This window comes from Homo sapiens, chromosome 3 (genome assembly GCF_000001405.40).
Source record: "Homo sapiens chromosome 3, GRCh38.p14 Primary Assembly".
NCBI classification, from domain to species: domain Eukaryota; kingdom Metazoa; phylum Chordata; class Mammalia; order Primates; family Hominidae; genus Homo; species Homo sapiens.
The window spans coordinates 145678051-145750139 of record NC_000003.12 but is presented as its reverse complement, the minus strand read 5'-3'; the positions used below and the strand labels follow the sequence as shown (position 1 = coordinate 145750139).

Below are 72089 nucleotides of genomic sequence, written 5' to 3'. Positions count from 1 at the left end.
TTCCAATTGACATTCCAATAGCTGGACAAAAGGTTTTTTGTTGGACTTTCTATAACTCCTGTAGTGGGCATTGTTTTCTTTTTAATTTTTTACTCTGGTGTTTAAAAACAAGTAAGTCACACCAGTATCTATTAGAAAGTCAACTAATTTGTTCACTGTCAATTGTAACTGGGACTCCTGTGGAGAAATTACAATTAGCTCTGTAGAGTTGAGGGGGACTCCTAGGCCTCTTCATTTATTGTCTGTATCACAGTCTTATTCTGTTTTCTGTTTGTGTGTATTCTCTTTTTTTAATATTCTTTTTCTTGGATTCTGTTTTTTCTTTTTAATTTTGTGCACTCAGATCTCCAGTGACCTTCTTCCTTGCTATAAGCACATTGATTTTTAGAGAGAGATCCCTTTTTGTTATTTCCCTGTGCCTGGTTTCTTCTTCTTGGAAATAAACTGTTTTCCATTGTTTCTATACATATGGTGGCTTGTTTCAATTTTCTGGCCTCCCTGTCATTATGTACTCTGAAGGCTATATCCACAAATTTGGAGAGATTCATGCCAACTGCCCCATTTAGTTTTTGTAAATTTTTAAGATATCAGGAGGAAATTGCTGAATAAAAGTCATATTTACCATTCTTATGTTCTCAAGGGCTTCTGTATCAGCATATGTATATTTGTAGTAAGCCTGATAAATGAACTCCAGAAATTCAGAGGGGTCCTCATTTGCATTTTGGAGAATTTCTTGGACCTTATCTAGGCTTTTCTGTTTGGGCACCCCCTTTTTTTTCAGCCCCAGTAAGACACATTTATTTATGGTCTAATCAGGCCATCCCTCCATTACTGGGGTCCCAATTAAGGTCCACAAATGGAACAGCCCTGGAGGATTGAGGGTTCTATTTGGTTCTTCTTGATGGAGGCACCATGTCTCCTTATTGGCTTTATCCAGTACTAGCCTTCTCTCATCTGTAGTCAGGAGAATATTTAGGAGGGCTTGTATATCTATGTATGTAGGTTGATGAGTTGCAAAAATAGAAGTAAAAAGATTGTCCATTTTCTGTGGGCCATGTATATAAGGGGGATTGGTGCTTTTTCAATTTAATAGATTAGATGTTGAAAACAGGTGGGAAGTTTAGTAGTATCTGTCTGGTTGTCCCTAATGATTTAATCCACTGACAGGATATTGTCTTAAAAGAAATTGCCCTTCCTTAGGCATGGTAGTCCTCTGGCCAAATTGTGTACCCTACTGAGTCTTAGATGGGGAGACCATTCATATACCGTAATTATGTTGAGGTATAGCTGACACTCCAACACCCTCTGAGTCCTGGGCTATGTTTGGTGGCTCTTGGGGAGACATTGCTCCCAGTGCCACAGGGAGAAGGGAATTTAAAACATTTATGGGACGTGTATTATCATTATCCTTTTTTCTTGGGTTTTACTAGCTAGGAAGGGATTTTTATTTTGGCTTCTCTACATCATTAACTTAGGCCCTGTCATGAACCAAGTCTTTGTCATGTAATATAAAGGCTCAAACATATGGTATTTTATCCCATTTTCCAGACCCTTGGAAAAACAATATAAATTGTAATAGTATATAGTATAGTAATGTAAAGACTCATTCACTGCCATCAGTCTTCAGATTGTAACACATACATAAGCCAGACAGTGTTGCAATAAAAATTTATTTTCTTTTTTTTTCATGGGTTCATAGCTATAAGCTTTCCAATAAACCAAAATACAACCCAAAGTCCTCTTAGATAGAATAGAAACTGAGCCATCCATTTTCGGGAGAGGAAACAAAGTAACACAAACACACACAAATTCAAAACAAACAACGCACTCCAGAACCAATTCCTACAGAGGTGGAAAGACTGGAGAGTTGTCTTAAGGAATCTTATCTCAAACAAGTTGGTACTGCAGACAACCTGTACTGAGTCCACAGCTTGCACTGTGCATCTGGAAAAGCTGCAGGCACTCAATGCCAGCCTATGAAAGCAGCCACAGGGGCTGTACCCTACAGAGACACAGGGGCAGAGCTCTCCAAAGCTTTGGGAGCCCACCCCTTGTATCATCATGCCCTGGATGTGAGACATGGAGTCAGAGTAGGTTATTTTGGAGCTTTAAGATTTAATGACCACAATGCTGATTTTTAAACTTGCATGGGGTCTGTAGCCCCTTTGTTTTGTCCAATTTCTCCCATTTGGAATGGGGACATTTACCCAATTCCTGTACACCCATTGTATCTTAGAAGTAACTAACTTGTTTTTGATTTTACAGGATCACAGGTGGAAGGGACTTAACTTGTCTTAGATGAGACTGGACTGTGGACTTCTGAGTTAATGCTGAAATGAGTTAAAACTTGGGGACTGTTGAGATGGAATAATTGTAGTTAGCAATGTAAGAAGCACATGAGATTTGGGAGGGGCCAGAGGTAGAATGATATGGTTTGGATTTGTGTCCCCATCCAAATCTCATGTCAAATTAGATGAAGGCCTGGTGGGAGGTGATTGTATCATGGGGCTTTCTACTTCACTCTCTCTCCTATACTGCCATGATAAGAAAGGCTTGCTTTCCCTTCTCCTTCCACCATGATTACAAGTTTCCTGAGGCCTCCCTGTCATGCTTCCTGTTATGCCTGCAGAATTGTCAGTCAATTAAATCTCTTTTCTTCATAAATTACCCAGTCTCAGGTAGTTCCTCATAGCAGTGTGAAAATGAACTAATACAGCATGGGTTAGAACTCTTGGGATTTGGTGTTGATATTTAAGGATTTAGAGCACAGCCCTGCATTTGGCCCAGATTGTATTATCTCAGTGCTTCTTAGGAGAACGTGTAGTAGTAGTAGTGGCTGGAATTCCCTGGGAACTGGCTTCTAGGAGGCCAATGATTTCATTTGTTGGGCTATAGATAGATAGGACTTTTAGTTGCATGCAGCCTGTGTAGATTCCTTGTGTAGATATGCCCTCCCCCCATTTACCATGGGGGCATCAAATTAATGATCAAAAGTACAACTTTCCAGTCAGTAACCTATAAACTTATACCTAGTTTGGAAGCAGCCCATGAACTTGACCCTGCCAGTTTCCCTTTCTCTGGAAACTAGGGTCATAAGAAAGATATTCCTATGCTCTTCCAAAATTGTGGATGTTTCTGGAAACATGGGAAAACTTAAGATTCTAAGCCAGATGATAAGTATAGGAATTAATAGGAGACTGTCCCCACCCTCATCACTTTATATCAGTGCTGTTTTAAAAGGAGTCGTGGCTGCTTAATCAAAAAGATAAATTTCTAATCGTGAATTTTATGGGTTTTTATATGTACGGTGGATCAAATTTGCTAATGTGTATTAAAATCTCTCTTCTTTCAATTTTTTATTTCATTTGCTTTATAGGTTATTGAGAAACATGTGTTTTGGTTTTCCTGGAATGATGTCATATTAGACCATACTTACAATGCTGTAAAGAAATACCTGAGGCTGGGTACTTTAAAAAGAAAAGAGGTTTAATTGGCTCATTATTCCTCAGGCTGTAGGGGATGTGCGGTGCAAGCATCTCATTCTGGTGAGGTGAAGCTTACAATCGTGGCAGAAGGCAAAGGAGGAGTCAGAATGTCATATGGTGAGTGTGGAAGCCACGGGGTAGGGGAGAGGCATGCCACACACTTTAAAGCAACCAGATCTCCCATAAACTGACTGAGCAGCAGTAACTCACTTATCATCAGGGAGATGCTACAAAATCACTCATCAGGGATCAGCCCCCATGATCCAATCACCTCCCACTAGGCCCAACCTCCAACCTTGGGAAACACATTTCACCATAAGATTTGGAGGAGACAAACATCTACACTATTTTAGATGGCAATTTTTAATTTTTTTCTTCTACTTCTGTCAGTTTTTGCTTTATAAATGGTGACAGAATATTAGAAAAATACATATATTATTGTTACATATTTAATAATTGCATTTATATTATATTACCTTCAAGCCTAAATAACGTCTTTAACAAAATGCCTACCTTATCTCACTGTGATATGGCTTTTGTCATTATTATTGTTGTACTTGGTGTGAATTTTTCTGTCACTTGGCTTCAATAATTCTCTCCCTTATGTTTTATACATATATGTTATAAAAGACATATGACTCAATTTTGCATTTTAGCCAATCTTTACACCATAAATGGCAAATGTTATCTATTTATATTTGTTGCTTCACTAATGTATTCAAGTTCATTTCAGACATTTGATTTTGTAGTATCTATTTGTTCTCTCTTTTCAGTTCTGTTATTTATTCAAACATATCTATTTGTTTCTGCCTTTCTTATACTTCATTATCTGATGTAGATAAGCCTTGTTATTATTTGTTTGCCTTGAGGAAATATTTTATTCTAATCTTTATTTACTTAAATAGTGTAACCCTTCAAGCATCCCAGAACAAGATCAAGCCATTTTCTCCTTTCCTTACAACTAAAGCCCCTAGATCAGTGATCTCCAAACTTTTTACATACTACATTCTTTTCTATTAAAAAATCTTAGATGTGCCACAAACTATGCAATATTTAATTCTAAATTATAATCATATGCTGCTATATTCATGTATTGAAACCTACACAATTAAAAAATTAAAAAGTGATATTTAAAATGAATGAAAATAGGTAGTTCAATGTTTTGTTTTAACTTCCTAATTGTCTTATGCAGCAGTTTTTTGGGGTGTATATACACGTCTTGCTGGGAAATGGATACATTAGGTCCACAAATATCAAAAAGAGAAGCTATAGAAATATTATTTCATAGTGTTATTCTCCTCCTTTCTAGTTCTTTCTTCATATTTGCCCCCTGGAGATTTTCTTCCTTCTTGTTTCAAACTCTGTGATATATTTATAAATCTATATATACAGATATATGGATATATAGGCATATCTGTATATACAGATATATGGATATATAGGCATATCTATATATACAGATATATGGATATATAGGCATATCTATATATACAGATATATGGATATATAGGCATATCTATATATACAGATATATGGATATATAGGCATATCTATATATACAGATATATGGATATATAGGCATATCTATATATACAGATATATGGATATATAGGCATGTCTATATATACAGATATATGGATATATAGACATGTCTATATATACAGATATATGGATATATAGACATATCTATATACTATTATATATATAAAAATAATATACATAGTATTTCCAAATATTTTTCTCCTAAAGTTTCCTGGAAACCAAAACACCTACTAAAGTCTCCTTATTTGTTTACTTCCTAAATTCTATTACATATAAAACTGAATCTATTCAATAAATAGCCAAAGTATATCCTAAAAATACAAAACAATGGCAAGAATCCTTACCTACTTTATTATTGATCTTCTTGTTTTAATAATTCATGTTTATCTGATTACATACCATTTGTTTAATTGGTAAGCTTTTTGGCAGGAGAGATAGAAATGTCAACACGATATTCCTATAGAAATTACTTTCATCGTTGTTATTACTATTGAATGTACAGTGTCTTAATATAATTGAGAAAAGTAAAATAATTCTTGAGAGGAATACCTAACATAAATTCCCTGGAAACAGTTTTTTAAATGAATGCAGGATTCCAAAAATCTAATCATGCATACTGGTAACATTTTGTCAAATGATATGAATAATTAGAAATACTTGATCAACTGCAATAATCCTCTGGTTTCCCAGACATCAGGGAAAAAGAAGCATTAAAAAAAAACCAGGGAAAGACTATCAGAAAGATGATATCAGGAACTCAGAAAATTTGTTCCCTAATGGAGCATATATTAAGGTGGTCAAAATTAGCAAAGACAATTACTCAATCTTTGGATATTGTCCAATGAACTTATAACACATTGAAAATTTATTCAACAAAATCAATTTTTTTGGATCTTAGATAAACAGTGGTAGGCCATGAATAGAAGATAGAACTTCACCTGTATCCTCTTAGATCTGTGTATAGGATTTTCTGTTACAACTGACTCAGCAGCCGAATGATTGTTACCATCTACCACAGCTTCCTAGGGTTGAACATGTATTCAGAGATGTTTCTGCAGCCTGAAATATCTCATTTTCCAAAACATACATGTCATGGCAGGCCTAATTTGAGTGGATGGTGGCAACCAGGTGATGGTTTCTCTTTTCCCATCCCTAGCTCCTGCTACATATGGAGCATCATGGTGAAGTAGCTGGTAAAGTGTACAGCCCATCTTCCAGGCAGAATTCTGAAATTCAGAAAAGTTGCTTCAGTGGGTTCAGCCAAGTGACAGCCCCCAGTTATCCAAAATAGGTAGAAGACCTATTTGAGGTTAATTTGGCAGCCAATGAATATTAGATAATCCTATCCTCCTTGACACTGGGCTACAGAAAGTTTATACTAGGTAGTAGCAGTCAGACGGTGGCACAAATTCCCACTCTCATGCGGTTTCCATCCTCGTGAGGGATCCTTATGAGGATCCTCACACTCCTCGCCTCTCATGGCAGTTCCTACTCCATAGGAAGGTTCCTGGTAGGAAGCCAGTGAAGAGCAATTTTTCATCTTTTGTCATTAGTTCTGCTCCATTGTGCAGAGGTTTTGCCCAGGGTAAGGTAACCCTGGAAGAATTTATGTTCTAAGGAGTTGTTAAAAACAATAAAGGCTAACAGCTATGTTTGATACTAATAAAAGGAGACCAGTCAGAACCTAAAGAAGAGATCAAGAAAGGAGACACTCAAAATTAGCACAGTTAACACCACAATCATCTCTGATGGTCAGAAAGACTGTGTGCATGCCCAAGGCTGTGACATTTGATGAGCGATGTCAGAGGCTGCACGCTGTGAGGAGAGTAGATTCACTGAGTAGTCCAGCCAGGTTACTAAGCAAGTTAATAAGCAAACAGTAATAATAGCAAGATCAGAGGTGGGAGATATTAGTACACAAATTGTTACAATATATTTATTAAAATGTCCAGTTTTTCACAAAATATGATGGGAAATGAAAAGAAACAGGAAAGTGTGAACCATAAATGATAAATAGGTAATAAAACTGACTTTGGAGGGTCCAGATGCTGGTCTTAGCAGACAGGGACTTCAAAGCACCTATTAGAAATATGATCTTTTATCCAAAGGAAATAAAATTTAGAGAAGTAATGACAGATCTGATGAGAGAAGCTCCTCAAATATAGAATATCAATAAAGATATACATATTATAAAAAAGAACCAAATGGAAAATCTGAAGTGCAAATGTACAATAACTGAAATGAAACATTTACTCAACAGGTTTTACAGTAGGTTTGAGCTGGCAGAAGAATCAGTTAACTTGAAGGTAAGTCAATAGAGATTATAAAATCTGAGTAACAAAGAGGTAAAATAATGAGGATAAATGAACAGAGCCTCAGAGACGTGGGAGGCCATTGAGTGCATCAACTTATCCCCAAGAGTACTAGAAGTAGAGGGGAAAGAGAAAGAAGCAGGAAAAACTTCAAAGAAATAATGGCAGAAAACTTCCAAAATTTGATGAAAGATAATAATCTACACATCCAAAAAGCACAATGAACTCCAAGTGAGATAGCTATACATTGACCTACAACCAGCCATATCATAAAATGTTGAGGATCACAGACAAAGAGAAAATCTTAGATGTATCCCTTTTGAAACTCAATTAACTATAAATGTAAAGACCTATTTCTGGACTCTGAACTATATTCCATGATCTAAATATTTATCTTTATGCCAGTACAACACTATTTGATTAGTGTACCTTTTTAGTAAGTAAATTGGGAAGTAAATGATTGGTTAAGTTGGTAGAGTGATTTGGTAACTATTGCCATTTAAAAATATTAAGAGTTATAATCCATAAACACAGAATGCCTTTTCATTTATTTAGGTTTTTCTTAATTTATTTCAATAGCATATTATAATTTTCAATGTAAAAAATAGTGTTAATAAACATAAAATAGAAGATAAATGGGTATGTCTCACCTTAATCACAGGAATATTCCTTGCCTAAATTCCCCATGTTCATAGTATTCGTTGCCCTAAAATATTCCATAGTGAGCATGGGCACTCTGATCCAGTGAATGATAAATTAATATAGATTTAAGACTGGCCATGGCTTTTGGTCTCACCAAATGGAAATCTATAGTTTTGCCTCAACTCATTACAATTTTTAATACAGCCCAATATAAGTCACAAATCCATTATACAAGACCTATTTAGTGAGGGGATGATTATCCCCACTACTTCTCCATTTAACAACCTGTTACATAATTTGAAATAACAATTAATTTGACCTAGTCTTGAGCTTGGAATGAATGATACCTCGTAGTGGATTATTGCACCTAGATACCTCTTAGGGCTACCATACCTAATATTAATTAAATTACTGACTCCAATAAACATCCAATAAATATTTTGCTGTTATAGATTTGTCTAATATGTTCTGTTCAGTGCCTATTTCAACAGTCTCTCAGCCACGGTTTACCTTAACCTTTGCAAAACCAAATACTTTCATCTGGATAATCATGGAATACCTTAACAGCTTTGCCATCCTCAGAACTCTTTGTAGACTGGATCTAAATTGTTTCCTACTTTATCTGGGAACATGGTATGACATTGTATTGATGACATCCTCCTCCAAGTTCATGTATTTGACACACTGATTCAGGACTTATAAAGGAACTCATGAAAAAAGGACGGGTCATTGCCATACACACAGTGCAAAGCCCTCCACTTCATTTAAAATCTTGAATATTATTTGATAGCCCAAGGGCTGTTTCACTTATGACAATGCTAGAAAAGAGCTATTAACTCTCTCAGCATTCATGGTGTTAAAACAAGTCCCAAACCTCTTAGGCCTTTTGGCTTCTGGAACCAACATATTACTAATTAATACATTTTACTTAAAATAATTTATGCTACTATTTGCAAACTGACCCACCTTGAATGAGACCTTTTTCAACAAAAGACTTGAGAATCTTTCCAGATAGCCATAAAACAAATGCTCTTATTAGTGTTCTGAGGGACTCCTTTGCTATATAGGTGTTAGCAACTTTCTCTCATGCTTTCTTGAGTCCCTAGACCATCCGTGATTCCTGTAGGTTGCTTACAGGATGGGTTTCTAAAAAGAAAATCACTTCTTTGGCCTTGTATTATTACCATTAGAGCAGCAATTATTGTTCAATATTGGAACATCTTGTAAACAGAATCTTTCATGCACCTCGAGCCCTTGTCCTTTTGTGTGTGCCTGCCCCTTATGCTTTGGGTTATGAAAGCAACACCCCCACATGTTTAGCAGGGCTATAAAGACCTTTTTGCTGCAGGATAAAGCCAAACTTGGGCCCTTTGGTATGTCTCACTTCCAGAAAGGTATAGTTTCTCTTGACCTCAGTCCTTTGCTTGATACCTGTCTTAGTCCTTTTGTGTTGCTATAAAGGAATACCTGAGGCTGAATAATTTAAAGAAAAGAGGTTTATTTGGTTCATAGTTCTGGGCTTCACAGGAAGCATGGCACCTGCATCTGCCTCTGGTGAGGTCTTCAGGCTGCTTCCACTCATGGCAAAAGGCAAAGTGGAGCTGGCATGCACAGAAATCAGAGAGAGAAATGTGAGAGTGGAAGCAAGAGAGAGAGAAGGGATGTGCCATGTTATTTTCACCAATCAGCTCTCATGGGAACTAATAGAGTGAGAACTAACTCACTTATTACTGTGAGGACAACACCAAGCCATTTATAAGGAAATCACCTCCATGACCCAATCACATCCCATTAGGCCCAACCTCCAACTTTGTGGATCAAATTTCAATGTGAGGTTTGGAAAGGTAAAACATCCAAACTACAGTAATGCTATAGTGCTGGAGGACGTAAACTGCTTCCTAGACCACTTGACAACCTGAGGAACTCCTGGAGCTCCCCTGAGTGAGTAGCAATGAAAGCCGATATCCTTTTGATACATTATTGCTACCATTACATGTGATGGAGCTCAGTGGAATGTGGCTGCCTTTCATCCCTTAACCAGAATGTGTCTAATAAAGAATCCAGCTGTGACGTGTCATGTTGACTGGATTCTCTGCCCTCGACTGGACATTTTTTAGATGCTTAACCCATTGGCAATGGTCTTCCTCTCTGACCTGGCCAATAGTAGCAGTAATTCTTTCTCCAAGATTGCTCTTTGGGGTAATCTGGGAATATCTTGCCTTATAGATAAAAAAAAATATAAATCAATTTCATACATATCTTTGCACCTACTGAAGCCATAATACAAGGTCTTAACAAGACACTCCTTCTTCCCTTCAGAATTTCAGATATCATTGATATTTATGGTGTGTTTCATTACAAATATTATAAAACACTTCAACACAATGCGATTCTAAATAAATGCAAAAGGTTGTAAAGACAGCAATTATATTTTAACTCTTTCCCCTTTTTTATCTTTGCCATTGTTTGCATTGAATGTTGTTTGTTTATAGCACTGTTGCTGGGTTCCATATTGTAATAGAATTTCCTTATGACAATAACGTATATTCAGAACTCTTTATGATTCATAATTTGATCAGAAGTGAGATATCTTTGTGAAAAAAACTGGACTCAGGAAAAATGGAATTTGAATTATGGCTTGCCCACTGAATAATAGTTTGATCTTATAAAAGTCAATATGGTGAGCCACATTTCTCATCTATAAAATGGGCACAACAGCATCTATATTATTCCATTGCTATAAGGAGTAAATGAAGGAATAAATGTAAATGCATATCACGCTGACTAGTACAAAGTGAGTACTCCATAAAGGGTAGGTATTATTTCTTTTCTATGAGAACTATTTTTTAAATATGATATTAGACCATTCTTGCATTGCTATAAAGAAATACTTGAGACTGAGTAATTTATAAAGAAAAGAGGTTTAATTGGCTCATGGATTTGCAGGCTGTACAGGAAGTGTAGGAGCTTCTGCTTCTGGGGAAGCCTCAGGAAACTTACAGTCACTGGGGAATGCGAAAAGGGAGCCAGCACTTCACATGGCCAGAGCAGGAGGCAGAGTGAGGTGGGTGGGGAAGTGCCACACATTTTTAAACAAGTGAATCTCAGGAGAACTTATTATCGTAAAGACAGCACCAAGGAAGATGGTGTTAGACCATGAGAAACCATCCCCATGATCCAATCACCTGCCACCAGGCCCCACTTCTAAAACTGAGAATTACAATTGTAGATGAGATTTGGCTGAGGACAGATCCAAACCATATCAGGTACATAAAAATGTTTTGTGGTGAAACAGCATTAAAAATCAAAGTAGACAGAAATAGAAGAGCAAGGTAAATAACATTTGAAATGCTCTAATGTAATATATAAGAGAGGTACAGTTTTCTGAAGAGTTTACTACATGCTAGAAATTGTGTTTTAAATATTTTACTCTAACATTCACAATTACTCTGAAGAAACTATTATTATGCTCTTTCAACATAAAGGAATCATTGCCTATATCATAAGAAACTTAAGGTGTTACCTGGCCAAATTCTCCACAGTTAATAAAGTAAGGTTCTGAAATAAAAGGTCTGTCTGCTTGCAACACTCACATGATTTTCACTAAATTTGTTTTCACTAATCAAATGAAGAGGATTCTATTGGAAGTCTCTGACAGCCAAGCAATTCACAGATGCCTAATTCCTTCCTCATAACTGTGAAAATTATAGTGTGTGTGTGTGCATGTTTCCTAGAAGTAATATTATTAATGATAGTCTTCCTACCCAAAAATAAAACCTTTTCCAAACAGCTGGGATAAACTATTACTTTCAATTCCCATACATTTTTTTCAATTAAAAACAATGTAGGAGGCAGCAATAAGTCCATTTATGAAGTTTGGTTTTCAAATTTAACAAATATTCAATCTATTGACTCTAAAAATAAATTATAATTCCTGAAAAACTATGGAAATGGTTTTGGGTGAAAAGCCTGAAGCCAATTTGAGCATCAAGTAAATATTGATTATGCAATACTAGAAATGGGTTTAGAAAACAGATTTTTAAAATGATTTTAGAGACATGTCTGCCAGCATACTCTTTTCATTTATTATTTTTCTCTTTTGGCGCTAAGATAAATTTGTTGCACATGTTAATTCTCAGTGTTTCTCCAAAATGCCATTCAGGTTACTTTAAACCTATCAATGGCCTAAAAGTCCATGAACATGGCAGGGCACTGTGGCTCACATCTGTAATCCTAGCACTTTCTGAGGCTGAGGCGGGCGGATCACCTGAGGTTGGGAGTTCGAGACCAACCTGACCAACATTGAGAAACCCCATCTCTACTAATAATACAAAAATCAGCTGGGCATGGTGGTGCATGCCTGTAATCCCGGCTGCTTGAGAGGCTGAGGCACGAGAATTGAGAGGCTGAGGCAGGAGGTGGAGGTTGCAGTGAGCTGAGATCACGCCATTGCACTCCAGCCTGGGCAACAAGAGCAAAGCTCCATCTCAACAACTACAACAACAAAAGTCCACGAACATATTTTCTGTCCTAGAAAATGTTTTATGAAGAACTTACAGAAGTATTTTATGAATCAAAACCAATACCTAGAGAATTGATATATATTTTATTACGATTGTCTAATTTTAGAAGTTGGGGGTTTTATTTTTTTCTGAAATTAAAATCAGAAAAATAAATGTGTTCAGAAATTGCTATGATATTCAATAATGTCTTGCACCATTGAGTAGCGTTCATATTCTTTCAGAAATTTAGCAATATTTTTTACTTTGTGAGTCAGTAATAATTGCCAAATATTTGTCCCACTCATTTTAAAGGTAAATGACATTACAGGGTAATTTTTATACCTCACTTTGGAACTCTAACAGGCATGACTTTGAGTTCTAGCTATGCCAGTAACATGATCCTGCAAAATGTGTTTAAGCTTTATAAGTTTCAGATTTACCATTTGCATCATAAAGATGCTAAAACCACTTATATCCATGTAATCTAATAATGAATGATTAAATGAGCTAAACCCTGCAATGTGCTTAACACTGAGCACAGCAAATTCTTAATAAATGTTAGTTTTGATTGCATGTATTATTATTACAAAATATAATCATAAAAACAAAATTATTACTAAAATGATTTGACTCTGCGTAAGGTTAAAATCCTGAAAATTTCCTACCTCCCCACATTTTCCCTAACTCCCACTCCCTCATCTTGATTTTTGTGGAGATGTGTCTAATGGTGACCTTGGGAAACCATTCTAAGTTGCCTGGACAATGACCCATTTGGGAACCAAGGCTATTTCTCCCAGAAGAAGATGTGGCACCCAAGTTCCACAAATTATGGGGCCCAAGATCCTCATGAGACATCTGGTTTTCTGAGGCAATTCCTATAAGCAAATAGCAGGAACCTAAATCCATGCTCACCAATAAACCTGCACTTTTCCGATAGAAAATTATTCTTTTTAATGCTTGCATATTTGCTACTCTGTTTTTTTTTTTTTTTTTGTAAGGTAATGCCCCTTTCCTCAAAAATAAACCACACTCTTGGTCTCTATGGCCCTTGAGAGAATATAAGAGATTAGGGCACTGTACCTTTCCTTGCTAACCCTTGGCCCACAAAATGCCTCAAAAAGCCCCATTCTTAACCAGTACTGGGTGTTGCTGCATTTGCTCCAAGCATTGCTAGACACCATGAAGGATACTACTTTCTATGACTCTTCCTTTGAATTTGTTATTTTGTTTTTAGCATCTGAGGCATTTTGAAATATAATGTCTCAATATCAAGAATGATGTTATACTTTTGAAATCATAGTATTTATGTTAACATAATCATAAGATTTTAAAATATAAAAGATGCTCTTTCCTTTAAAATTTATGACTCAGACTACTTTTTCTAGCCTTTTGCACATTCCTATTAGTGAAAACACCTTTGCAAAAATTATAACTGAGAAAATTATGACAGTAAAAAAGATCAGACCTAACAGACCCCATCTTGCTTCTAACCTATAAGCTCTACTTGTTTATTCCTGGCATAGGCCAAACTAACCTTGGGAAGGAATTTAGTTTACAGTTTAACTTTTAAACAAAATTGGTAATAGCCCTTTCCCAGAAAACAAAACAAAACAAAACAAAACAAACCTTCTTGCCTGGAGACCAGTCTGTCTTTGTAGTACTAACAAATTAGCTACAAGATTAGAAATTACAGTTTAGGTGCCATGTAGCCTCGGGCTGCAAGAGTGTGAGCCTCCCAATTGTTCTTGGGAATAACATCACTGTTATAAAATTTAGGTGTAGTGCTTGAGACATTTTGCAAACCCTGTGTTCCAACACACCAGTTAACACTGCCCAGACCGGTAATCTGGCTCAACCAGTTTTGCAATCTTACCCATGAACAGAAGACAGCAAGAAGAACACACTTCCACCCCCTGTGATTCCATCTCCAACCTGACCAAACAATCCCCACTTCCCTTGACCCTACCTGCCAAATTAACCTTAAAAACTCCAATCCCTGAGTTTTTAGAGAGACTGATTTGAGTAATAATATAACTCCAATCTCCCACACAGCTGGCTTTTGCATGAATTACTCTTTCTCTGTTGCAATTCCCTTGCCTTGATAAATTGGCTTTGTCTAGGGAGGGGCAAGGTGAACCCATTGGGCCATTACATTACTTACTAAACAGGTTGTTCTTTTGGATTCTAGAGATGCACAAAATTGCACTTAAGTTGTTTTTGTGTTTATACCAAATATGTTATAACAGAGAAATCTATATGTAGCTGTAGTTGCCAGCTTCTACTGGATAAGGCTGCATTAACAAATCCTCCGAATCTCATTAGCCTACAAGACAATAATTTATTTCTCATGTTAGCAATTGGTTGCTGTGAATATGTTGTGATTCTATTCCTCACGTCTTAGTATAGAATCCATGCTTGCTTTCATGGCAAGAAATAACAGCAAAGGAACGGGTGGAAATGCACAGTGGTTATTAAGGTTATTAAGATTCTCTAAAGTTGTGGTGTGTGTCACATTCTCTACAATGCTATGGACTGAAGCAGTGGGGGCGAGGACTTGTAACTTCAGAGGGGGCCCTAAATGTCATGTGGCAACTGGTGGGGTTATATAATCCTCTTACTGGGAGGGAGAGTAAATGTTCTGAAACAATAATAAAATTGCCTATAGTCGCTCTATTATTTACACATTTACTATTAAACCACTAAACAATAATACTTAAAAGATAGCATGTCATTTATTATAAATAGAAAAAATAAAACATATTTAGCATGCAAGTGTAGGAGAGGCAAATCTTGACCTCTACTCTCTCAGGGTCTCCAGTTCGGTTAAATTGACATAAGACAGATTAACAGGAGAAACCTAGTTCAGGCCATGATAGAAAGGAGGATTGGACATGCTTTATTATACTTTCCTCCCTTTGGAATTCAGGCACAAATTTCCAGCATTAATATTAAAACAGGGATCTTAAGAATGACAAAATGGACTTTTTGTAGCAATAAGATATCACATTCCAACCTGACTCTAGTATAGCATCACGTGACAGATAGCAGGCCCTGTATGAAATCAAAGTATCTTACCCCAAAATATATCTTATTAATAGTTCTACTTGAAAACTGATTTTAATGTGGCCCTGAGATGAACAAAATATCTGTTTCCTAGATATCTCTACACAAGTGTAGAGCTATCTGGGTGACAGAACAGGATCCTGTCTAAAAAAAATTAAATGAAATTAAAATTATAATAAAATTAAAAATGTAAATATTTATTAGATCAGAACAAATAAATCAGTGATTTTGACTATACAGTAATTTTCTAAAAATATTGGCTTAATTTATGGTTTCTGGAAGGGTACAGGTAAATATGTAACCATATGCATATTTAAAACTACTAAATTTATATCAATCACAGAACACCTTTTTATGTTTATCTAACATGGTGCTCTTGAAATTTTGAATTATATAATGATCATTTTTGCTATAGCAGCAGTGTTTTTCATTCACTAAATCTATTTTGTATTGTTACTTTAATTGTATCTTAAATTTAATGAAATTATTTAGCTTAAATTGTAAACAACTGTTGTTCTGGACTTTACAAAATGAGTACACATTTATTTCTAGAAGTTGTGGAATTCTTGTTAGGAAGATATGGAAAACCTTCCATCAAAACATTACTGTCACTGCTGATTATAGCAATGAGCATTATAAGGTATACCGAACCACATGACTGAAAAACTTATGGCCAAATAAAGACAGAATGTAATATTGATCAAAGAGCTGTGAACTAGATGGCAGGACATGTGAAACGAAACCCAGTCATGCTATCAGAAAATTGAACTGAGTTCTTTAGGTTTTAGATGGTTCCTGTTTAAAAATGAGAACATTGAACTATTTAATCAGTGACATCTTCCAAAATGATAAACCTGGAATTTACTTAATTTTTGTAAATTATCTCATGTGATGAAGAAAATTCACCTTGACAATCATTTTTAGATTTTGAAAGGTAAAATGTATGAATCTTATAATTACATTAGCAATTGACAAGTTGGTATGTATCCTAAAATAAGAAAAAAAATCCCACAAAATTCTACTTTTAACTGTGCTGCCTAAGCATCTAATTATTCTCCAATATTCTTATTTCTATAACACTTTAATATCATAACCTCCATGTCGACCTACTCTTTTATAATTCAGAATAATGCAATTTTAATGTATGTATTATATAAAAATTGTTTGTATCTATGATGTAGATGCAAAATACTTATTACATTGATATTCTCCCCTTTCTAAGGATCTCACAGAGCTATATCCATTCATGAAACAGAGAAAAACAAGATACATTCAAACAAATAATCATGTTTTCCACAGTGTCAAACAGAAAATCAAATATAAAAAAGTATAAAAACAAAATTCCAGTTAGAAAAACATTTATTGTTATATAATCAAATATGTTCAATGGAAGAATCCAGTACTATTGTTTAACAAATTTCATCTTCTTGAATATGTTTTCAATTATTTGTAGCATTCAAACAAGCTTCTATTCAGTCATCAACTTTTCATTCTTTCTGTTTAATACTGCTTGCTTCTTTCCTGTTCTCATCAAATACAGTATTCAAACACATGGAAAGGTGATTAACAAAAACTGAGTGAAAGTTGGCTAAGTATAGAATTATCACCAAGTTAGATATCATTAGAATGGAAAATTAGTAACTACTTCTAAAAAGCAGCATTGTAGATTTACATGCAAATGTGAATGGTTTAATTCATCTAATTCTATAACTCTTTAAACATTTTCATGATAATCCAATGCAGAGATTTTAATTATACAACATAGTTTAACAAGTTATTTTCTTGGTGCTGTTTTGCAAAGATAAGGCAAGAACTTTGTTTTAAGGCAGAACTCTGAAGTTGTGTTCACGTTACAAATAAATTTTCTTATATATATGTATTCTAGTTTCTTTAAATGTGCACATCTTCGATAGTTTTAAATTGTTGTAAATCATATCATACATACAAAAATATAAATATTATATGTGTATGTTTCAAAATAATAAAAAATTTTCACGCTCACCACCCAGCTTATAGAAGTGCAGTATATATATCTTTAAAGCCTTCTATTTACCTCTCTCCAATTTTGTCTGCATTTCTGACTCCCAGTTTCTGAATTTTGTGTTTATCATTCTCTTGCTTTTCTTTATAGTGTTATTGTGTATCAATGCATCCCTAACACTACACTGCTAATTTGCATACTTCATAAACTTTACAGAAGTAGAATTGTATTCTGTGTATTATTCTGTGTTATGTTTCTTTTATTTAATATTGTGTTTTCTATTGTTACTGACGGATGAGGTGTTTATCTAAGTTGTATTGCTGTTTGCTATCCCATTATGAATGCTACTACATTTTATGTATCTATTCTCCTGTCAAAGAGAATTGGATTATTTCAAAGGCTGGCCCTTCCAAATGGTGCTGCCATGAATCCTCTTGCGCTTTTCTTCAGGGCAAACAGCTAAGAATGGAATTGCTGGGCCACATGATATTCACATCTGTAGATTTGCTAAATAATGCGAGGTTGTTTCTCATTATGGTTACATAAATAACTTCATCCACTAACAATTGATGTATTTCAGTTATTCCACACACACGCTAAGAATTTTTCCATGACATTTTAATTCTTGGTATCTGAGTGTAGAATTTTTACCTCATAATTTTATTTTCTCCCACTTACTAATCACTTTTCATATTTGTGTTTTCTCTTCCGTGAACTATTTCTCTTGTTTAAGAAATTCTTAGACTTGTTTACTTTCTCTCTGTATCTGTTTCTTTTTCTCCCATGCATGTTTTGGAGGCATTTTACTTTCTAGTTCACCCAACTGCAGTTATCACCTTGAGAACTACTTTTCCTGGGAGTCACTAACCAAGCTTGGTCTAGGATACTAGGCCTTGTCTTCTGTGTGCCCTTTTGTGTGGTGGATTTGAGTCAAAGCCTTGAGCCACCATGTATTACTGGTGGTTCCAGCTTCAGCTCCTACTTAGTTCTCCATAGTAATGTATTTTCATTCGCTTTAAAGGATTAAAAATAATGATAATCAGCATTTTTAATTGGATTATACCTGGAGGTTGTTTCAAGCTACCACTTTTCTAGAAGAAGAAATTATTTGATTTATCTTATTCAGAAATAATTCACTTGGTGCAATATCCATAGATGAAGAAGGTTGTGATATCTGTGTATCCAAGTTTTATTTGTATTTATTTATGTTCTCACAATATCATGTTACCTGTAACTAAGTTAAAATGTCTATGTTTGTCACATCCTAATAATTCCTTACATGGTGGTATGCTTGCTCTGTACTTTGCAATACTACAGCCCCTTCTCTACCACAGTTGTTAAAATTGGTAGTATCTGACTCAAGAATAGCTAGCACCTTAGCTAATCTTCCCATTAGAATGTGGCCCAGTGTAAAATCGCCACACAAAGAAACACAGGCCTTATGAAGACCAGTTAGAGATTCTATCTTATATTTGATCTGGGCAATATAGTATCTGTCAATTGTTAGGTGTGTATTTGGTAAAAGTGAACTGAATGAAGCCAAATCTAAAAGAAAGAACAGTTACATAGAGAAGACAGTGAGTTTGTTAATTACATCAGGAAACAGATTTGCAGAGCAGACACTGGCAAATTACAAGAGAGAATAAGTATTTCTTAACTTCTACTCTTGAAGGTTTGTTAAAGATAACAAGTTTCCTGGAGCTTCTTTGTAAAGGTGAAAGGGCACCCATGTCCAATGCTTGAAAGAACAATTGTATTAGAATGTGGAGGAGTGCTGTATGCAGGAAAGGACCAGACCTTTTTATTTCCAGCTTATTATTGATCAATAATTTAGTAAATCATAATTAAAATGAAATACTTGAAAACTGAGATAGAAAACAAATAAGCAATATGCAAGGTCATATTTTTAAAATTAAATTCATCAGACAAAAGTCCACTCTTTCAGGTTCCTATAAAAGTCTAAATGGTTACCTCCATATTCCTGAACTCATTTAATTTATTAGTCACATTGGCAGAACTTGCACTGGCTGTGGACCACACTGTAAAAAGTACTGGTTTAGAGGAACTCACCTGTTCTTTCCCTGTGCTTCTACTTCTGCGCAAGTAGGGAGGAGTGGGGGCATTTTTATCTTCTTGCCCCAAGTTTTAGCATCTCCCCCATGGGGCTGTCACTCTGTCTACCCTTCTATCAAGCTTCATCAGTTGGATCCAAGAAAAGAGGAAAGCCTACTCAAGACACAGTCCAGCATAATCATTAGCTTACACTTTCTATTGTCTTGGGTGGTGTTTTTAATTTTAGAAGCTATGAGTGCCATACCTACGTATGCTTGCCTGTTTACTTTCTTTCTGTTTTACCATCTTGTCACTGCAATGTTGCAATTAAATTGGTTCAGACTCAAATGTAAATAATCTGTCATTTTGCTTCATGGTGGAGGAAGAACTTACATTGTGGAACAAAATTCTACATGTGGAGATTGAATCTTTTTGTCTGTGTAGCCAGTGTGAACAGATATAATTGGAAACAACTATTGCAATCAAGAAAGTAAGCATATTTGGGGTTCAGGATCTCACACTCAACAAGCACCTAGTCTTAGTTGTGACTAAAAGTTTACTTCTAGAAAAAAGGAGAACTTCTGAAAGCTTTGACTGCAATGGACAGTTTTGATTCTCCCTAAGTTCATATGTCAAGATGAAGAAGGAGAGCTCTTGTTCAATCCATGGAAAGGTCACTTCAAAAGAAGTTTTATCAGAATTTAAAAAATTAACTTCTTCATTTTCTGTTTTCATGCCTGGTGCTATGGTCTCTTTGGCTTCTTTAGGGCAAGTCAAGTCTTGCTGTTTCAGAAAAGCAGTTTGTGGGAAGAAATATGTGTAGTTTCAGGGGATTAATAAAGCTAAACCAAGCCCCAAGGATGTAAATAGCAAGAGGAAGATAAGAAATGGATAAAGCACATTGTGACAGTTATTCCCTCAGTGCGTTTTATTAGGGCACTGAGGGAATACGATCAGAGAGAGTCAAGAATGGAAGCACAGGGGCAGGAAAGCCTTTGATTTTCTGCAACACTGTGGAAAATAGCAGGCAAAATTAGGGCCTTGGTAAGCGATTTCTTCTGGTTGAACTTAAGTTAATAACCAATGGAAAAGAAGATTGGCAACAAGATGATTGACATTTCAGTAAGACTAAAATGAATATGTATATAATTTTATTTTTATTTTTACTTTATCTGTCTAGTCTAAACCTTCTTTAGTCCAGCTGTTTTAAAATCCTTTCTATGTCCCATTAGTGGAAATAACCAAAATTTATTTTCTTAAAAAATGTTATTGCTCTGGCTGGGCATGTGGCTCAAGCCTATAATCCTAGCACTTTGGGAGGCTGAGGCAGGAGGATTGCTTGAGCTCAGGAGTTTGAGACCAGCTGGGCAACATAGACAGACTGTGTCTCTACAAACAATATTTCTTAAAAATACCTAGGCACGGAGGCATGTGCCTGTAGTCTTACCTCAGGAGGCTGAGGCAGGAGAAACTCTTGAGCCCAGGAGTTAGAGGCTGCAATGAAATATGATCATGCCACTACTCTACAGCCTGGGGGACAGAGTGAGATCCTGTCTCAAAATAAATACGTAAGTAAATAAAAATGAAACAAATATATTTTTTGCTGCAGTGGTTACGTTTGGTTTTATATTTTATAGTGATTGAGGCTGGTATTAAATTTACATATTCTATTATCCATTTTGATGCATGGAATTGATGGTCACTGTTATGGGCAGAATTGTGCTCCCTCAGAATCCATATCGAAGTTGTAACCCCAAGTACCTCAGAATGTAGCTACATATAGAGATAGGACATTTCAAAAGGTAATTAAGGTAAAATGAGGTCATATGGTGCACCCCAACCCAATGTGACAGGTGCCCTTATGTCCAGAGGAGATTAAGACACAGACACAGACAAAGGAAATACCATGTGAAAACACAGGGAGAAGATAACCATTTGTAAACCAGAAAGAGAGGCCTCAGGAAGAAAACAGACAAACAAACAACAACAACAAACTATTGACACATTGATCTCAGATTTTAGCCTCTGGAAATGCAAGAAAATAAGTTTCTGTCACTAAGCTACCCAGGCTGTGGTATTTTGTCATGGCAGCCCTAGCAAACTAATGCTAACATGTAGAGACATATGAGGAGAGACTTAACTTTGGAGAGGTGGAAGAAGTACCTTTTACTTCAGTAAAGAATATGTCAAGTTTCACTGCTGAGTAAAGAACCACACTTCTACCCAGACATCAGAATATTGCTCATTTTGGCTTAAACTGAACAAAATATAAAATTTTAGGGGAAAAACATGCTGTAGTGTAATTTATTTTGTCATTAAATTCTATAAAGGAATGTGACTTTATTTGTGGGTTTTAATGTCACTTTGGGAGTTTAATAATGAGAAATGGTTTTAAGTTTTGAGCATTTATTATCTTATTAGTACGTCTACCGTAAAATCTCCATGAATTATGCTGGACAATATAGGAGTTATTTACTTGATTGTTTATAGTTGGGTATTTGGTGGGCTAAAAATGTGAGAGGAATGAATATAAAAGGGATGATGTGCTGTACTTTAAAAGGTCAGCATCCATGCATGATGCCCACTTTTCCCATTTCTGGCTTCTATATTTTGAATAGTAGGACCTGCCTCCATGGACTAGCCTGTGTGTGTGTGTGTGTGTGTGTGTGTGTGTGTATGTGTAACAAATTGTCCTCAAATATTAGCAGCTTAAAAAGTACATATTTAGCATTTCACAGTTTCTGTGGGGCAGGAATAAATGTTGGCATAGCTTAGGGCCTCTCACAAGTCCTTAATCAAGGCATCAGCTGTTGGTACAGTCTACTCAGGATTTGCCTGAGGCAGGGTTTGTTTCCAAACTCATTCAGTGGTTGTTGGCAAGATTCAGTTACTTATGGGCAATTGAACTGAGAGCCTCAGTACATCACTGGCTGTTGGCCGAAGTCCACCCTTAGTTCCTTGCCATGTGGATCTCTCCATAGCCGCTTACCACATGGCAGCTGGGTTTATCAAAGTGAACAAGAGAGACAGAGTGAGTTTCAGTAAAAAGGAAGATACAGTTTCTTGTAACTTAATCGAGGAAATGACATGACCACTTTTGCTGTATTCGATTTGTACCGTATTTGTTGGAAGCTACTCACTAGATCCAGCCCATCCCCAGGACAATGGATTACACAGGGGATCATGTTAGAAGGCTGCCTAACTTTGTGCTTTATTGCTTCTATTTCTGTAACTCTATGTGGATACTAGGTAGATAAAACTTATGCTTCAGCTTGTTTTTCACATTGAAATACTGTAAATTCAGAGGGATTTACTTCAGTTTCCAGGTCTTAGTAGTGTTTTCAAATACAATTTTTTACAAGTAAGACCTGGATTGTGTGAGTGATTTTTTTTTTTTTTTTTGTCTATTAGTCATGTGGTACTTTGTTTCTCATTGGGTTATTTTTCCTTATATACAATGGTTCCACATAAGGTTTTCAAGGAGATTGTGGTCTCCAGAACATACATCAGAGGGTTTACTAACATGAGGGCTACAAAATCTTATATGCAGCAACAAGGAGATAACAGTGACGTTAATGAGAGCAGATTTGGTAGATGATTAGAAACAGAACATTGAAACACGTTGAATACTGAAGATGACAGAGGTAGGGATATAGCATGTATTAACTCATGTTATTCATTTATTCATACATATTCCTTCATAAATATTCCTTACTATAAGATATCATGTAGAGGCACAAGGGATACTGTGGTGAACAACTAACTCAAAGTTTCTAAACCTCATTTTAGTGAGAAGAGCAATTTTAAATAATGAATTTTGGAGGTATTTTTTATTGCAATTGTGATAAACACTATCAAGGAAATAGAGATCTATCCATGAGAATGCATTAAAGAACAACCCCTAGTCAGAGTTTATGAGAGGAGTCTACCTGGAGGAAATGACAACTCAGCTGATCTCTTAGTAAAGATCAGGAGTTAATTATGAGTAGAGGAAGGAGAAAAGGATCCAAGCAAATAGAAAACTGTGTGCCAAGGTTTTTAATTTGGAAGCATCATGGTTTCTTGGAAGAATTAAAAAAAAAGCAAAACAGGACACCAGTGGGCTATGGTGTAAGTTGGGTGTCTTAGTCTACTTGTGGTACTATAACAAAATACATCACAGGAATTTATTTCCCACAGCTCTGGAGACTGAGAAGTCCATGATTAAGGTGCAAGAAGGTTCAGTGTATAAGGAGGGCCTGGTCTCTTTTTCCGAGAAGGCTCCTTGTTTCTATGTACCCCAGACATGAGAAACGTTATGCACTCACATGATGAAAGAGATGGAAGAGGGAGGCAATTGTGTTAAGCTGCTTTTACAAGGGAATTAATGTCTCACATTATCTAATCACCTCTCATGGGTGCCATCTTTTGATATCATCACCTTGGCAGGTAAATTCCACGTAAGAATTTTGGAGGGACACATACATTTAAACCACAGCATTCAAGATATTAAGTAGGGGCTGTATAAGCCATGTTAAGAATTTAGGACTTTAAGACAATGAGACGCAGAGAAAGAACATGACCACAAGGTCAGGATTACTTTAAAAAGTCTGACTTTGTGGGGAGCTTAGGCAAATGTACCAAAGAAAGAATATCGGTGTATAGCAGGGAAAATTGTTATACCACAAATTATGTGATGTAAAAATACTTTGCTCTTTAGTTTAATTAATTTTTATAATTTTCACATAATTATCTACAATTTTACTCTTGAAACCCATCCCACTTAATTTCAGGGTAAAATATTCTTGAACTTAAAAGTATCTGTCTCAACTTATCAGTCTCTAAACTCTACTGAGTTTGTTTGTCAAGGTTTTTCTTCACCCTTCTTTTTGCAAAGAGTGTCTGGTTGTAGTGTAAGGTTTCTGCCATTTCACTTGAATGAGGAATAGATTGTTGACTGTGTTTGTGGATTTATGTGTTCTATGTGTCCTTGGTAGTTTTGACTGTAAGAAAATAGTGAGATTTGAAAGCTGAGGCTTTTGCACTGGACCATGGATGATCAATGCAGCTTGCCAGGTTCTTCATGGCATCATGCTAAAAACTGAGCATCTTGGCAGGGTGCTCTTGGCTGTGAAGTCTTTAAAAACTGAGCTCTTTTTTTATCATGGTCACAGACCTTGATTCGTCTTCTGGTCCTCTCAGCACTTCTATGTGCAGTGCTTTCCCAGTTGTGATACACTGGACATTTAGACTATACTGCAATACTTATGCAACTTGGATAGATAGGTCCATTCAAAACATGCTGCATTACTGTTTTTCAACATGTTAAATGGCTGACTGGGGGCCTTGAAGACTCTGCTATGCTATACTTTAAAAAATATGCCATTATCCACAGTATTTTAGATTTCTCCAAATCACTGGTATAATTCTACCACATGTTCTCTTCAAGTAGTATCATTTATATGAACTCATGGCTTCCTTAAGTGTCATTTAAGGAATTTAAAACATTATTTTCTCTTTCTAATAATCCTTGACTTTCATCCTTTTGTCTAGATATAAACTAAAAATATTACTGTTGGAAGATTTAAAATTCTGTATGTTGTAGTACATTGAATTTCAACTTTATCTGGAGACTTAGTTCTAGTTTCCCATTTTATCTATACCCTGTGTAGCTATTAAAACCCAAAGCTCTGGGTTATCAGGTGTATTAGTTTATTCTTGCATTGCTATAAAGAAATACCTGAGCCTACATAATTTATAAAGAAAATAGGTTCAATTGGCTCATGGTTCTACAGGCATGGAGGAATCAGCTTCTGGGGGTGCTCAGGAAACTTGTAATCACGGTGGAAGGCAAAGGGGAGCGAGGTTTCTCACAAGGCTGGAGCAGGAGGAAGATAGAGAGAGGGGGGAGGTGCTATACACTTTTAAAACATCCAGACCTCCCGATAACTCATTCACTTACTATCAGGAGAATAGCACGAAGAGGATGGTGCTAAATCATTCATGAAAACTCCTTCCCCATGATCCAATCAACTCCCACTAGGCCCCACCTCCAACAATGGGGATTATAATTCGAAATGAGATTTGGTGAGGATTATAATTCGAAATGAGATTTGGTGGGGACACAGTTACAAACCATATCACCAGGCATAGCACAAACCCTGAGGGTTTATCATTGGCTTACTACCTAGAGTCATGACTGATCATGCTTATTTTTTATGATGTGTGAATTTTAAATTTTCTGTTTTTAAGTTCAGTTAATGCACTTAAACTATATTAGCTATTTGATAATAGCCATTCTAACAGGAGTAAGGTATTATCTCATCTTGGTTTTGATTTGCTCTTCACTAATGGTTAGTGACATTGATATGGTTTGGCTCTTGTGGGAGGGACCCAGTGGGAGGTAATTGAATCATGGGGGCAAGTCTTTCCTGTGCTCACTCTTTTGTGATAGTGAATAAGTCTCACAAGATCTGACAGGTTTAAAAAGAGGAGTTCCCCTCTACAAGCTCTCTCTCTTTGCCTGCTGCCATCCATGTGAGACATGACTTGCTCCTCCTTGCCTTCCACCATGATTGTGAGGCTTCCCCAGCCACGTGGAACTGTAAGTCCAATTAAACCTCTTTCTTTAGTAAATTGCCCAGTCTCAAGTATGTCTTTATCAAAAGCATAAAAACGACTAATATGGATGTAGAGCATCTTTTCATGTACCATTTTGAAATTTGCATGTCTTCTTTTGAGAAATATGTATTCAGGTCACTTGCCCACTTTTAAATTCTAGTTATTTGTGTTTTTGCTATTGAGTTGTATGAGTTTCTTATATATTTTAGATATTAACCTCTTATCAGATAAATGATTTGCAAACATTCTCTTTTATTCTATAGGTTGCCTTTTCACTCTGCTTATTGTTTTTACTGCTGCGCAGAAGCTTTTTAGTTTGATGAAATCCAACTTGTCTATTTTTGTTTCTGTTGCCTGTGCTTTTGGTTTTGCAACTGAAAAAATTATTGCCAAGACCAATGCCAAGAAGGTTTCTCCTTATTTCATTTTATTTTTTGGTAATTTTACAGTTTCAGGTCCTAGTCTTTAATCTGTTATTCATTTTGGGTTCATTTTTGTATATGGTGTGAGATAAGGGTCCATTTTTATTCTTCTGAATGTGAATACCCAGTTTACCTTAAACCATTTATTGAAGCAAAAAAGGACAAAAGGATAAAGAAAATGTTGCATATATACAATGAAATATTATTCTGTTTCAAAAAAGGAAGGAAATTCTGCCATTTGTAACAACATAAATGTACCTTGAAGATATTATGCTATGTGAAATAAACCAGACACAGACAAACAGAGCATACTCTTACTTACATGTGGAATCTAAAATAGTCAAACTTATAGAAACAAAGAGTAGAATGGTTAGATGATGGTTGCCAGGGGGCAGAGGAGAGTGAGAAGTTGGTCAAGGGAACAAAGTGTCAGTTATGTAAGATGAATGACTTCTGGAGATCTAACGTAGAGCATGGTGAGTATAGTAATAACAATACTGTACTATGTATTTGAAATTTGCTAAGAGGACATGTCTTAATATTCTCACCATACACACATACACACACACATGCACACACAAAGAAAATAGTAATAATGTGAGGTTATGATTATGTCAATTAGCATGATGGTGGTGATCATTTCACCATGCATACATGTATTAAAACACTAAGTCATACCTCTTAAATATGTACAATTTCCATTTATCAATTATATCTTGAGAAACCTGAAAAAAAATTAAAAATAAAATATCTCAGATATTATTTGAAAATGTTTTATTGTGAGAGGGTCTCTAGAATATTTATACAACAGGATTACTCTCAAATTTGGCCGCATCTATTATCTTTTTTGCTATAGTTGTAATTCCCTATTAGTTTTTCTACTATTGCTTCCTTGGCATTACTAAACCATTTCACTCTTTCTGTTGTTTTGCTATATCTTTTTGGAGCCCTTTTCTCTTTTCTTTGAGATCTTCCTTTAGAGATAATATATTTTCTTTCAGTACTATAACATAATTGAGTAGTGGCATATTTTTTAATTTCTTTGTGGTTTATATATTTGTTATGTTTCTTCTTATAATTTACATACTTGCCTCTCTTTCTCCCATCTGAATGTAGTACTAATATTGGTTTCCTGTAGGTTCATACTTATAACATAATAATCCAACAAATGATTGAATGTGTGAGGGGAGAAGCATGTGAAGCAGAGCCTGGTCAGCAGGGACTTGGGTTGTAGTCTGTGGCACAGCCCATTCTCACCCACACTCTGCTTTTGCATGTTTCTCCCCGAGGCTGGTAGGAATTAAGGTTCAACTAGCAGGGAAGCTTCATATTCATGTATCAGGTAGACTCTTAAGCCATCCTAAATCAATTGCAGAGCTTCTTTGTTGCCCACATTTTCCCTTTTATCCTGCAAAAAGAAAGTCTTATTCTTTCACACTTGACATGTCTGGAAGTTTCCTGGTTCTACCTCATTCCTCTTGCACTCAGCAGCATGAGGCAGCATGCTTGTTTGAGTCTTCTGGACATGCAAACTACCTGGGGACAAGGGCTTTACTTAGTGTCTGCAGCATCTGTTATAGACAACCTTATTTTACCTCACCTTATCTTTACTGTTATTAATAAATGCTGTCTTTGGATTGTAGCATTCTTTTGGAACTCTATCTAGTTAAACTAAACGTTAGTTTTTCTTATTTTAATTCTTGTTGACTTTTTTTTGTTTGAAAGAAGAAATTGCATTGCATTGTTAAAAAAAATTCATGATACATTAAAACAGTAAGGCAGGTTTTATTTATACTATTTATTAAAACCGTAAGGCAGGGGACTATCATAATAGGTATAGGGACTACTGGAGTGGGATTTACAGTAAAGGGGTAAGATTAGGCTCAACTCTGAATACAACAAGGAATGGTAGGAATTTATAGCCGAGGAGCAGGGGTGGGTGAATGAAAAGCACCAAGAGGAAACATCAGGGGTAAGAGGAGATTCTGGTTAAATCGCCCTAACAGGATTCTTGCTGAAGTCAGGCCACAGTAATCAGACATCACCTGGGCTATGGTGGAGGATAAGAGCCCTGACCAGATATTGAAGGTGACCAAATATGAGGGTGGGATGTACATATATATATTATAATTCATTTATATATATATAATCTAGCAGAATTTATATATATAAATTCATTCATTTATATATATATTTATATATATTTATATATACACACCATTTGTTTATATATAATATTATATATAAATATATATATTTTTATATATATATATAATATTATATATAAATATATATATTTTTATATATTTATATATAATATTTATATATATATTTTTTATATATTTATATATAAATATTATATATAAGTAAATATATTTTTTATATATTTATATATTTTATTTATATTTATATATATTTATATATATATTTTTATATATTTATATATATTTATATATATTTTTATATATATTTATATATTTATATATTTATATATATTTTATATATATTTATATATATTTATATATATTATATATTATATATATTTATATATATTATATATTATATATATTTATATATTTTATATATATTATATATATTATATATATTTATATATATTATATATATTTATATATATTTATATATATTATATATATTATATATTATATATATTATATATATTATATATATTATATATATTTATATATATTATCTATATTATATATTATATATATTTATATATATTATATATATTATATATTTATATATATTTATATATTATATATATTATACATTTATATATATTTATATATTATATATATTTATATATTATATATTATATATTTATATATATTTATATATTAGATATATTATATATATTTATATATTATATATATTATATATTTATATATATTTATATATTATATATATTATATATATTTATATATTATATATATTATATATATTTATATATTATATATATTATATATATTTATATATTATATATATTTATATATTTAAATATATTTATATATTATATATATTATATATATTTATATATATTATATATTATATATATTATATATATTTATATATATTATATATTATATATATTATATATATTTATATATTATATATATTATATATATATAATATATAATATATATTTATATATATTATATATTATATATATTTATATATATTTATATATTATATATATTTATATATATTTATATATTATATATATTATATATTTATATATATTTATAGATTTTATATGTATAAATTATATATATTTATATATAAAAATATATAAATTATATATATTTATATATAAAAATATATACATTTTATATATATGTTTGTATATTTATATATAAATTTATATATATATTTTTATATATTTAATATAAAATATTAAATATATAAAAAAATATATAAATATATATATGAATATATATATAAATATATATATATATATAAAACTTAGCAGAATTCTTGCTAAACTAACTTAGCAGGATTCTTCCAAAATTAGGTGATGCAAAGACATGCCAAAAGTCTAAGGCCTAGTTGGCAAGAGGATTCAGAGGTACCTGACTACTATTTGGTCAGAAAAATATTCTGCGTCTGTAGCAAAAATTGAAAAAAATACTTCTGAGATATTTAAACACAAATAGGACAGTGCAATTTGAGCACTAACCTAAACGTGTGTGTAAACAAAGTCCAAATCAACTTTCACTAATTCCTCCTTTTCTCTCCTTCCTCTCTTCATTTATTCATTTATTTTCTTATAACAGACCCTAAAACTCCTCAAATATCCTTTATTGAATATAAGTGAAAACAAATAGGAAAAAGGCAGGAAAATAAGATCCTTTATGAGGTAAGTAATATAAAAGAAAGGTTTCATATTAATATTAATTTTCAATATTAAAGATAGATCTGTCTCCTCCATTGCATTACCATGAATATGGTACATTATGAGAAAAGTAATAACTCATAATTGGTAGATTATTAAGGTGTACCTTAAAGGCAGAATTATGTTTCTATTAAGACAGCTCTGTTTCTCTTGCCATTCTTTTTACAATAATGTTTCGTTTTCTTTTCTTTGCTTTGCTTTTTGTTCTGTCTTGAAACACTGGGAAATGACCATAATAGCTGTTTTCTTTAGGCAGTGAGCAGTGAGTGAATGTTGAACTCCCTGTGGACTAAGCATTTTGATGCAAATTTCCTCAGAAAAAGCAACAGTGCTGTTGATTGCTGCAGAGCCACTGTACCTCAGAGTATGGGGTGCTTCAGTGCTCTCTTATCCTGAGGCTGTGTATTAACTACACTATTGAACAGCAAGTGCTTATCATCCCTACCATTCAGACCACATAAATCTCTGGAAAGAGACAATGTCCCTCCAGGGAACTTAACTAGCCCACAAAAATGTCACATACACAAAAATCAAACTATATTTAGCCTATAGAACTGGAAAAGCAAAGGTAATTGTAGCTATTAGAAAAATATTTATATTACTACCATGTATCAAAGCAATTGATTTTTAGGGAAGCTTTGTTTTTCAGGCAAAAAGTAATATTTTCTTTAAATAAAAGTATTTCAACCATACAAATGGCAACATTCTACTATTCTGTATTTATTTCACTTACTGTTATTGTTTTATTGCATTACCAAATTATTCTTGGATATCTACTAGGTATACAGAAACAATAGGTAGGCTAAAAAACTATGAGATTGGATTCTACTCTCTAGGATTTTGGCTCTTCCCAACTTTTATAATATTTCCTAATGGTGAATCCTGAGGAATCAGGGTAAAGGATTAAGGCTTGCAGCTTTCAGTTCACATTGTGGAGCAATGGAAACAAGGAGGGTTTTAGAGTCATACAGAATTACTTGTATTATTATAAAATTAATATATTACAGTACATTCATTGTAATTGGCATTTTATGAAGAAAGAATGATGCGTGCATACAGTAAAATAATCTAACAGCCCAAATTTATGAAATTAAAAGTAACTTTCCCTTGTACCCAGACCCCTACTCTTATTCACAAAGGCAAAGATTATTATATTTCCATATGGGTAATATTTTTTAAGTAGTCTGTGTATATCCAAGTAGAATATACACAAGAATATATACATACACAACAGTTGATATATGTATACAGTTGATCCTTCAACAACATGGGTTTGAACTGGGCAAGTCCACTTATATACAGATTTTCTTCACTTTTTGCCATTTCCTGAGGCAGTCAGACCAATCCTCTACTTTCTTCTTCTTAGCCTGGTCAATGTGAAAATCAAGAATGAAGATGTTTATGAAGATCAACTTCCACTTAATGAATAGTAAATGTATTTTTCTCTTCCTCATGATTATCTTAATAGCATTTTCATTTTCTCTAGCTTAATATATAGTAAAAATATTTTATGTAATACATACAACATATGAAATATTCGTAATTGACTATGTTACCAGTAAAGCTTGCAATCTATAGTCAGTTATAAGTAGTTACATTTTGGGAAAGTTAAGTTATAGGTAGATTTTCTACTGCATGAGGAATTGTTTCAGTCAACTGTATATATACATATATACATGTGTGTCAGTATATAAAAATATATGTAGGTAGTGAAGTTCAGGACATGGTACCTCAAAATATGACATCCTGATGTTTGAGAAAACAGTAGAAGCAGTAAGGTCATCCTCAACTTGACCATGCCTTTCTCCCCTGAAGCAGGTCATAAAACCTAGGAAAGATTTTATGACCTTTTCCTGAAGCAGTTTATAAGACTTTAATGTAAGAAGTTCCCTCTACCCCTCAAGGAAAAGAACATATTTATTTCTGAAGACACTGGGTCATAGAGAAGAATCTGAACTAACAGATCTATATTTCCTCCATTTTATTACCATTAAATTATAGTTTTTTATCAAGCCATACTTCCACATGACTATCCACTTTTCATCACAACTATCACAAAAACACACAGATTTACCCACTACTTTGGGTCTTTATATACTTATGAAGGCTCCTCCTTCACCTTTCGCCATGATTGTGAGGCCTCCCCAGCCATGTGGAACTGTGAGTCCATTAAACCTCCTTTCCTTTATAAATTATTCAGTCTTGGGTATGTCTTTATTAGCAGTGTGAGAACAGACTAATATGGCCCCTCACAGAGATTTATGAGCATGTCTTGCAAACTCTGTCTATTAAACAACAAGCCTTCTAGGAACCTTCATGCCATTGCCCCACAGAAAGTTAATGTAGATAACAAGGTAGAAAAGGACTTACCTTAAAGTATGGATGTAGGTTTTATCTAACAGAGTGGGTTATAAACCAATAGGCAAAAATCCCAAAAGTATTTGAAGAAATTGCAACAGCTTGAACTTATCAAAGAGACTTGGAAATACCAGAGACAGTACAAAATAAAAAGTTGCTTTGGACTCCGTGGAGAAAAGAGCTATAGAGAACAATTCAGAGGAAATAAACTCAAGTCTTAATCAAGTAACTGGCAATATGTGCCTGTCTTTATTTCATATTTTTAATATACTGATAACTGTTGTGTTCTTCAAATTTCCTTCTCTTTGAATATAGAGCTTATAACAGTTATCCTATCCCTGAGGCCTATCCTGGCACTGTATATGTGTGGTGGGGTAAATAATTTATCTTTTTGAATTCTCTGTTATTCAGGTCAAGATAAATGGTATTTGAAAAGCTGTATCTGGGTAAAAGGTCCACAAAAGCTTGATCCCCATCTGTACTTGATTAAATGACAGATTGTAGACTTCAGTCTGATGTTGTAATGGGATAGACCTCATGGGAAAGGAGAATATATTCTACACATGGGAGGGACCTAAATTTTTGTGGTCAGGAGATAAACTGTGACATACTCTTTTCTGAAAATGGCTGCCAAAACATCTCCCATCCCACATGATCTGAATACAGGGTAAATGTGGTACTTATTTATTTAAAATCTTGGTACATGTTCCTTTTCCTTGGATTTGGACGGGCTGTTATACTGTGATGAAAGTGGCACTTTGTGACTTCAGAGGCCAAACCATGAAACGTGATTTGTTTCTGCCTGGTTCTTTTGGGACACTTTAGGAACATGACCACCATGTCCCAGGAAAGCACAGCAGCTCAAGGAGAGGCCCAGGTGGAGAAGAACTGAGGTTAGTGGCCCCGTCTGAATCTTCCCTGCCAAGCAGCATAAGTATCATCAGCTATAAGTATTTCAACTTGAAAGTGGATCCTCCAGCCCCTTTTTGAGTCACCCCCAGTGGACCCTGTATGGGAGCACAGAAGAGTTGTCCCTGTCAAACCTTCCCAAATTTCAGAGTTGTGATAAAAAGAAATGATTTTGCTATTTCAAATTACTATGTTTTGGGAACATTTTGTCATGTGGCTGGGCTATCAGGATTTTCTGAGATCTGAAAATTATTTGAAGATTTTCATGCACGTCCGTGTGAAGAGACCACCAAACAGGCTTTCTGTGAGCAATAAAGCTGTTTATTTCACCTGGGTGCAGGCGGGCTGAGTCCGAAAAGAGAGTCAGTGAAAGGAGATAGGGGTGAGGCCATTTTATAGGATATGGGTAGGTAAAGGAAAAAGGGGGGTTGTTCTCTGGTGGGCAGGAGTGGGGGCCACAAGGTGCTCAGTAGGGGAGCTTTTTGAGCCAGGATGAGCCAGGAAAAGGAATTTCACAAGACAATGTCATCAGTTAAGGCAGGAACAGGCCATTTTCACTTCTTTTGTGGTGGAATGTCATCAGTTAAGGCAGGAACCGGCCATCTGGATGTGTACGTGCAGGTCACAGGGGATACAATGGCTTAGCTTGGGCTCAGAGGCCTGACATTCCTGTCTTCTTATATTAATGAGAAAAATAAAATGAAATAGTGGTAAAGTGTTGGGACGGCGAAAATTTTGGGGGGTGGTATGGAGAGATAATAGGCGATGTTTCTCAGGGCTGCTTCCAGCGGGATTAGGGGCAGCGTGGGAACCTAAAGTGGGAGAGATTAAGCTGAAGGAAGATTTCGTGGTAAGGGTGATATTGTGGGGTTGTTAGAAGAAACAATTGTCATTTAGAATTATTGGTGATGGCCTGGATACAGTTTTGTATGAATTGAAAAACTAAACGGAATAAGAGAAGGAGAAAAACAGGTATTAAAGGACTAAGAATTGGGAGGACCTAGGACATCTAATTAGAGAGTGCCTAAGGAGGTTCAGCATAGCCTTGCCAGCAAAGATTATTTATTTACTATAAGAGTTAAGAGTGGCGGTTTGGGGATAGCACCAGGAGATATCATCTGTGATAGCTTGGAGAAACAGTATAAACTGGCAGTGTAAACAAGAGCAGGGCATATATGAATAGTTGAGAACAGTGAATAGGAGTATGACTAGAGAGAAGATAGTAGGGATGGCAAATTTTTCGGGGCACAGTCCAAGTTGGTCTGGTGTCTGGAATGAGACTGGGGCCTAATAAAAAGGAGCGTCTATACAAGAACTCAAATGGGCTGTACCCTGTAGCAACCTGAGGACAGGTCTGAGTTCTGAGAAGGGAAAGTGGTAAAAGTATTGTCCAGTCCTTTTCAAGTTGGTGGCTGAGCTTGGTGAGGTGTGTTTTTAAAAGACCTTTAGTCTATTCTACTTTTTCTGAAGATGGAGGACCGTAAGGGATATAAAGGTTTCACTGAATACTAAGAGCCTGAAAAACTGCTTGGCTGATTTGACTAATAAAGGCTGGTCTGTTATCAGACTGTATAGTGGTGGGAAGGCTAAACTGAGGAATTATGTCTGACAGAAGGGAAGAAATGACTGCGGTGGCCTTCTCAGACCCTGTAGGAAAGGCCTCTACCTATCCAGTGAAAGTGTCTACCTTGACCAAGAGGTATTTTAGTTATCTGACTCAGGGCATGTTGAGTAAAGCTAATTTGCCAGTCCTGGGTGGGGGCAAATCCTCCAGCTTGATGTGTAGGGAAGGAAGGGGGCCTGAATAATCCTTGAGGAGTAGTAGAATAGCAGATGGAACACTGAGAAGTGATTTCCTTGAGGATAGATTTCTACAATGGAAAGAAAATGAGAGGTTCTAAGAGGTGGCCTAGTGGCTTGTACTATAGCATAGCCTGCCTTTGCTGGTGTGTGGCCATTAGGCCTGGTGGAACTGCCATCAATAAATCAAGCGTGATCAGTGTGAGGAACAGGAAAGAAGGAAATACGGGGAAATTGGGTGAATGTCAGGTGGATCAGAGAGATACAGTCATGGGGGTCAGGTGTGGTATCAGGAATAATGTGGGAAGCCGGATTGAAGTCCGGGCCAGGAACAGTGGTAATTGTGGGACTTAACAAAGAGTGAGTACAGCTGAAGGAGCCAGGGAGCAGAAAGTATATACGTCAGGTGTGAGGAAGAAAATAGATTTTGGAAGTTATGAGAAATGTAGAGCGTGAGTTGAGCATAGTTTGTGATTTTTAAGGCCTCTAAAAGTATTAAAGCAGTGGCAGCAGCTGCATGCAGACATGAAGGCTAGGCTAAAACAGTAAGGTCAAGTTGTTTGGACAGAAAGGCTACAGGGTGTGGTCCTGGCTCTTGTGTAAGAATTCTGACCACACTAACCATGCCTAGGAAGGAAAGGAGTTGTTGTTTTGTAAGGGATTGAGGTTTGGGAGATTAATGGGACACAATCAGCAGGGAGAGCACGAGTGTTTTTATGAGAATTATGCCAAGATAGGTAACAGATGAGGATGAAATTTGGGCTTGACTGAAGTAATGGGGGCTGTCTGTGAAGCCTTGCGGCAGTACAGCCCGGGTAATTTGCTGAGCCTAATGGGTGTCAGGGTCAGTCTAAGTGAAAACGAAGAGAGGCTGGGATGAAGGGTGCAAAGGAATAGTAAAGAAAGCATGTTTGAGATCCAGAACAGAATAATGGGTTGTAGAGGGAGGTACTGAGGATAGGAGAGTATATGGGTTTGGCACCATGGGGTGGATAGGCAAAACAATTTGGTTGATAAGGTGCAGATTCTGATCTAACCTGTAAGCCTTGGCTGGTTTTAGGACAGGTGAAAGGGGGAATTGTAAGGGGAGTTTATAGGCTGTAAAAGGCCATGCTGTAGCAGTCGAGTGATAACAGGCTTTAATCTTTTTAAAGCATGCTGTGGGATGGGATATTGGCATTGAGGGGGGTAAGGGTGATTAGGTTTTAATGAGATTGTAAGGGGTGCATGATCGGTTGCCAAGGAGGGAATAGAGGTATCTTATACTTGTGGGTTAAGGTGGGGGGATATGAGAGGAGGATGCGAAGGAGGCTTTGAACTAGGGAAAAGGGCAGCAATGAGGTGTGGCTGTAGTTTAGGAACAGTCAGGGAAGCAGATAATTTAGTTAAAATGTCTTGGCCTAATAAGGGAGCTGGGCAGGTGGGGATAACTAAAAAGGAGTGCTTAAAAGAGTATTGTCTAAGTTGGCACCAGAGTTGGGGAGTTTTAAGAGCTTTAGAAGCCTGACCATCAATACCCACAACAGTTATGGAAGCAAGGGAAACAGGCCTTTGAAAAGAAGGTAATGTGGGGTGGGTAGCCTCTGTATTGATTAAGAAGGGGACGGACTTACTTTCCACTGTGAGAGTTACCTAGAGCATCTGTAATGGTCCTGTAGGCTTCCAAGGTGATCGGGCAGTGTCAGTCTTCAGCTGCTAAGCCAAGAAGATCTGGGTAGCAGTCAGTCAGAGAGCCTTGGGCCAGAGTTCCAGGGGCTCTGGGAGTGGCTGCCAGGTGAGTTGAACAGTCTGATTTTCAGTGGGGTCCCACACAGATGGGATAAGGCTTAGGAGGAATCCTGGGCTGTGGGCATTCCTTGGCCTAGTGGCCAGATTTCTAACACTTGTAGCAAGCTCCTAGGGGAGGAGGTTCTGGAGGAACTCCTGGCAGCTGTGGTTCAGGCGTTTGGAGTTCTTGTGTGCTGGAGATGTGGCTGGGGTTTGTCTCACAGTGGAAGCAAGGAATTGCAACTCAGAGATACGTCGCTACTTGGCTGCCTCTACTCTATTATTGTACACCTTGAAGGTGAGGTTAATTAAGTGCTGTTGTGGGGTTTGAGGGCCGGAATTTAATTTTTGGAGTTTTATTTAATGTCAGGAGCGGATTGGGTAATAAAACGTATATTGAGAATAAGATGGCCTTTTGACCTTTTAGGGTCTAGGGCTGTAAAGCGTTTCAGGGTTGCTGCTGAATGAGCCATGAACTGGGCTGGGTTTTTCATATTTGTTGAAAGAGCCTAAATGCTCACTGATTTGCGAGAGGTTGGATAAAGAAAAAGGAGCATTAACCTTGACTATGCCTTTAGCTTCAGCCACCTTTTTAAGAGGAAATTGCTGGGCAGGTGGGGAGGGCTATTCACAGAACGAAACCGTAAGCCGGACTGGGTGTGAGGAGGGGAGGTGATAAAAAGATTATAGGCTTGAGGTGCAGAGGCTGAGGAAGAATTGGGACTTAGCTTGGCCTGGTAAGGAGCAGCCTGGGGAGGAGGGGGGAGGTCAGATGGGTCTGTAGAAAAGGAAGATTAGAAAGACTCAGCGATGCTTTGGGTTGGGACTGAGGGTACAGGCGGGAGGGAAAGAAGGGAAGATTTGGGATGAGTTGCATTGGGCACAGAGACTAGGGAGGGACTGATGTGTAAAAGAATGCCTGGACGTCAGGCACCTCAGACTGTTTGCCTATTTTACGACAAGAATTATTAAGATCTTGCAGGACGGAGAAATTGAAAGGGCCGTTTTCTGGCTATTTGGAACCACTGTCGAGTTTGTATTGGGGTCAAGTGGCATTGCAGAATAAAATAAGGCATTTCGGTTTTAGGTCAGGTGTGAGTTAAAGAGGTTTTAAGTTCTTGAGAGCACAGGCTAAGGGAGAAGAAGGAGGAATGGAGGGTGGAAGGTTGCCTATAGTGAAGGAGGCAAGTTTAAAGAAAAGGGAGAGTACAGACATGGAGGGAAGTGGTTCAGGGGTTCTTACCCTCCAGAAAAGCAGGAAAGGGGTTGCGGCGCAGAAATAACGAGGTTGGGGCATGGAAATAAGGGATTGGGGCACAGAGATATGAGGTTGGGGTACTTGTCCCTCCACCAGAAAAGCAGGACTTGCCGCTGAGGGTGAAGGAGAAGGGGTTGAGGGGTTCTTGCCCTTCCCCTAGAAAAGCAGAGAAGGGGTAGAGACATGGAGAGAAGGGGTTGGGGTACTTGCCCCTCCCCCAGAAAAGCAGGACTTGCTAAGGATGAAGGACCAAGGCAGGCGTCCCTGCGTGGTCTGACACCTCTGAAACGTGGGTGAATAATCAGACAGGCGTCCCTGCGATGATTAAACACCAAGGGAAGGCTGCCTTCCCAGTCTGTGACCAGCGCCAGAGTTTTGGGTCCACGGATAAAACGTGTCTCCTTTGTCTCTACCAGAAAATGAAAGGAATTGAAATTAAGAGAAGGGAGAGATTGAAGTGTGGCGCCAAGATTGAAAGGAGAAAGAGGTTGAGGGATAGTGAGGGAGGTTGGAGAAGAGAGTAAAAAGAGGCCGCTTACTGGATTTGAAATTGGTGAGATGTTTCTTGGGCTGGTCAGTCTGAGGACCTGAGGTCGTAAGTGGACCTTTCTCATGGAGCAAAGAGCAGGAGGACAGGGGATTGATCTCCCAAGGGAGGTCCCCCGATCCGAGTCATGGCACCAAATTTCATGTGCGTCTGTGTGAACAGACCACCGAACAGGCTTTGTGTGAGCAATAAAGCTGTTTATTTCACCTGGGTGCAGGCGGGCTGAGTCCAAAAAGAATGTCAGCGAAGGGAGATAGGGGTGGGGCCGTTTTATAGGATTTGGGTAGGTAAAGGAAAAAGTGGGCGTGTTCTCTGGTGGGCAGGAGTGGGGGTCACAGGGTGCTCAGTAGGGGAGCTTTTTGAGCCAGGATGAGCCAGGAAAAGGAATTTCATAAGACAATGTCATCAGTTAAGGCAGGAACAGGCCATCTGGATGTGTATGTGCAGGTCACAGGGGATATGATGGCTTAGCTTGGGCTCAGAGGCCCGACAAAGATTCATTAACAATGGGAAAAAATAGAGAAAATAGGCTCTAGGTAAAATTATTATGTATGTGAGGTGTTTATTTTGTTCTACCTTTTGGGAAAACAAATCCTCTTCCTAGGGTTTGTCCGTGATGATTTCTAGGTTAAATTATCTTCACTTCTTCAGAGACCATGGATATAATGTTTGTTTACTTTAGATGTAGTGCTTCCAATGCAGTCTTGAATGATAGTAAAAACCTGAATCTCATTTTACAATTTTTAAATATCTTAATATTGCCAGTGTATGTTGTGGGGAAAAGAGAGATCAGACTGTTACTGTGTCTATGTAGAAAAAAGTAGACATAAGAGACTCCATTTTGTTCTGTACTAAGAAAAATTCTTCTGCCTTGAGATGCTGTTTATCTGTTACCCTACCCCCAACCCTGTGCTCTCAGAAACATGTGCTGTGTGGAATCAAGGTTTAATGGATTTAGGGCTATGCAGGATGTGCTTTGTTAAACAAATGCTTGAAGGCAGCATGCTTGTTAAAAGTCATTACCACTCCCTAATCTCAAGTACCCAGGGACACAAAACACTGTGGAAGTCCACAGGGACCTCTGCCTAGCAAAGCCAGGTATTGTCCAAGGTTTCTTCCCATGTGATAGTCTGAAATATGGCCTTGTGGGAAGGGAAAGACCTGACCGTCCCCCAGCCTGACACCTGTAAAGGGTCTGTGCTGAGGAGGATTAGTAAAAGAGGAAGGCCTCTTTGCAGTTGAGGTAAGAGGAAGGCATCTGTCTCCTGCTTGTCCCTGGGCAATGGAATGTCTCAGTGTAAAACCCGATTGTATATTCCATCTATTGAGATAGGAGAAAACTGCCTTAGGGCTGGAGGTGAGACATGCTGGCGGCAATACTGCTCTTTAATGCATTGAGATGTTTATGTATGTGCACATCAAAGCACAGCACTTTTTTCTTAACCTTGTTTATGATACAGAGACATTCGTTCATATGTTTTCCTGCTGACCCTCTCCCCATTATTACCCTATTGTCCTGCCACATCCCCCTCTCAGAGATGGTAGAGATAATGATCAATAAATACAGAGGGAACTCAAGAGACTTGTGCTGGCACAGGTCCTCTGTATGCTGAGCGCAGGTCCCCCGGGCCCACTTTTCTTTCTCTATACTTTGTCTCTGTGTCTCTTTCTTTTCTCAGTCTCTCGTCCCACCTGATGAGAAACACCCACAGGTGTGGAGGGGCAGGCCAGCCCTTCAGTATGTCTCTTGATCTTGAGAAAAAAAAAAACCCTTCCTGAAAAGAGTGTTTCAACTATGAACTCTTTGGTATAAAACAGCTTAGCCATAATGAACTGGACAATTACCTAGCTGGTATCTGGAATAAAGATAATATTATCCATCAGTTATCACCTACTGCCTGACAGGTACTGCATGCCAAATGTATTGAAGAGCATTTCAATAAAATGACATGAAATGAAAGCATAAGCCAGTCCACGACTTAAGAGTATTCCTGAATCTAGGAGCTATGTTCTATTGTCCCAAGGTTTATTTTCTCTGAAAAAAGTAAGAATGCCAATTTTCAGTGGCATTTGGTATTGTGAGAATAACAAAACATAATAAACACTGGAACATATTTTCAAAATTACATTAATTCTGTAAGAAGACCACCTGATGTTATTGTGTGGCCCTATTTTCATTGAATATATTCAATTTCATTGAGTTGATTCAATTTCATTTCATTAGTGCCAGCTGCTAAACCTTTTCTAGTGTTGGTTTCTTTCCAAATGTAAAGAAAATTCTTGGCAAATCCACTGTTTCTTATTGAATTATGAAAGGTAGAAAATGAATCTTTATTGAAAATAGTATGTAAGAATCTGTTTACAAAATTGGGTGTAATTTCAAATTGTAACTGGAAAATCAGATTTACTGTGTTGGGGAAATAGCATTACATGGCAAAGCCCTCACTTGGGGACACAGGAATATAAAACATCTTCAGGATATATATTTCTCTCATACCCACATGATTTACATGCAGAAAAGAACATACTAATAACGTTAATTAATGTTTCCTTGGAAAGGCTATTTCACTAATAAAGTCATTTAGTGGGACATTAGCTCCATTATGAAAAATATGCTTTTTGCTTAAAATGAAGTATTTCATATGTCTTTCTATATGTTTAAGAATTAGGAAATGCCCACCTATAGCTTTAGTCATAAAGAATTTGAGGTTTGGTTTTCTAATAATTTTCTAAAAGCTTTAATTTATTTTACATTGTCTTTACTTTTCCCCTTCACCTTTATTTTCATAATAGCTTGTTGACTTAGGTTGTTTATATTATCTTAATGTTTTCAAATGTTTTGTGACTTAATTTTTTAATCTGTGATTTTTAAAACATATCTGGCAAAATACCTCACATAAGATTCTTTTAAGCAAAAAAAAGTCATGAAGATTTTAATTTGTTTGACATAAATGAAATATGTTGCTAGTTTTTAAAAATTTTTCTATAAACTCATTATACAACTGTAAAACATCACATTTAGATTAACATGGTAAAAAGATAAATGTTTCTGATTTTCATTTTATTTTTCATATTGACATCTTTCAACTACATCTGACCTCTTGGCTAAGATATTAATATAATAGCTAGATATATAGAACATTAAAAATGGATATAAAGGTAAAGGTGGGAAGAAGGAGTATATGAGAATTATAATTGATTCTCTCTATATGAATCATGATACAATCTTTCATATTTTAATAGGACCATAGAGATTGCAAATTTAAGACTAACCCCAAAACATAGCTTTGTTCTGTATGGATCTGGACCACAGACTTTCTGTAGGACATTTTGTGATTTTGTTTTAAAATTAAAAACAAAAAGAGTGAATTAAGCATGTTTAAAGGTTTTTAAAAAAAACGGTGAATTACTAGGTTTAATTTGTATAATAAATACTTTAAAATTTAAGTTTTTGGGGTTGTTTTGGATTCTTTAAACAATTGTGATGGTTAGTAGATATTTCTAATACAAAAGAAAAACTATTGAGAATTATTGAGTAACCCTCTAGTTAGTTTTGCATATAACAACAATTTGGTCATATAGCACAGCAATGTCAAAGACAAAATATACTGTAAAATTTTGTTTGGCCATTTTCTTACAGGTAGTGTTGAAGCCACATACCTAAAATCTCCTGATGACAATCAATACTATAATTTTATCGGTATTCAAATTATCCATGAGTTGCTTGAAGAAACCTTTCAATAAAAAATCTTTTATTGAACTTCTAAGAGGCATGTTCATGCATTTGTATGCCCAAGTATTGAACAGGATTTTTTCTTACAGAACTGAAGAGAGTAATATGTTAGACTTTACAAAGTTGCCATGCTGGGCACTTAAAACAGATTATCTTTAATCCTCACAACAATCTGGTAAAGTAAATACTACCATCAAAATCATTTAACAAGGCAGAAACTAAAGATTGTAAATGTTAGAACATGTTCAAAGTCAGACTTTGTCACAGCCAGGATTCCAACTCATTTCAACTCTGATTCCAAAGTCTATGCCCCTTCTTTGACATCCTCTTTCTTTAATACAATGATGATAATGATAATGATGATGATGATAACAGTTACAATTTTTTAAGTGCTTAGCATTAACTACCATGCTGAGTGTTTAGTGTACTTTTTCTTATTTTCTTACATTATCTCTTTACATCTCTTTGTGATAATGAAAGATTTAAGAGATTTTTTTATTTAAATCCTCCTTTATTACAGAGGAAATTATTACAAATTACTTAACTGTTCTAACTTTCAGTAAGAAGAGCTAAGTAATTTGTACCAAATTATGTAGCTCATAAGTGGACCTGCTAGGAGGTAAACAACTATGACTGTCTGAAATCACAGCTAAGGCCTTTAACCTTCATTCAGAGTTGATTTCAATCTGAGGCTTTGAAAAGAATAAAAAGAAAGCTGAATGCATTTATATAAGATAGGATCATCCTTCCAAATAGCTCTCACTACTTCAAAAAGATTCACTAGTCACTGACAAAATTATGTGGTGGCTACAGTCAAAGTAGGAACATCAATATTTTTCTCTCTTTCATTTATTTGTCTATTAAGATAATTTGATCTCATTTTGAAGTAAAACATTCAAGGGTTCTCTTTAGTTTTCTAAGAAGAAAGTGACAAAAAAGGAGTGTGTGTGTGTGTGTGTGTGTGTGTGTGTGACAGAGAGACAGAGAGAGAGAGTAGTGTTTGCGGCTTAAGAGATAGTTCTAGAGGTAGTCATTGTCTTCAGTGTACAAACTATCAGAGCAATTTCAACCATACATTTTATACGTGTCTTTAATATTTGACAACTAGAGAGGGACAATAAAGTAGAAGCAGCAGCTTTAGGGTAATACAAATTGTGGTCCTGCTGCTATGTTTCAGTTGAAGAAAGTGCAAATATAATATTGCAGGTACTGGAGAATTCACACTCTGCATGTTTATGGTGAAGTTGTCTGTAATGAATGTGAAAGTATCATAGGAATAAAACTGAACACTACAAAAGTACAGAATGCTGCAATTAAAATATTTGAAACATTTATAAGGTGGATCCATTAATTATGTCTTTTTATAAGGCAATTATCCTAACAGAAAGTAAATAGGTTGTAGTGTTAAGACAGATATAAATCTGAATTCAGATGCTATAATGCTATAATATTTTAAAATATGTGTGGTCTTCTGCATTTACTTAACTTTGATGTTCCAGTTTTTATTATCTTTTGAATAGGAATAATGATATCTACTGCACAGTACTGGTAGAAAGATTCTATCTCTACATAGTGCCTGACACATGGAAGATGATTAATGAACAGTGCCTACTTTTAAAAATAACATAATCTCTGTCTTTAAGATGATGAGCATCTTCTCACTGTGTCTTCACATGGCAGAAAGGGGAAGGGAGCTCTCTGGGGTCTCTTTCACAAGGACACTAATCCCATTCATGGGGGTTCTACCCTCATGACTTAATTACTTCCCAAAGGCCCCACATCCAAATATCATCACTTTGGGTATCAGGTTTCAACACATGAATTTGGGGGAGGGGGAATACCAACATTCAATCTACAGCAGAAGGAATGCTAGAATTGATTTAAAGATAGTCATCTGTATTCTGTGAATCCCACCACCATCTCTCATGGGAAGGCTCTACTCTTCTCCCTCCCATCTTCTTCAACAAGACCACTTGAGAGCTCGATATTTACCAGAGTCTAGACCAGCAAGTGACTCACACTTGAAAATGTCGCTAAGCAGAAGTCTGTCTGTACCTCTCTGTGATGGCCAAGCAGAAGCAAGATGCACTCCACGGGAGCAGATTCATTCCCACCATTCTGCCTGATCAGGCCGTGTGACTTTCCTTTGGGCCACATGAGCATCCCAGAATGTAACCAGGCTGACACCATTTAGGAAAACCCCTGCCCCAATGGGAAGCCTGCTAAATCAAAGTAACCCAGAAGGAAGAGTCTCTGGGGTATAAACCATTTAGGATATTTCTAGGGGAGTAGGAGAGTAGGATGTGATGGTTGGTTGAGAGTTCGCTGTCTGCATCATGGACCTGTCAGTAAAAAGGGCTATTATAAAGTTTCAGTCAAACCAAACCAAACAAGATGGCACAAAACAAAACCCATAGGCATGCTTTCAAAAAGAGTAGTCAACACTAAACATCAATGAAGCCCAGGAAATATCAGTTTTAAAGGATCCGTAAGCTCAGAGAGATCCCCCACCAGATAATGACAGCACTAGTCAAGTAAAAACTTTCTTGCCTCTGTTTCTTTCAGTACTTCTTCCCTAGGCATGACACACCATGCCTAGAAAGAGGTAGTGAAGAAACAGTGCAAAGTAGGGAAGTAGGGAGGAAGACAGAACACCCCATTCCTTATTTTTGCTTTGTAGTCTTTCAGAGATGCTCACTAAGAGAGGAGAGCAGGTTTAAATTTAGGTTTCAAACATTAATTATATTGTGTTTGTATTAGTTGTCTATGACAGTATTAGAAATCACCACAAACATAGTGGCTTAAAACAATATAAATTAAGTAGACCACAGTTTTCCATGTTAGAAGTTCAGCATTGCTTAACTGGGTTATCTCCTTAGAGTCTCATAAGGCCAAAATCAAGGTGCTGACCAGAGCTACATTGCATTTGGAACTTGCAGTCCTCTTCCAAGCTTATGCCTGTTTTTGGCAGAGTACAGTTCCTTGTTGTTGCAGAATTTAATCCCCATTTCCTTGCTGGCTGTGTGCCAGGGACCTCACTCATCTCCTTAAGAGCAACCAACTTCTTCTCATATGGCTCACTCCATGTTTAAAGCTAGCAAGAGAGCAATGAGTCCTTCTCTGACTTTCTCTTCTGCCTCAGCCTGGGACAGTCTTTGATTTAAGGGCTCATGTGATTAGTTCAGGAATAACCTGATTATCTCCCTATCTTAAAGTCAACTCTGCCATATCACATAACACAAATACAGAAGTGATATCATTTTCAAGTGTCTCCAAGATTTATGTGGGAATCTAAATCTAAAATGGGGGTCCATTTTAGAAATTATGCTTAATACAAGATTGAGACTTCAATTATTAAAATGATATCTTTTTTTCACTCAGAATGACTAGACAGCTTTTCATTATCTGAGAGGAACTAATAAAACAATAGGCTCTGCAGAAGATTTGATTAAATGAGGAAAAAAGAATTACCTCCACAAATTGTGGCTGAGTGAATAGTGGTGGTAGTTGGTAAGAGGATGTTCCTTTTATGTTGCTTGTACCCTATGGAGGTTTTGATTTAAACAAAATGAACAGCCTTAAATAAATTGTGGTTTGTGGTAGAAGGATATAACTCACCTACAGAGCCCTCCCCGACTCTCCCCAACGAAGATCCAGGGAAATGAATGTGATCTTATTATCTTTTTAGCCTGGTATATCCTGCTGTCATTCCACCTAGGTCAGAGGGCAAGAATCTGCAGCGATTTATATAAGTCAGTGTCCTGATGCCCAGAGAGGTATGGACAACGGGGGAGAGTGCATATGGAAGGGCAAACAAAGAATTTATTCTCTCATATTTCAGCCAGAGTTCTAAAATCAAGGTGTCAGCAGGATTGGTTCCTTCAGGAGACTCTGAGAAACGATTTGTTCCATGTTTCTCTCTTAGTTTCTGGCAAACCTTGGTGTCTCTTAGCTTATACACGTATCACCCCAATCTCTACCTCCATTTTCACATGATTTTCCTCTGTGTCACTGTGAGTCAAGTCTTCCACTTCTTTCTCTTACAAGTCCAGTCACTGGACTTAGGATTTACCCTAAATACAGGAGGCTTTCCTTCTGAGATCCTTAACTTAATCACATCTGAAAGACCCCATTTTCAATAACGTCACTCACAGGTACAGGAGGTTAGGAATGCATTATTGAACTCACTACTCAATAATTTTGCAGGAGAATTTCTATATATGGTGAATTCAACAGACTCATATGATCACTAGTTATCTAAACCTTGTCTGAAAAGTATATAATGAGGGTGTGGTTTGAGAGTTGGCTTGATAAGAAACAAAAATGGTCAAATTGTAGCAGGAAGTATGTTTGAAAAAGACAGCTAAAGGGGAAAGAAAGATCTGTCAGAGGGTCCCACATTTTGCAGCCTGCAGGCCTGCTTTCAGATTACCTCTACTCGTGTTTCAACAATACCTGAGGTATTTATCCAGGTAGAGCGGAAGGTGTTGTCAATCACACGCTCCTCCGAGTTAGGCTGAAAGAAAGTCTAGAGCAGTTCTGTTGTCTGAAGCAACCTTCCTGAGAGAGTTGAGTGATGTCTTCTGGGCTGCCAGGGAAGTAGCAGTGGAGGAGGCAACATCTGCCATGGTCAGGGTCAGGGTTCTCATCATGTTTCATGAGCACCGACTACTATGTATACTACAAAATATCTTGAAAAGAAAACAAATTCAGATTCAGTCAAACCTCCTGGCACATCCCTAGTAAGCCTGGTGTATAGCTTTAGGCTGCAGGCTTACTCGTGCACCCCATTCCCATAGTGATATCGAGGCACACCCCCAGGACTCCCAATGTGCAGGATCCCACCATCTGCCAGCTTTCCAGGGATGATATTGCCCATCTTGTATTTGGGTCACCCTTGTACTGTCCACAGAGAAGTTGTAGTCCTTGGGTACACACAGCACCCCTTCACCTGTTTTCTTATTCAATGTCATTCATGGGTGTGGCACTGGCTTTTGCCAACAGTCTTACTGTTGACACAGTTGCACAGGCTCTGTTTTCCCCATGCAATATTATTCATGAACCCCCTACACAGGATCAGCACTAGTTTAGTGCTTGTTTTTGTCATTGCCACTGGAGCACTTGTTTTTCAAGTAATCAAAGGAATATGCTGCATCAAAGTACTAGGCCAACAAGGTTTAGTTACTTGTGGTAATCTTAGTTGTGGGCATTTTGCCGTAGAGTCAATTAAATTAAAATGGGGCACCTGCAGCTCCCTGCCATGTGGTGGGTGCCAGATCCTCACCTGATAATCCAGGGCTCGGGTTCTGGTGATATACCCTCTGGCCTTAGAGATGCTGGTGTCCTTTGCTGCTGGCAGAATGAGAGGGTCGTTGTGGTCTGTGACAGATTGAGGTCGGGGATAGCAGATCCAACACTTTGTCAGTTTGTCCGCAGTGGCCACAGCTTGGGAGAGCCTAATTAAGGCATTATGATTTTGGGTCTTTATTGCCATGTTCTTGTGGGAAAACAGCAGACTGACAGGTTAGTTCCTCACCCCATATCCCTCCTGGGGTCTCAGGAGTTTCCTACATATCAGATAGAAAATAGGCTGACTTGCTGTAATGACCCAGTCCTGTCTGTCCCAGACCCAAGGCTACTATACTACATTTGTGGGCACGCATTGCCCTTGTTGGCCCTTGTAGCTTGACTTTGATCTTTCCATTCCCATCCTTCAGTCCAGGGAGGCAGATCATGTCTTGTACAAACTTGACATATTTCATAATGTTGCTATTAGACTGGAAGGATCAGATGTCCTCATTGCCACCAGAAGGATCCTAACACTATAGTGTTCCTTAGTCCTGTCCCCCCACCCTGTGAGATCCTATAGAAAGGGGTCACCCTGAAGGAGCATTGCCTCCAAATTAAATTGGGGGGTCCTGTCTGAGGTTCTAGGGTAAGTTCAACTGCAAACAACCCCCAGCACATGTACTTTAAAGGGAAAGAGGAAAAAAAATAATGGCTTAGAACACAGATTAGAGTTTTCCTAGGTACAGCCTGATCAGGCAGCTGCCTGGTCCACCTCCACCCCTACGAAACTCAGTGTTTCTCAAGGTGAGCTGCAGTGTCATGTTTTCCTTCCATTGGAGTGCAGTGTTTAGTGTCCACACTGCCCTAGTCCAATTCCTCCACCCTCCCTATTCCTTTTAACCAGCTTTATTTTTTAGGTATATCACTGATCATTTTATAACATATTATAAATTCATTATACATTTGTATGTTATCTTTCTAATTTTTAAGGAAATTAGATAACTTTTACCACTTAATGGCACTTAAATAATAAGGTAATCATCAAGAATGAGGTAATCTAAATCTGAAAGTGCAAATAGGGTCTGTATGAATTTGTTATAAATTCTATGTGATTATATAAAACATAAAATTATGATTTATAACTTCAAAAATGCTTTCATAGTACTTGCTGTCTTGACGGTTAACTTTCACTAAATTAAAGACAAATCTTTTCACAAGAGATGTTAATGCCATGTCATGGAATAACCTAGAAGATTAAAATAAAAAGAGGTGAAGTCGCCTTGGGGGTGAGAGAGGATATAATGACTTCAGGATAATTACAAGAATTTAAGTGTAAGTTATTTTATTTTATTTTATTTTGAGACAGGATCTTGCTCTGTAGCATAGGCTAGAGTACAATGGTGCAATCATAGCTCACTGCAGCCTCAAACTCCTGGGTTCAAGTGATCTTCCTGCCTCATCCTCCCAAGTAGCTGGGACTACAGGCACCCCTGGCTGATTGTTTTCAATTTTAATTTTGTATAGTCAAGATCTCCCTATATTGCCCAGATTGGTCTCGAACTCCTGGCCCCGTGATCTTCCTGGCTTGGCCTCCCAAGTGATGTTATTATAGACCTGAACAACCATACCTGGCTGTGTAAGAATTTTTTAAAAGAAGCAGTTTTGACTAATGTATGCCTTATGATTATTAATAACATTTAAAGGGCAGAACATCTGAGAAAAATTAGACTAATTATTTTTAAGCAAATTATAGAAAGACTGTGATATTTTCATACATAAGAATAATTTTCTTTATAATTCATGCAGAAAATGATGCTTTAAGAAATCAGAATATAGCCTAATTCTTTCACTTAAGTAAATTGTTTGCTTTTTCTTATAAATGTCCAAATAATTCTCTCTTTATACTTCAGTTTTAATGTCTTTTCTGATTATAATTCAGAAATCATTTTGTTTGGTGAGGTTGTGTTTCCCTGTACCTAGAATAATCACTGGCAAATAGCTGGCAATTGATAAATATTTATTGAATGACTAAATAAATAATTGATGAATAAATTTAAACACCATAAATTTTAGTGATAATCCTATTCTATCTGACGTGGAAAAGTTATGCCCTTTAGAATTTCATGATTAAAGCTTTCTTCTTTTTTTTTTTTTTTTGTTTGTTTTGTTTTTTGAGACCAAGTGCAGTGGTGCAAACTTGGCTCACTGCAACCTCCACCCCCTGGGTTCAAATGATTCTGGTACCTCAGCCTCTGGAGTAGCTGGGATTATAGGCATGTGCTACCATGCTAATTTTTGCATTTTTAGTAGAGACGGGTTTCATCATTTTGGCCAGGCTGGTCTCAAATCTCCTGACCTCAAGTGATCCACCCACCTTGGCCTCCCAAAGGGCTGGGACTACATAAACTTTCTTCATTTGAGGACAATTTTCTAGTGTATCTTTAATAGTGATCTGTTAGCTATTATTTTTGTGATAGTGTTGTTTATTTTTTATCAATTTCTTTACCTTTTCAACCATCTTTTAAATTATTGCTTATTCAATTGTTTTGCGATCTCACCTTATCCATTATTATTTTTATTAAATTATTCTAAAATATAAAACACTTGAAGTAATTTTCTAAAAATGTCTGGACTGTATTTTCTTTTGGAATTATCATCATCACTTTGGTTATGTTTTATTTTGTTTCTTCTCTTGCGGTATATATTTGCATAGTTGTCCTGTTAACTCTTTATTTTTCTCATCATTAACGCGGCACACCAGATTGAATTATTTTTCCTGATTATTTGCCTCCTCCCTGTGATGAAGTCACATGCTCTTTGCCATTTTACTGTCTTGTGCCCTCCTTGTAAGTAGAGTATACTTTCCCATCATGTTAATTTTGGGATTGAGCATATGACTTGCTTGGGGTTTAGCATGTGACATTGCCAATGGCATATGAGCAGGTGTGACATTTGCCACCTATTAGCAGATATTTTAAATGACTTCTGTGGTTTACCTCCTCACTCCTCCCACATTAGGTGGTGCTGTTGTTTTAGCCTGGGTTCCATAATAACAAGAAATAAGAAACAGAAGTGAGTCCAGTGGAGTTCAGCCTAAAAGCCTCCTGCAACATGAGTTAGAAAAAATATATATTTACTGTAAGCAACTGAGTTTGGAGATTGTTTCTATAGCAAAAACTAGTACAGGAGGACTGATATAGCCAAATTTCTAATGTATTCTGATATTGGACATGCATCTTAGTCCACTTGTGCTGCTATAACACAATACCACAGACTGGATAACTTACAAAGAAAAGAAATTTATTTTATCGAAATTCTGAAGGCTGGGAAATTCAAGATCAAGGTGCTGGCAGGTTCGGTTTTCTGATGAGGATCCAGTCTGTCTTTCAAGGTGGTGTCTTGAACACTGCATGCCCTTGCACGGCAGAACAGAAGAGAGAGAATGCATTCTAGCAAGCCCTTTTCATAGTAGCATTAATAATGAGGGCGTAGCCTGTATGACCTAAACACTTCCCCAAGAAACAAATTGCTTAACACTGTTACAGTTTGGCAGACACAGTGAAACCATAGCAATAAAAGAAGTATTTCTTCCGACAAGTCATTTCATAGCTACAACGTGGAAACTAAGAGTTTCCTTCTATTTTATTTTCTGTAGCCTGAGGACTAGCGTGGAGAAGGTTTAGCCTTTAGGAGGTCGTGGTTGCTGCTGCTACTTCTGTTAAATGTTCCAGGACTTACTCCATTTGGCTCCAGGACCGTACCTGCCCTTCTAAGGTAATATTCTGGAGCATTAGACCATTGCTCCAATTCTGCCTGGAAGTAGAAGCCTTGCTGAGTTGAAAGCCAGACTAGTTTATGCGTTTATCACATCCACCTTTTTCTTTTGGGAATTAGCAGGGACTGGAAAAACTTGATGAATAATGCATGGGTTTTGATGTTACTTGGTTCCATGGGGAAGATAAAGTAGAGGAGACTTCAAGTGGGGCTTACATGGTCACTTTTCCCTGAGATTTCTGCTCCTTCAGAGGCTCTTATGTGTAGGTTTTTTTGTTTGTTTTTTTTTAAACAGTAAAATGACTTATTGCTGGGGAGTGATAGTTCTGATACTACGAGTATTCTGCTTTCTTTTTTGGCTTTCTGCACAATTAAGATATTCAAGACATTGAGCATTGGTGTTTGGTTCCAACTTGATTGATAATTAATTAATCTATTTATTTATTTATTTATTTATTTATTTATTGTCGTGGAGATGGAATTTTGCCATGTTGCCCAGGCTGGTCTCAAACTCTTGGACTCAAGCAATCTACCCACCTTGGCCTCCCAAAGTGCTAGGATTACAGGTGTGAGCCACTGTGCCCGGCCTTCACTGAGTGTTTAATTGACAGCTAGAGGGTAGGGATTCCATGTTTGCATTTCTGCCCTCCCCACTGCTCCTCTTCTCAGTAGGCTCCACTCCCACCCACCACATTTTTCCTTTGTACTGCCTACTGTGTCCTTCATGTAGTTCTCTCTAAATATAGTGATCATTAGTAACATTCAAAATTTTTACTACTCATATGCTTCCATCTATTTCTCTGTGGAGTAGGGATAGAGGGAAAACTAGAGGCTACTTCATTCTCAAGTCTTCTCTTAGCTATCACTTTTCCTTGTTTGGATCCAGTTGTATTTTTGACTACTTATTTTAGTATTTTTAAATACATTTTATCAGAAATTGAGAGAGGAATATTCAGTGATCCAGTTTTATTCTATTTATGATTTTATTTTGATTTGAAATTAATATAATAGAGGAATACATATATGTAATAAATAAAATTTGAACTTATCTCTATCTGTTTGGTAACCAAGATAGTTATCAAACTTCTAAACTTCTTTAAATAATTATGTACCAGAAATATTTTCTTTTTCTATTTGGAAACACTTTATTTTTAACTAGAAAATAAAAATGAGAGTTACCATTATAATGCAGAATATCAATATCAAATATGTAATTTAACTATTTCATCTAGATACATTTTTCTTCCTTTCTTTTTTCTTCTTCTTCTGTATTTTCCCTTATTTCTCCATTTCTCTCTATCTGCTTTTTTCTTCCTGTGTTTCCTCTCTCCTGTTTTTACCATTTACCAGCACTTGAGAAGCTATTATATCCCTCAGAATTACAAACACAAAAGTGAAAAAATATGTATAAAAGAAACTATAACTTATTGGTCATGAGAGCAAACTAATTTTACAATGGTAAGGACACTACAGAAGAATACACATACCTTTTGTCAATTAATTCATTTATTTGTGGGTGTATTTGTTTATTCAAAAAGTTTATTGACAACCCAGAATATTCCATATACCTTCCTATACTCCGAAGATTATTAGTTCTATATGTGGGCATAATTTTTAAATAGAATATTATTACCAGTCCTTTTTGGTATATGAACAATTACAATATTAATAAGGCATTAATCAAGTAACAAGGCAGATAGATATTCTACTAAATTCAGACTATTAAAGAAAACTGTATGTATTTTGCAAATGATTTGAGGTGACATATTTAGAAAGTGTAGTTATTTTACTTTATTGTGTTTTTGTGTTCTAACCTTTGAATTCCTTTGCTGAGAATTGAAATTGTGCTGTATGATGTCAAAACTAATGGCAATTAATAATTGCTATTGTTAAGCTACATACAAGTAGAAATTTAGGTTGAAAAACTCTCTAGGAAAATGGCCTCATAATTTAGACCTCACATAACTGACCTTACATAACTGAAATAACTGAAATATGAGTAGTATATGCTTTTCAAAAGCATACTTATTTCATGTTCTCTGAATGTGAAGCTTCAGTTTAATTTGCCAAGCTAGAATTATGATTTGAATTTTTAAGTGTTATGACTAAGATTTCTTCTTTTTACAAATTAAAACTGACAGCACCTAAATGTGTTTATAAACAAAACACATTTAATGAGTGCATTATTATGGAAAATTAGCATTTAGAATTCTCCATAAAAATGTAAAATGTAATTATAATCATTATTTGGTAAAGTTAGATTTTAGATGCAAAATGAATAGCCAAAATGTTAATTTAAGCATGAATAATTGGAATATAAATTCGAAATAAATCTACTTTGCTTCATTTACATTGCACTTCACATACATTTATCTGGTCTTTGGTCTTCACTTGAACAAAAATTTTTAATTAATTTGATTCTTATTAAAAACCTGCTCAATTTCTTTTCCAGTTTAAAAGGATGCAAATGAAATGAAATTATTTAGGAAAGAATTGGAATTAGGACTAGGACTAAGTATAATCTCCATTTTAGTTTTTTAGTTGAAATTTTGGCTTAACAGTTAACAATCTAAGCCACTGAATTTCAAATTAAAAAATCAAGATGCTTTATGGAAACTGAAAAGTCAAAAATAACAAACTAATAATTTTGTTTAGATTTTTATTTTGTTCCTTCTCTCTAAACTTGTATTAAGCAACATAATTACTACCCTTCAACATGTTCATCAGTGTCATAAAGGCAGACACCTTCAATAAGGTTAGCAATCCAGTCGGGAACATTTATTTCAAAGACATTGAGGAAAAGAACGGTTAAATCATTTGCTTAAGTTACGGGGTGTGTAGCAGAGTTTTGTATGAAAACTAGGTTTTTCTGACATCCAGCCATCATCAACTGTTTATCAATTATTGTGATGTATCACTTTATAGTAGAGTATTTAAAATGTTAAGTTTTCCTTTCAAAATATGACTTGGTCAGTTTTATAATTTGATGCTCATAGAATTTAGCCATGTTCTGAATGGCTAGGTGAATTGGAGAATTGAGTGAAAGACCTTAGAAGTGACAAATTCTGATAACCTCAAAAGTGCTCTGCTTCAAACAGCCTGATTATGTGCATTCTAATTCCCTATAATGCACATCCAATGAGTGGCAACATCCCCACAGTACTTTAGAGATAAATGCATGTTGTTTTCAAAACAATTCTGTGAGAATTAAAACTTTTTGAGCTTACATAGGAGAGCATGCCATTATCTGTGTTGCAATCCCCATTTAGAAATGGAAATGTAATAAAGGGAAGGAAAAATATGTATTGCAAATAATCCAAATTATTTAGCCCAGTCTATTTCTTTCTACAATGGAAATCAGGTTTATAAACAAACGCTCTTTGAGGTTGATAACAGCATAATGTTTATATCAAATGAGTGAAAAAAATCAGTTCTGCACCACTGCCTATGAAGAGTCTAGTCACTAACTTCAATGCATTCATTGTTCATTCTGTGCCTTCAGTACAGACAAACCAAATAAATGAAGATGTATCCTTTGGGTATAGCTTTGTTTCATCTTTTATCTTATCATATCTCTAGAGGTGGTGATTATATTTTATCCAAAGCAAACAAGAATCTCACATCTACAAGATGTCCACAGTTTTCCTATATGAAGTGACACTACAAGTTTTTCTGCTTATTATTCCTGCATCCCTGGTGCACCACTTGTCTGTTTTAATGATGTGTGGTTGCTTCAGCGATTGTTAATCTAATGATGGAATCTGTCCGCAGAGGTTACAGGTAACATTTTCTGAGCCTCTTGCCTCCAGACTGAATTACAAGATGATTGATATTGTAATTTATTTTATTCTTTACTAAAATATGTGTACATTTGCAATAATAGGAAGTTATAGCTATGATCTTAATAAGAACACTTTCCAGTTAAGCATGCTGCAACTTCTGCAGAGATGGCCATTTTTCTACAATGACTTTTACTGACATAGAGCATTCTCAAAAGACAGGCAAGCCAGGAAAATAAAATAGTCAGCAACTTATGCATTCAGATTTCACTCCCAACTGAATTTCAATGTAAATATATTAAATATTCATTATGTAAATATATTTAAATATGCAACACATATTCATATTTAAAGGTAAATTGAGATAATTTACATGTTAGATTCTGAATGTCAGTCGTTAAGATACACTGATTTCCTGACCCAAGGTTACCAATCAGAATGATGTATGCATATGCTTCTTAATTAACCATTTACTGAGTACAGGAAAGGTGAAAATGCTGACCCAGGTGCATATGGTAATTTGCAGGATGATTCGCTCGTTAAACTAGCTGACAGTCGGAGTTTGTGAGGGTAGGAGGAGATAAAGGTAAATAGAAGATAAATATAGAACTAAAGCATAGAAAAACGAAAATTGGAAGGGAGAATGTAAATGTGCACTTAGTATTGCATCGAGTTTCTAGGAAAATCCATACCATGACGACTGTTAACATCTGGTTTTAGAGGAGCGGCCAAGTAGTTAGTTCATCTAGGTAAACAGGTAAATAGCAAACACAAAATATATGTGTACCGCCCTCTAATAACAATTCATCATGAGATTCTGTCACATAAGTGTTAAGGGTCCGTCAGGAGTGCTCCCTGGTGTAATCTTTGTTCAGACTTTCAACAATCGTGCTACATATTTTTAAGATAGTCTCCTTTCTCATCTCTCTGTCTTTAGGTATGACATTCCACTATCTATTTCACACTATCCATCTTTTTCTAAGTAATCTTGCGATACAAAAAAGTGATCACATTACATCCCCCTTTAGGAGTCCAATAATTTCTCAATGACTTCAGTTTATAATCCAAACTCCTTTAAATGTTTTTTTTTTCCTTAATTCTGTTCTTGTGCACTTTTTGGTTCTCAGTTTCTGCCATGCCTTGAATCAGACTCTATAATTCTGCCATTCCAAATTAAATGACACTGGCCATATTTTTCTGGCTTAAAATATATATATATATATATATATATATATATATATATATATATATATATATATATATATATATATTCCTGAAATATTCCTTTCCTGTTTTTTATGGGAGTGCACGCTTGTTTCCTTTCTGAGGCTCAGGTCAAGGGTGATTTCCTTGGAAGCTCTTTATCTCCATTCTCCCAAAGCACAAACACACTGCCAGATTCTTCTCCCCTAGGTTTCCTAGAGGAATGGGGCATCAAAAGGAGATAAAGTTGTAAGACATTCAAAAGTGTGTGAATGTTGAAGTTTATCTGAGGCCTGTGTTTCCAGATAGCAGCAGTGGTAGAGTAACTCCTCCACCCTTCTGTGTTTTCAAAGATAAGACATATCTTACTCCTTTCTCTTGACTCTTTAATTTTTAAAAAAATCTCAGACTTTATCTGTTTTGAGACATTCCTCATTGAACATTCTCTTTTGCGGTAGTATGAAAACTATCACCTCCTTAGTTGTCCTGGACATTTTGTCTTTCACAGTGGGCAACTTGGGGCTCTGTCAGTGAGTTCTTCAGAGCATTTACATTTTATTGTAACTGTTGGGTTTTTTGTCTGTCATCTCCATTAGACTGTGAGTTCCTTGAGGGTCAAGGAAATGTCTTGTTTATGTATTCCCGTCTGTACTTAGTACAGTGCCTGGCACATACTAGGTGATAAATAAATCTTTGACGATTATTAAGTCAGAGTTTGCTATATGTTTTCACTTTTTTCTTTTACTAGAGGAAGAAAAAAACAACCTGCTTCTTCTCTCTGTCAGTGTCATTTTAGCCCCTGAACCAGGCTCAGCCTACCCATCTGCACCTTCTCCTGAAATGAGTGCGGAAAAGCTTACTTCACCTATATACTAAAAATGGCAAATGAAGCTATTTACTAAAATCTCTGTCATTTCCAGCTAATTGTTATACAGGAAATAACCCTCAGACATATCATTCGTTAATGTCAGATTCACGTATGTTGGCATATGCATAAAAAGGACTCATGATAGGGGAGTAAGGCATCAAAAAAGGACAAATGTGCAATAGGTATGAGAAAGAGTGAAAGAGCTTTCCAGAAATCTAATTTCTGGAAAATTATACAAAAGCAATGGGAGAGCAAACTTTAGGAAACAGATGTGGTTTATGCAAATATAACCCTAAAAGTAGGAGCGAATTTAGAGTTAGAACACAAGGGTAATGCATTGCTTTCTCTATCCATGAAGAAAGGGAAGAGGACTGGAAAATGAAGACTAGTTGGCTGACACAGTGGAACATTTAATCAAGCTTGTTGAGTATCCTTTTCACTGTGACAATTTGAGACTCAGTTCAACTTGAAACTCTGGGATTTCAAGATTTGTAATAATTTGTAACCTATGAAGCTATGCTAAAGATTAAATTGTGTGATAGTAGGCGTCTGTCCAGGAAGTTCACCTACCAGTGAGTGAAGCTAGCTTACCAAATAGTATTTCAACTGAGATGTCTCGTGTTGTCACGGTATGGGCCTGCTTCCTAACTAACTAAGAATACTATGAACTTGTTTTTCTATAGCTGTGTGTTTCTATCACTGAAATATTATCCCAGAAATAGTGCCAAGTATTACTTACCTAGTACTGACATATTTCATGAGCGTACAAGCAGATTTCAAGATAAAAAGGCAATGCAGGTTTTTATTTTTAGATGTAAAATTCTCATACTCTACACAGATGTCAAGTGTATATAGTTCTATGAGTTTTGACAAATGTATAACTGTGTAACCCGAAATCCCATGTATCATCTGAGAAGCAGATGTCAGTGGGATTAAATGAGCAAGAGATTTATTGAGGGAAACACCTGTGAACTATAAAGAGGAAGAGGGAAGAAGTAGGCAGGAATAGCCTGACACTGATTAAAGGAGAGAGCAAGAAAGAATTGAGTGGCTGTTTCATACCATAGCAGAGGTTTGAGAATGTTTCTAATGGAGAGTCTCTGAGCAAAGATTGCTCATTGGATTATTCTCATATTGAACAGAGATGGGAGCTGGGGCTGTCAGTTAACTCTGCTATCTACAGTTGGTCAGGACAAATATCTCTGAATGGTTTCTGAGAGGTGTATCTCTATTCCCAAGACGTGGAATATTTATATCACCCCAGATACCCAATCCACCATAGGCAGCCATTGTCCTGATGTCCATCACTATAGGTTAACTTTGCTGGTTCTAGAATTTCACATAAATGGAATCATAGAGTAGGCTCTCATCTTTTTTTTTTTTTTTGCTGGCTTACTTTGTTCATCATAATGCTTTTGAGATTAACTTCTATTGTTGCAGAGGTAACTAATTTATTCATTTTTATTTCCAAGTAGTATTAAATTATATATTTTAAAAAGAATATGCTTGCTACTGCTACTGTATTTTGTGCCCAGAGCAACTACCTGTTCTTACCTAAAGTTTGCTCTTAAAATTAGCTCATTTCTTCATGTTGTCTTCCCCTAAATTTATTAAGTGACTCTTCTGTTTATTTTTTTTTTAAAGCAGAGTTTCAAATTTGCTTATACCTACACTCAGCCAAGCAAAATACAGGCAGTTTATTTGTTAATAATTTAGGTGACTTTCTTCATGAGATTTCACTCTGCTGGCTAAAGGAGTACATTTTAAGATCTGCAATTATGAACTTTCTGCTGATGTAGATAGTCTTTTTGGTAAAGTGCTCATTCTTTCAGACCTATATTGCACCATCCCTACTTCTTTCACAAAGATATCATCAAGATATATGAAGGTAGAGAATTTGTGAATTTGGGGAAAAGAGACAAACCCCTGACCTTGTGTTGTTTTGGGCAGCGCATTCATTAGGATCCACTGAGAAATGTATGCTTTACTTTATATATATATATATATATATATATATATATATATATATATATTTCTTCAAGCTAGCTATTGACTATGATAGCTGATATTAATCTACTTGCTTGCTAGAGCTGCCATAACATAGTACCACAGAGTGAGTGGCTTAAATAACAAACATTTATTTTCCCACAGTTCTGGAGGCTTAAAGTCTGAGATCAAGGTATTATCAGGGTTGATTTCTTCTGAGGTCTCTCTCCTGGGCTTATAGATACCCCTACACCAACCAATTCTCTAATAACAGATGGGTATCCTACAATAGTCTGACAATAGTTACCTGAAATTAACATTCCATTCCACAAGTTAAGTGCTCAATCTCAAAAGACTGCCCCTCACTTCAGATGCCAGGCATAAGTCCTGGACTACTGGAACTTTTGGCTGACCAGCTATAAATTCAGGAGGTTTCCACAACCCCTTCGTAAGGTTTAACAAGTTGCTAGAACAGATCACAGAACACAGGACAGCACTTCACTTACTATTACCATTATATTATAAGGGTACAACTCAGGAACGGCCAAATGGAAGAGATACATAGGGCAAGCTGGGGGAGGGGTGCCCAGAGTCTCCATGCACCTTTTCACACTTTATTGGTGCCTGGAGGTATTCACTAACCAAATATTCTCTGAACTCTGTCAATTAGGGTTTTTATGGAGGTTCTATCATGTATGCATGATTGATTATATCATTTGCCATTGGTGATAAACTCAATATCCATCCAGCACCCCTTCTCTCCCTACAGGTTGAGAGTAGACCTGAAAATTTCAATCCTATAATCATGCCTTTCTTTCTGGTGGCCAGCCTCCATCCTGAAGCTATCTAGGGGCCTCCAGACACCAGTCATCTCATTAGCATACAAAGACATTCATCACTTTGGAGATTCTGAGGGTCTTAGAAGCTGGGGCCTAATACCAAATATTATAACCAAAGATGCACCTATCATGCTTATTACTCAGGAAATTCCAAAGGTTTTAGAAGCTCTGTACCAGAAACTGGAGACAAAGACTAAATCTATATTTCTTATTACATCACATTATCACAATCCTTTACCCAACTCTTGCCTGAAGTGATTCACCTCACGTTTTGCCTTGGTGTTTTTCCATGCAATCCTCACTTTTGGTAGTCTCACCTTTCTGAAAAGCGTGGAAAACTTTGGGTGCCTTTCTAACACGTGAGCACTAACAAAGTCTTGGGAGTAAAAACTGTGGCCGTCTATTTACCTATAAAGTTTCAACCTTATTATTTGAATAAGGCTACCTTATTTTGAAATGAGATAATCTTGCTTAGGTATGTACTCCCACAGTCCCAAATGTGAGACCCTTTTAATTCCGTTTCCCCACTGGGACCAAATGCATTCTACCCTCATCATTCTCTCTAACTTGCCTTAGACACATCTCTTCTTGATACTGTGATCTGTCAAAAGTTGGTCCAGGCACTGTTGAATTAAGGTATCTCTGCTTCTCATAATTCTGTTGTCGTCCCCAAATTCCCTAGGTAAAAAGGGGTATGTTGGAATTTTTGCTTCTTTTAGATTATGTTGTATTTATATCTTAGAGCAGGTAGCTTTATGACCTAACCATCATAGGCCCAGGGGATGCACTGTCTGTGGGATAAATTAGTAGAGATAGCGAGGCAGGGGGTCTGAAATTACTTCTGTTTATGCCACTTTTGTTTTTTGCCACTATATACCTGGGCACTACTATGTAAACTACTCATAACTGAAGTAAAAGAGAATAGAGTAAAAGAAAGAATAAATTACAATAAATTATAACATGAAGTGAAATGCTTATGACTCAAAGTTTAAGAGTAAAGTAACAGGCCAGGCCCGGTGGCTCATGCCTGTAATTCCAGCACTTTGGGAGGCCAAGGTGGGGGGATTCACCTGAGGTCAGGAGTTTGAGACCACCCTGGCCAACACAGTGAAACCTCGTCTCTACTATAAATACAAAAATCAGCCGGGCATGGCAGTGCGCACCTGTAGTCCCAGCTACACAGGAGGCTGAGGCAGGAGAATTGCTTGAACCTGGGAGGTAGAGGCTGCAGTGAGCTGAGATCGAGCCACTGCACTCCAGCCTGGGCAACAGAGTGAGACTCTGTCTCAAAAATAAATAAAAATAAATAAATAAATAAATAAATAATAAAGTAACAAATATAATACATATAAAAATAAATTTAAGATTAAAAACAGTTTAGAGTGGCAAATTTAATAATTTAAAAATAAATAAAAGAAAATTATTTTAAATTAGTCAAAAATTAGAAGTAATGACAAAAAATTGAATGTATAAAATTGAGAAATTACATTCAAAGCCAGCATATATATTATATATAATCTAATATGTAATATATATTATATAAATATGTATATAACATATATTTATTATATTCTAGCATATATTATATTTTTCTTTTTCCTGTGATCAGGCAGAGGGCTTTAGAGGTCCATGACACCAAGCATACATGTTGAGCTCTTCTTAAGTTGGCCAATAGGGAGCACCAGTAAGTATTTGGGAACAAGATGAAGGAGGGTTTGAGTAAGGCACTGATTTAAGTGCTTTACAAATATTGTCGGCTTGAATTTTCATTTTCTATGAAATAGGTACTATTATCTTTACCACAATTATTCTATGCCTTCACATCTTGAGAGGCATGGTTTGCATTTCTTACTACAGTCCTCCACCCACTGGGTTACAGTGATAACTCTCTCTTTGCCCTGTAGTTGAGTCACACGGGTGACATCAACTCCCAGGTTATATTATTTCTGGCTGCATTGCCATTCCTTTTTATTTCCTTAACTCAAACCAGACCTCTGTAAATAGTCCCTTCACACAGCTCTCTTCAGTCACGATTTTCAGTTTGTCAGATCTTTTTTGAGTGTCCCTGCCATCTACTTCCTGTCAGGACTTTGACTGGTAACAGAACATAAATAAATATTTAATATGAAGAAAAATAAGAAGTGAAAAGAAGAAGACTAAAGAACAAAAGTAGAGCTTGCAGTTAGAAATAAGAAAAGGACACTCATAATAGCAACAAAATATCAAATGATAATGGGCTACTATTCTATGCAACTAAACACAGACACACATATATCCACATACATATGATCATTTGGAAACAAAAGAAGAAACGAGGGAAAGTGAGGCTAGGGCAGAATAAGAAAACTGAAAGGAAATTAGGCCAAGGATATGCTTTCTGGAAGCTTCTTCTGGGTCGAGACGGTTATTAGAATAGAATTTTTCTTAAATTCACTTGGCCTGTGGGCTGCCTTCTCCTTTGGAATTTGGTCACAGAAAACTCGATGGCAGAGAATCATATTTTCCTTGTGCCCCAGGTATTGCTTCTCTCTTCTACTTGAGTCTTTTTTTTTTTTTTTTTTTTGAGATAGAGTCTCACTCTGTCGCCGAGGCTGGAGTACAGTGGCACTGTGTTGGCTCACTGCAACCTCCGTCTCCTGTGTTCAAGCAATTCTCCTGCCTCAGCCTCCTGAGTAGCTGGGATTACAGGCGCCCACCACCATGCTGGGCTAATTTTTGTATTTTTAGTAGAGACAGGGTTTCACCATGTTGGCCAGGCTGGTCTCAAACTCCTGACCTCAGGAAATCCACCCATCTTGGTCTCCCAAAGTGCTGGGTTTACAGGCGTGAGCCACTGGGCCCGGCCTTGCTTGGGTCTATTTTTAATTTGTCTTTCCTAGAAAATATAACGATATTTATTTATTTGCAACTTAAAAAGATTTATTGCTATTCAGGCTTCAAATGAGCCCAGAATTCAGGGCTGCTGTGTGGTTCAGAAGTTGTTATGGTATAACAGGATGCTGGACAAATCCAGGCGGCCTGACATGGAGGCCACCCTCTCTTCCTTGGACCCCTGCTCCAAAAGCAGCTGCTGGTGGGGTGAACTCTTTCCCAACTGCCTCATTCACCTGACAGGACTCCAGGACTGGGGCACGCAGCTTCGTGATCCCCACAGCTCACAGCTCAGAAGCTGCCCATACCTCTCCTAGCACTGGAGGAAGAGCCTTCTCCTTGGGATCAGACTCTATGGCTTTGGCCCTGTGGAAGGAGAAATGGTGCCACAGGAGTTGTCTTAAGAGCACAAGACATGCACGATCTGAGATCAGAGGTTGCGAAGTGGCCACCCATGAGCCAGACTGTCCACTGATGTTTCCGTTTGGGACACATCACACCACACAGTGTTTAAAAAAAAATTAGTTGCCAATATTTTAAAATGATAAGATTTCATATAAAAATCTGGATTTTTGGCTACTCTGGGAATAAACATTGAAACTGTCTGGCAATACTGGGCCAACAGTATTCTTATGTGACACTGACTGGTCATGGCTAGGTAGCAGTTGAGTTCACAGACTGGCTATACACTCTCCAGTCTGTGCCACTCTTAATTATATTTCCAACTAGAGACCAGGCCTCAGCAGCCTTGTATCAATGCACATGTGCTGTGACTTTCTTTATCGTATAAGAAATATTTACATTGTAGTATTATCTTTAATCAAAAAGGAAAAATCAAAGTCAAGCCTGGAATCAACATGTTTCTCACAGTCCTTGTCACTCATTTAAGTCTCTTGCTAAGCCCTGCGAGTACCTGAGTTTGTAAACAACAGAGCACTCCTAATATCTCTGCCAAGGGATTCCTGCCCCACACACCCTACCTCTCCAGGATATACTGCACACTAGTATTAATTGGGCAAATCTACAAAGGAAATCAAAATTAGCCGCAGAAATTAAGGGAGGAATAGACTAAGAGCAACTCCTTTCTCCTCTTCGTTATAACAGGGGGCTGGAGGAGAACAAAGTCGTTAATACTCTCACTTTGCCTTTAACTTAGTGACAAAAAAAAAAAAAAGAGTGAGAAGAGAGAGAGAGAAAGTCATAAAGATTCTTCAGGTCCTAAAACACACTGGTTCCCATTCCTCAACTGCTTTGGAAATGAATGAGGCTCTTTACAGAGAATGTCTAATGGGGATGGATAATGTGGTCAGCCCAGCAGATGCCCTGGGCTATCAAGAACTGTCCATCTCATCCTCCCTTAGGCCAGGGCGGCTTGCCCCAGCCTAAAATGTTAAGTGGCACAAAATGATTTTCAGTAAGGGTAGCGGACTCATTGTAGAAAGGGGATTAAAGTGGGGCAGAGAGTGGGAATTTGGCCTTGGCAAACCCAAGACAGAGGAAAAGGGATCTTCCTCACACCCCTCCATTCGGCTGTGATGGATGCCGTGCTATATGCCCTTTACAGAGGCAGCGATCTTGATGCAGCTCAGACGCTTCCCGCCGCTGCTCAGGACGCTCTCTATGCCGTAGTTCCCTGTGGTGAGCCAGCTGGGCAGCTCCAGGTAAGGCACAGTGAATTTGCTCTTGGGCAGTGAGTAGGTTCCTTCTTCGAAGGGATAGTGGCAAGGAAGCCCATAGGTATGTAGGGGCTCTGGGCAGGCACCCCCAAAAGTGTTCAAAGGTACAGCTGCCATGGGGTCTTGATCCAGGGGCCAGCCACTTCCTTCTCCAAAACTAAATCCATCTCCAGACGAGAACTCAGGGAGACAGTGGTGCTGCCCAGGAGACTGAGGGTCACGTTCTCCGGAAGAATGATGGGGTCAGGCTCCAGAGTTACGCCTCTGATCACCGCAGGGTCCTTCCCTTCATCACAGTTATTCCAGGAAAAGCTACTGAGCTTTTTCAGGTGGGCTTGCACAGGGGCGCGAGAAGCAAGCCCAGGGCGATCTGGAGCGAAGTCTGCGTCAGGGATTGCGTTGCGAAGGGTGGGTCCGGGTGGAGTTAACTGCAAGATCTGTGGTGGCAGCGGCACCTTTAAATGGCTTCCTGCATTGGTTGTGAATATAACGACCTTTAAAAGCAACAGTAGATTGGAACGGGGATTGAGATGCTCATGTATGTTGAGAGAAATCTTATTCTAGAAAAAAAAAAAAAGCATCCAATAAGTACAATCAGTGCTTACAATTCAGTGAGCTAGTTTTTAAAATGAAATTTCTTATTTACAAAACACTTATGTTTTATCAAACTATATATAAGACACTTTTCTAAGTGGTTTACAAATACTGCCTGCTTGAATTTTCATTCTCTGTGAAGTAGGTACTATTATCCTTGCTATTATACAGATGAAGAAAACAAGACATGGAAAAGTTAGGCATTTGACCAAAGACTCAAGACTAGTAAATGATACAGAAGGCATTCAAACCTACACAGTCTGGCTCCAGATATATTGTACCCAATTGCAATTGCTGAATCAATAAATATAAAGCTCTCAGCAGTGTCTTCAGAGAGACAATTAAGTTTCTCAAAATAGAGGAGATATATATTGATAGTGTCATCATGAAGATACTTTGGTCAGAAGTCACAGAAGCAAGCAAAAACTAGCTAATAAAAAAGAGGAGATATTATATAAACATTAAAAAGTTATTTTAAGAAAACTGAGAGACAAAATGAAGCCATCAGGATGTGAAAAAATAAAATATCAAAAAATAAAAACAAACCATATATCCTGGGAAAATTCTCTAATTCTCCTCTAATTTCTTTCTTTTTGCTTCATTCTCTCTCAAACTAGTTCCTCAACTTCTTACTCCATGAGATATGTCATGTAGAGTATATTCTTTAGCTTTCAAGTTTATATCTTCCCCATTCAGGATCCCAGCTGTTTGGCTTTGGTCTGGTGTCTACTTCTGGTCCAACTGACAGAAGCAAGTTGGTGAGGGACACAGAGCACAGTTACGACAGCTAGGGGCAGTTATCAGAGAAAGGAGGTTACTTCATTTGTGTGGGATACCAGCAAATGTGTTTATCATAGATAGTACCTTAAAAACAGTGATGCATTGCTCAAGTGGGCATTCAATGTGGGGGAAGCCTGGAATAGTGTCAGGCTTCCAGCTTTGAGAATGGTCTTTGGGAGCAGATCTCAGAACCATGAGAAAGAATTTGATAAACAGCAAGGAAGGCAGCTAGAACACTCTTAGGAAAATACTTAAGGCATAACAAAAAAATGTAGCTTCAGATAAAACAGGTACTTGTTATGAAGTGCACTCATTATGGATTTGTTTCTAATTTGCTTTACTTTGTATTTACTTATTTGTTTATTTAATAATTATTTTTGAACATTTAATATATAAGAAATATAATGCTGTTTTCCAGAGTCATAGATGACTAAAGCAGGTACTTCCTTTTGTTGAAGGGGATAATAAAATATTACTTTAGTTTACCTCACACAACTATAATATCTATCTACATATCTGTCTATAAAAAAACCTATAGGAAAAAGATATATCTGCTCATTTCACCATTCTTATTTAACATTATTCCAGAAATGTTGGGTAAAGGAATAAGACCAAAAAATAACTTAGTCATAAGTTTGAGAAAAAAATCAAAGTATCATTAGCAACAGATTATATACTTACCTAGCAAGAAAACCCAAGAGAATCACTAGAACACTTTAAAATGTTGAGTTCAGCATGTTAAAACAAATATATGAAATTAATATCTTACTATTTGAGAAGCAATCTCTTAAAAGTAAAATGGAAAGTAAAAAAAATATAAAAAGCAACCTAATAATAAAACAAAAAGAATTTAATAAATAATAAATATAATACCATGAAAAAATTTTAAGCAAAAGTATACTAAGCAGTGCAAAACTGTTCAAAATTCTTAGCCAGAGTAAAAGAGAGGATTTTAATAGGAGAGGCATAAAGCATTTATCTACTGGAATACTTAATAAATATTTCTAAATATAAGCAAAAAAGGTTTTTTTTAAAAGAACTGTACTCACCGTAATTGTGAAGTTTATTTGGAAAAAGGCATGAGCTTAAAAAAGAGTAATCAAGAAAAGCTTCTAATCATAGATTTTAAAATATACTATAATGCCATTATAATTATTGTGATATTTATACATTATTACATAGATCAATCACAGAACAGAAAGTCCAAAATCTTTTCCCGGAATGTATAACATATTAGTTAATCATAAAAGTAGCATCTTACAAAAGTTGAGAAAGAATGAATTATTCAATAAATGTCCTGGGGTACTCTGGATCACCACTTGGGAAAAATAATTGATTAAATCTGTTACTCTAATGATGAAATACATGAACAACAATTTCAGATGAAATAAATTCATGAATACTAAAAAAATTCAACCTAAAAACCATTAACAAAAAATACAGGTAAATATTTATATAATCACATAGACTTGATCTTTATAAACATGAAATGAGAGACAAAAATCACAATAAAAATACAGACATTTTTGGATTACATAAAAATATAAAACTTTTTTTGATAAAAAAGTAATCTGTTAAAATATATATAATCATTAAATTAATGAATATTTGCTTAGACTTGGAATTTAAGAACCAGAAAACATTTCACCCTTAAATGTTAAACATATTCTATGTTAATTAGTTTTTTAAAGAGAAAAAATAAATTATCTTGAAAATGCTCATATCTTATTATATCACATATCATTATATTTTAATAAAATTTTTCTCAGATTAAATGTTTGGCAACTATTCATGAAAGTTTCAAGTAATCTATTTCAAATTACCTCCATTTTTTATTTGAATCAATGACAATAAAAGTTTCCAAGTTTTCTCTTATAAGGGAGAGATTTTTTTTTTTGTAAGGTCACTATTTGTTTTTTTCCTCACAGAAAATACCATAATGGTGCTTTTGTGACTAAACTGCTAGGGTTATTGAGCTCATCACACTGGCATCAATGACAATGTCGCTGATGATGATATCTTCAGGATTCAGACTGTTAATCCATCATTGTACATAGGTGAATACAACAAATTACTTTTTCATTGTTATGAAAATACAGTAAATTCCATGAGAGTAGGTTCCTTTAATGAAACAGATCATGCATAGAAGACTTTGAAATTTGGTGCTAAGGCAATAACAGCTTCTGTCAGATCCCGGTGACTTCATTTGACAGGAGTAATGTTTCTACTTTGTCTTCATTTAGGACAGCTTTGCTTCAGTGACATGACAATGAGTTCTAACAGCTAGCTAGCAGTTCAAACAGCTCTCACAACGGAATCCTGACGTGAAGCCAACAGACTTTTGCAAATAGGAAAATTAATGGTTTTCATAAATTTGTCCCTCATGGCATTATACAACTATAATTTTTTCAAAAGATAGGTATGTATGGATAATTGAAATCATAATAGAAGCGACAAAGAATATTCAAAATAAGTTTAAGTTAGAGGGACTCTGGCTACAGTGGATATTTCTATTTGGAAATGCTTGTCAAATTCCAAGTTTTATGCTGCAATGGTTTTATTCAGCAATGAGCTTGGATTTTAAGTCAAGAAAGCATGTATAATTTCCCCAAGGACTGAGGCAGAGTAGTCAGAGGTATATGTTGAAAAAATGTTATTGGAGAAAACAAAGATGTTATTTTGGCTTAATTCTACAGATATAATTATATTTAAATTACTTAACAAATCTTTGATTCTTCAGAAAAACACAAGGTGAGATGTTTTTATTACAGGCTGAGCTAGGTTCAGGAGACGTGAGCTGTAAGTCTTTTGCCAGTTGCTAGCTGTTTGACCTTGACAAATTAAATTCACTTATTTGGGTTAGGATTTCTCATCTGTAAAATAAAGAAAATGGATTTAATTTATCGTAAGTGCCATCTATGAGAGGTGACTCTGAAGTATCAATGCGTATTAAAAGGATAAGTTTTCTCAACGCCACCAAAGTAAAAGAGAGTGAAGACATCTAAACACAGGCCATAACATATGACACACACATAAGGCAAAAAGGCAAGCGGGGTTATTTATGGTCAAACAGTGATTAGGAAAAGTCTTTTAGAATGGGCCACTAATGAAGGCAGTAACTACGTACAATAAGCTTATTTGCAGTGGTTTCTTCTGCAATATGAATAAAATTTAGTTTTCTTGCTCTTGCTTCAAGATAAATATCAGTAGTTTTGTACATTCAAAACACTCACAAATTCAACTCAAGCCTAAGAAAAAGCCTGAGGTAATCTTTAAAACTCAGTTAAGGAGAATTATATCTCACAAAACAGAGGAAATTTTTTTAAATTCACGTTCTACCCCTCAAATTCTATACACGACAGCTAATAAAATAACCCTATGACCCCAAACCCGAGTAATTTTGACTTCTTTTCATTTTTCCACTTTCTTTAGTTAGAACCTTCTTCTCTTTTGAATTTTCATTTCCTAACTTAAGTTCTCATCTTTTCTATTGAAGCTTAGACTGAGGTAAGAAATAGTGCAAGCCAAAGTGAAAACAATTACATTTTTAGAGCACCTATTATATCTAGTCACTTTACCTTACATGATTGCATTTAAGCCTCCAAATCAGCCTATGATGTAGGCATTGTTACCATTCAAACATTAACAATGAGGAAGTAGTTTCTGAAAGAGGGCTGACAACCTTTGAAACACTTTATAGCTTGAAAAAGTTTACTTTTGGAAGTGGAACACATCAACTTCTAATTCTTGATATATGGATTAGAAAGATTTTGGTTCGACATATTTATTTCACATGGCAAACTAATATAAAAATAAGACCAGACTTTTAAAATACTATTAATAACATCTCTTCAGAAATACTTTCAAATTAAAAAATCTAAATTTAAGATTTTTTTGTTATATATAGATATCAGTATATGTTTATATTAGTGCATATGTGCATATGTATGCATGTGTATGTGAACAGATACATCTTTAGTGAAGAAATAAAAGGAAAAGATTATACACACACACACACACACACACACCCAACAGCATATGTTAATGTTTACATAAGGAAAGATTAGCCTGCAAAGAAAGAGAAGGAACAATCAGAAGTTGGAGAAAAACATGAGAGTGTCATTTCATGTGGACTTCTAAAGAGTCTTCCATTGGAGATAATTTGTGAATTTTGAACTTTCTGAGCACTTGCACGTATCAAAATATCTCTATTTTCACCTCAAAACTTGAATTGTAAATTGGGCTGACTTTAGGAATCTAAGTTGAATATTATTTTCTCTTAGAACATTGAAGGCCTTCGCTATGGTCTTCTGGTGTCCTGAGGAGCCATTGGGAATTTCAAAGGCCACTCTCATTTATATTCCATTTTACAGAACTGGCTTTTGGTGAACGAAAACCTTTAGGATTTACTCATTATCATTGGAATTCAGTAATTGTGCTATTTTAATATTTTAGATGAGGGAGGGGTCTTTAATGTTAATCCTCCTCAGCATGTATTTGACACTGTCAATGTCTAGACTTATTTCTTTCAATTCTGACAGATTTTTTTTTATTTCTCCCACTCTTTTATTCTTTGTCTTGCTGGAATTCCTAATATTGGATGGGGACCTCCTAGATAATCTTCAAATTTGTAATCTGTTGTTGCCTATTTCACGTCACTTATCTTTTTGCTCAACTGTCTTTGAAATTTCCCAAATGTTATCTTCCAAATGTAAAGACTTTCCAATGATTATATACATAGCGTGTTTAATATATACACAAATAAATATATGATACATATTTTAATTTTTATGTATCTACTATTAGATTCTGGTAGCCCATTCTTTTTAAAATATCATTCTCTTTTGGTTTTATGGATGTGTTTTCATCTTCTGTTATTCTCTGTTCAGGATGTTCTCTGTTTATCCCATAAGATTCACTCTCTATCCTTCTTCCCCTCCTTTGTGATCCTAGCTGAGCCCTGTGGTCTGAGTCATATGGGTTGCATCACTAGAGCTCCCTTGTCCTCTGGCATCTGGTTGAGATTTAATACAGGGGGTCATGGACAGGAGATCAGAGGACGGACAGAGACATACAGGAGAGTATTTATTCTCCTCACTTCCTCCAGTCAGGCTGTGGATTGGCAGTAAATTGTTTTCTCTCTCAAAGGACACAGCTTGTGTCTGGAGGCCCTCTTTTATATTTACAACTCTCATAGTTCTTGATAAATATGTTTTCCCAACCTCTTCAGACCTAGGGGTGATCAAAATTCCATGCCTTTTCTAGGCCAGGGATGCTTTAGCATCTCTTGTTAGTTGCTCTTAATGTTCAAAACTGGTAGATAAGTGCCATCATTGGAGTTTCCTTAGTGTCACATTTTGTGTGTACCATATTTTTTTGCCAGCATCTTGACTGATCTAATGTATTGATCTAATGTATTACAAATACATTAATGTATTAATTTTTTTGGATTTTTGCCAAAGCTTTTCAAAATTTTTTACTCCCACATTGTCTCTGTTTTCTCTGGGCTTCTTTTTCTGTTTTTCTTTTCTTTTATCAAATCCT

At 36.3% G+C, this 72089-nt stretch overlaps 1 pseudogene, besides 2 other annotated features; it reads right to left on the bottom strand.

Annotated features, from left to right (window-relative positions):
• Positions 30544–31139: an enhancer, noted in NCBI's record as "OCT4-NANOG hESC enhancer chr3:145436788-145437383 (GRCh37/hg19 assembly coordinates)". NCBI's record gives its function as "activates a minimal SCP1, AML or CMV promoter by ChIP-STARR-seq in naive H9 embryonic stem cells {active_cell/tissue: H9 hESC(naive)}" and the evidence as "EXISTENCE:reporter gene assay evidence [ECO:0000049][PMID:30033119]".
• Positions 39783–40604: an enhancer, noted in NCBI's record as "OCT4-NANOG-H3K27ac hESC enhancer chr3:145427323-145428144 (GRCh37/hg19 assembly coordinates)". NCBI's record gives its function as "activates a minimal SCP1, AML or CMV promoter by ChIP-STARR-seq in naive H9 embryonic stem cells {active_cell/tissue: H9 hESC(naive)}" and the evidence as "EXISTENCE:reporter gene assay evidence [ECO:0000049][PMID:30033119]".
• On the bottom strand, positions 63529–65603 carry GM2AP1 (GM2A pseudogene 1; annotated as a pseudogene).